At 43.1% G+C, this 72,089-nt stretch overlaps 2 protein-coding genes across 10 annotated transcripts in view; both read right to left on the reverse strand.

The window, feature by feature from the left end:
- The window catches only part of TMEM275 (transmembrane protein 275), a 9,565-nt gene extending 8,860 nt beyond the window's left edge, over nt 1-705 (reverse strand). For both annotated transcript variants that reach the window (XR_006164743.1, XM_042786370.1), the window contains exon 1: nt 365-705. The gene's annotated coding sequence lies outside the window, so the exon portion shown is untranslated. The remainder of the gene's footprint in view (nt 1-364) is intronic.
- A 29,148-nt stretch (nt 706-29,853) lies between these two features.
- MKNK1 (MAPK interacting serine/threonine kinase 1) lies at nt 29,854-53,815 on the reverse strand. 8 transcript variants are annotated; one of them, XM_042808205.1, is made up of 14 exons: nt 53,751-53,815; nt 52,664-52,728; nt 49,257-49,361; nt 45,713-45,811; nt 44,762-44,859; nt 43,218-43,297; nt 41,745-41,818; nt 38,364-38,468; nt 35,922-35,977; nt 35,251-35,346; nt 34,096-34,290; nt 33,280-33,444; nt 32,637-32,677; nt 29,854-31,711 (listed from the first exon to the last, which is right to left on the reverse strand). In XM_042808205.1, exons 4-14 carry the CDS (start codon nt 45,807-45,809, stop codon nt 31,483-31,485), a joined length of 1,236 nt encoding a protein of 411 aa, XP_042664139.1. In that variant the 5' UTR covers nt 45,810-45,811; nt 49,257-49,361; nt 52,664-52,728; nt 53,751-53,815; the 3' UTR covers nt 29,854-31,482. The 8 variants fall into 8 exon arrangements, with proteins under 8 accessions (XP_042664139.1, XP_042664136.1, XP_042664117.1 ...); XM_042808202.1 differs by having other exon boundaries at nt 32,637-32,680; XM_042808183.1 differs by having other exon boundaries at nt 32,637-32,680; nt 45,713-45,969.
- Nucleotides 53,816-72,089: the final 18,274 nt, after the last annotated feature.

Genomic DNA, 72,089 nt, shown 5'->3' on the forward strand with positions numbered 1-72,089 from the left:
TGCACCGATAAGCATGTTTCCCTCTTAGTTGCAGCGAGGGGGGTCGAGCTGTCATCCTTCCACTCCGTCTCACTGCTGCAGCACAGCCAAAATATTTGGCAGACCCCAGAGGAGTTTCCTTTCTAGAGGTGTGGTGGCACAGCGAGATAATGACAGTGATCAGCAAACAGAAACTGCAGTCAGACAGCTATAACGACACACACACACACCCCCCCCCCCCGCACACACTCAGGCTCACAAACACGCACGCCCGCACCCTTTGACTGTCAGGAGAAGCACAAGACTTTTTCCCTGAGCAAAGTGCTGGGAAACTCTCCGGCAGGGCCAGGGAGCCTCTGTGTCTGGAAGGTGGGGGGACACTTACCTGGGCTGGGGCGCAGAGCCGGGGAAGGCGATGGAGGGAGCGGGTGCCCCAGGTCTCCCCTTCACCCTTCAGTCGGGGGTGCCAAGGCCATGGCCAGTAACAGCAGGGCCGGGGCTGGAAGCCCAGCTGTGTGCTAGGAGAAGGGATCTCACGTGCCTCCTCCGCGCTCTTCGCCGAGCTCGGGAAAACTTTGCTCGGGTGCCGGGCGAGCCCCGGGCGGTCCCCGGGAGAGCTGAGCGGGCTGTGGGCGAGCTTGGCCGCCCTCTCCCCACTTTCCCCCTTCCCTTCGGAGGATGATATCCCTCTCCTCAGGCGGAAGGGAGTTCAGACGCAGCATCGCTGCCCCGCCGCATCCTCTCCTGCCTCCTCCCCCTCGTCCCCCAGCCGGGCTCAGCCCCGCCGCCTCCCGCGCTGTCCGGCAGGCTCCCACCCTCTCCCCACGCCTTCTTTTCCTTCTTCCTTTTCTACTCCAAGGTTGCAGCTCCCGCCCCCCTCAGCTGACAGAGGTGCCCGGAGCAGAACAGCCCCTTTTTCCCCCGGGGAGAGGAAAAACCCTTCGAGCGCGTCTCCGCCGAGGGGCAGCCCCAGCCCCCCCGGGCCGGAGAACAAAGCGACCGCTGCCGCACCGGGAGAGGAGAGGCGAAACACCGCCAAATGCCAAGGAAAAAGATGCAGGCTCTCCGCTTGCTGCAGAGAGGCAGGGATCTCTTAAACGCAAGAGGTTGGAAACGCACTTTATGAATAAAATTTAAAAAAAAAAAAAAAAAAAAATACAAGTGGTGTCCGGGTGCCTTTGGATCCTGGAGGGATGCAGGAGTGAGTCCTCACTGGGCAGTGACGGGTGCTGGGACAGAACCTCCCAGAGGTACAAATGTTCAGGGTGTGGGAGCTGTCAAATCCCCCCAAAATGTCCGCAGATGCAAAACTAATGTTTTAACGTGGCAATAAGATCTCAGGTATGCTAAATGCTCTAAAAACATGCCCGATGCTAGACCCTGCTGCAAGCATAGACAATATCTTAGCCCCCACATTAAGAAGCCAATCATTGTCTGTTTGCAGACTTGGTGACAGCAGGAAACGAGGCAAACTGCAAGTTATGCCCTGGATGGAGTATATATTATAGCTTAAGCGATGATGCTGACACTCACATGTCCTCATCTGCTCTCCATGCCCACACTGCTGTAACCAGCCTGGATGCTGCCAGTGACAACTGAGCAGAGGCACTTCTCCAGCTTATTGCAGAAAAATCCTATATGAATAGGGCTGGAGCTGACTGAACATGAATCATGCTCCCCTCTTTTTTGATTGCTTTCATGATCTCGAGAGAGAGAGGAGGAGAAAGGTAACATAGAGATGGTAGAAAACAAAGGTCAAAGAGAGAAATCGCTGAAGAGGAGTGAACACTTCTCTGTTCTCCAGGCACTACTCCAGTCTGAGTATTCTTAAAACAGCAGCATCCTCTACTGCATCATATTGCATTTCATCTCACAAGTCACCCTAGAAATTCAGGCAAAAACAAGCTTTGCAGAAAGGGGTTCAGCCCCTGATGAGGAAGATAACTCTGTTTTCTCCTTAACTTGGGTAATGCTAACAGCACACTGCATGACTTGGGTAAGAGAACATCAGAAAAGCAGTGCTGATCAGATATGTTGTCTGCCTGGGCTTCTAGAAAGAAATAACTGGGCGATCTCATTTCAGACCTTCCCAGAGATGCAGCGTCTTCTCTAGAGATTCCCTGGCCCTGTAACATGAGGTTCAAAATGGCTCAGTGTACTCATCCCTACCAGAAAAGGGATGGGAGAGTGCATGATTGAAGATTTTCTAGAGAAAATCTCCACATGGCACATCTGAAAGAGGCAGTTCCATATGTGACAGAACTGGTGTTCAGTGTTTGCTGACTGTTGCTGGATAGAAACCAGAGTGGCTGAACTCATTCTTGGTGTAGCTCCATAGACCCCAACAGAATCAGCCCTATAAGCCATGTTTATTTAGGAACAGTGGCTGTCTGAGGGAAAGAGGCCACCAGGGTCATTGATTTGAGTCCCCTGCTATCATGTTGTATAATAGCATTCATAAAGTGCTCAGGCTTCAGAGGGGGCCAATTAATATCGAATGACCTGTGAGCTGTTCCCTAATTGCACAAGGCAGTGATGAAGAAGGCTGTGCCTGCTCCAGGTTGGCTGTTGTTTGACTCTCCATCACACTTTCTGCTTAATGGTCCATAAATGCAATAAAAAGGCTTTACTGAAACATTACATATTTAGGGCTCCACTGAAGCAATAATTCTGAATTTCGCATATGTGGCCCTGACAACCTGGTAGACTGCATTCATGTGATTAAAACAACTGCTAATTCAAGAACTAAAATTAAAGGCTAGATTTCCCACTGGTATAAATCAGAGCGGATTCATTGCCTTGCAGAGCTTTGATAGCTCATGAGCATTCATGATTTGCCAAGGGGGTTTTGCCAGACTGATGGATCCTAATTTCAAATTTGTCAGGAAATGGGAAGCCCTGCCTTCTTTAGAGGCAAAATCCCATCCCTCAGCTGACTAGAAATGATATTCCTCTGTGAGAAGCTGTTTGTTCCCAGCTTCTGCTGAATTCAGAAATTAGCTTAAGTCAGAAATTTCTGAATGAGAGGTAAAATTGCCTGTCTGTCTTTTCTCACTGTCAGCTCCTGACTCTGGTTTACATGACTAAGAAATTCAGCTCAAGCATTCTTACACCCACAAAGGCCAGGCTTCAGAGTCACCACCTCCTGATCTGAAGCAGGTCAGGATGATGACTACCACATATGAAGCCCTTAGATATTATGTGGATTTTGTGGGGTTTCTCTCTGCAAGAATAACTGACAGAAGTTGGGAAGGGTAAGGATGATCGAATGCTTTCATAGAGGTTTCAAAGGATTTTGGTTGGGACTAAAACTGGAGTGAAAGTGCATGAGCAGCATCCATGTTTATGAGAACAGCAGCATGCCAACAGCCCAGTTCCACAGCACAACAGGACCAAAAAGCAGCAGCCCACGATGCTGCCCGCTGAACCATACCCAGCACGCAAGGAGTGTGAGCGAGACACAGAACGCTTGGAAGTTTATGGTCCACTAAGATCATTAGACAAAGGTCACTGCAGAAACATCCCCCTGAAGATTTCCACAAGGTCTCCAGTACTGGCACCTCTCTCTGCAGTTACATTTTAATTGACTCTTAAGGGAAGGAAACACCAGACTGAATCTTCTGTTGCTCCAAACCAATCCTAAATGCCACCACATCTGTCTGAAAGTTTGCAGAACAGCAGGATCCGTCTCTGTCTCATGGGCCTGTGCTCTGTGCTGTCTCTGGCAATTCAGAAGAGGGCAAACCCAATCAGTGTGCTTAGACCCAGAACGCAGATGCAACTGGACCTGTCAAATACAACAGATCAGCTGCAGCTTCTGGCTCACAATGTCCCTGTGTTTCTGATCACTGACGGTGGCCTGAGGGGGAAAGCTTGCTCTAGGTTTGCCATGATCCTTATAATCTAAGCCTCTGCTATTGGCAGCTGTTGAGGCAGAATAATAGGTAAGGTAGATTTTTCTACCCAATCCCATGTTCTCCTGCATGATCCACTCATGCCAAGATTCCCACACACCATCTTGAGGAAGTTGAAATCAGAACAGGACACTGCTGGGAGATTGACTGGGAAAGGTATAAAGAGTTGCCTTCATGCCACACTGCTTGGGATTTGAGCCCTGCACAGAGCAGGGATCTCAGCTAGGCAGTCAGTGGGTACCATCAGCCTGACTTCCAGCATCATTAAAGCTCTGCCTTTACCCTCTCATCAGATCATCTACTTCCATGGTACCTTTGTGGCTTCTTTGGGTTTTTAAAAATAATCTAGAGATCATTTTTCCCCCTTCACACAAACAAACAAACAAAAAAAGGCTTCCAGATGTTCAAACGAGTTTCTCCTTCCTGTGACACCCTCTGAAAATACTGAGCCGAAGAAACTTATTGGATGGGAAACACTTGTGCAAGTGGCTGTCCTGTTACACAAACACTACAGTAATTTTTTATGAAGCTTTCTCAAACAGGAGGAAATCAGCGTGTTACTTATCAGCAAGGGGGAAATATTTTTAATTACCTTGCAAGGAGGATTATACCTCCTGTGTTTAATTCTCAAAGGTTCCCACTGGCAAACTAATTAGCAAGCAACTCCACTGGAAGAGCAGCATGAAGTTATGTGGCTTTATTCATACATGAGGCAAACACCCAATTCATTCTCCTCTGTCACATCATGGTCCTCTCTGCTAGCTAGAGCAGACCAAGGAATAGTTGATCTGGAAGAGACAAAAAACACGTAGTGTGCCCATCAGCAACTCTATCTCATGATTTCAAATTCAGTTCATCTGAGACCTCAGGGATACATCTTCTTTAGAAGAAGTGCTGGTAGAGATTTTAGTTAAAGGGCTGTTGGCTCCTTATAAACTGAAATCAGAGTGTGCATTATATATTATACTTCATACACTGTATATTACATATAACATATTATAATACTTTTTCTTGTCTTTCCCTTCTTCTCTGGGAAGAATACACAAATACATCTGTTCTGCATTTGAGCTGCCAAGGTAATTAACAGCCTTGATGGGGTAGGAGTCATGATAGTGAGGTCCTGATCCAGCAGAGCATTTAAATATGAGCTCTTTCTAGGTATTGGCCTACTGACTTCGGTGGGACTTAACGTAAGCCTTAAGGTAAGTATGTACTTTCAAGGGTCAATACCTTCACCAGTAAAGCAGAGGTAGCACCACAAGAACCATGTGTGTGGGAACAGAGTCAGGGCCTGTCCATGAAATATCACATGAACAAAGAACTGCCCTTCTAAGAGCATTTATGTTCTTCTGCTGTGGGTATATATTAGGTGAATCTAAGGACATTTCTGAGGATAGGATTTAGGTGATGTCACAAACCAGCAGTGGTGAACTGGTCTTTTGATCATGGAGAAAACCAGAAATGATGAAATCTGAAAGGATACAATAAGCAAATGTCATGTCCCCTCTGAACCCAATCCTGGTAGCTGAGTCCAAAGCATGAGAAAAAGGACAGCCATCTGTGCCACCTTCTGACACCAGGTAACCTACCACATTAATTCAGCCTTGGGAAGCAAATCCATCAAGTGGTCCACTGGCCTGCCCACAGTGTCTTCCTGTCCATCCAGCCACTCAAGTATCCCTTCGAGCAAGGTACTGCTGCTCAGTTAAGCTCCACAGACAATATCAGAGGCTGACTGCAAGCATGTTCTCAGGTGCCTCGGCTGCAAATATGTTCATTTCATTCATCCTCATGGGGAAAATCAACCACATGGTGATTTGGACCATCAAAATCTATTTCCTAGTGGAGGCAGACTAAGCTAGTTACTATGGGTAAAATGATGGATTACAGCTTTCCACATCTTGATAATTTCAATGTTTTCAGTGGTGTCCCCATTCAACCCATCCCTGGACGTGGAGACCGAAACCCCTTTGGAACAGATCTAATGTTGCTTTGTGACCCAGCAAGAAGAGACTCAATTTGTGTCTGTTATATTCACCTGATGGTCAGCTTGTAGCATGCTAGAACACAAGAGATACTAATTACCATCCACAAAATTTGCAATTCTCTAGCCAGTTTGGATTCCTGGAAAATCTAGCTTTGAAGGATGTCAGACTCAACATTATCAACAGATGGTGTTTCCGTCTTAAGAGGTGACATATCCTTGATTAGTCTGTCTCTTCTTAGGGCACCAATGTCTCTGCTTCTCACCCAACAGTCATCACCCAAGGGATGAGGCTCTACATGGCAACACACAGTCTATAAGGGTGATTAAGACCTGGAAATACAGGCAGTGCTGAAAAGCAATGGCAGGTTGATGTAGTTCACATCCCTTCAAAATACCTAACACATTGAGCACAGGTGTAATCTCTTGAAAGTTTTTGTAAAAACTTGTGGGCCCCTCATAGCTCAATCTACAGTACAACAGCAGAACACTTCACAAGGTGAGTCCTTAACAGTTCAGAGCAGCAAAATAAGAAAGACTTAAGTGAAAATTAAAGATCGGAATTGGGAGTCCTTATTGGTCCTTATGTGAAGTTCTGGAAACCTTTTCAGTGGGTATCCTATCTCCTCAACTGCAGGGTGCATGAAAAAATAGACTGTTTGGATCCTTCTGTGGTTTAGCCAGATGACACAAAACTTCATGAAAGTTGTTGCAGTGACTTCAGCGAGCTGTGAACAAGGTCTGCAGGATGCTGCCATGTGAATATTTACCCTCTGGTAGAGAGCAGATGTCTGTGGCCTCCATATGGGATATCAAGTTATAACATGGCAAAGCACAGATCATTAATCATGTCCTTAAATGAAGTGATTATAAGGTCATCACGTTAAACATTGCTTAGCATCATTGTGCCTGCACAAGTTTTATTTTACACAGAGCCCTGGGAAGCATCTGTTCAAAACACTTGACTCCAACTCATTAGCTCTGCCACAAAGCCTCTCTTGTAAAACACTTAATACTTCTGCCTCTCAGTTCCTACACCACACTCCCAGTATCATCACCAAACACAGTGAACAGGTTCTCCTCTCCTGCAAAGTACCCGCTGTCAGGATGAATTCAGCTCTCAGACACCACAGACCAGAAGTGCTGTGTTTGTCTATAGCAGACATAGACATGCACACACCCCACACCAGACCCTGTAACTACCCACAGGGTACTACCACAGCAACTGCTTCCACAGGTTTGAGATTAGCTGCATGTGGTAGACACCTTTTTGCCTTCAAGAGCAGGATCCAGAGGAGGAAAAAAATCCCATGATAATTATGTGTGATGAAAACCATGGCAGCTCATACATGATTAATTCAAGAGGCTTTGGAATAAGACCCTCAGCAGAAAGCAGTAGTGTGGTCATATAACCTTTGCAGAGTTTTATTGACAGTAGTTGAACAGAGAGGACAAGAACCCCAAGTCAAACAAGTTTCACCTCCTGCCAAGAACAGTCACCAGTGTTTGCCCTCCAGACAACCACATCCTTTCTTTTAAGCAACTGGCACACAACAGTGGCTCCTACTTCACCGTATCATTCACAGATTGATGTGATCCATAAACCAGTGAATTAGGAAACGCACCTCTCTTCTGCAGCACACACCATTTCAGAGACACGCCAGCAGGTGTTGGTGTAGGCAAATTCAGAGCAGTAGGATCTAGATGAGCACCACAAGCCTGTAACTCTGCCAGAAGACAGGAGAAAGAGTTACTTGTCTGCTACAGATGGGTGGACAACTGATGAGGCAGGACAGGAGCTACAGAGAGGCACCTTTCTGTAGACAGGTTTTAGTGCTGTTTAATTTCTCTTTCCCCATCCCACACGCAGACAGTGCAGGTACAGAGGAAAGCCCCAACCATCAGTGAGACCCTGCTAACTCCTCCACCCAAATGACTAAGACCAGGTAAGAATTAAGCATGGGGCTCTCATCTACCATCACGACCAAGATAATGTGAAATTCTGATTAGATCTCACATCCTCTTTAGCAAAACTTGTAAAGCTGAGAAATCATAAAGTGTCATTAGAAGTTGATGCTGGTTTACAGGAGCACTTTTCCAGTACCTCGGATGTGGTCAAAGCCAGACACCCCTTCCCTCATCACCTTTCAATATCACTTTTGTAAGACTCACTTACATTTCACTCCTTCCACAGGACACCAGGTACCAAAGGTGCCAGGTGCTACATAAATGCATGGATGTAAGGGATTTCTGTCTCAAAGAACACAGGGGAATAGTAAAACACACATTTGGCTGAGTGGGAAACAGAGGCACAGAGACTATGTCAAAGTCAGGTCCATCCCAAGGCCATGGTCCAGACCTGACTCCCCCAGTCTGGGAGGCAATGGGGAGAGGCTTTCCAGGGCTTGTGCATCACCCAGAGACAAAGCACAGCTGCAAAGATGTGAGCATCCCACGCCGCTGCCCGGGGGACCAGCAGCCTTCAGATGAGCACTCAGTCTCTCTAAGGTCTGCAGAAGTTAAGTTTCACTGGTTTTCTCACTATGTCATTTGTAAAAAGAGAGTAAGGACAATTACCCTGCCCGTGTAAGGAGTCACAGTTTGCCTATTCCTTAAGCAATAGAAGTGGTGCCTAGAATTATTCACCGCTATTTTAAGCAAATAGGAAAAAAAAAGTCTCTGGATCCAACGTCCTCAATATCAAACTGTACAGTAAACAAAGCAGCAGGTCAGGCTGAGGGTAAGAAACAGAGGCCAGGAGAGAAAGCCTGGCCAGCGCTGACTTGACTGGGGGAGGTGGTTAGTGTTATAACAAACTGCCGGGGAAAGATCTGCAGGACCTAATGAAGCCAGAGATGATTTGCAACCATTTTCTCATGCCCAGCAAGCAAGAGACTGCCCCAAAAATACTGCAGTGTGTTTGGATATAGGATGAACTCATCAGCTGTTTTCTGAAAAGCCTGCGATGCTGCAAGCATGATTAAGGAAGAGAAAGAAAAATAAATAAACCCAACAACTGGGAAGACCTTGGATGAGTGTTTCTGCAGCTGTTTAAAAGGAGCAAAATAGTCTCCTCTGGGCATAAGGTTCTCCCTCATCTTTCATATGTGTTCTTTAATTGATCATTAATTTCTCTAAAAAAGGACAGGCAGTTACCAGGGTATATGGAGGCATTCCCCCAGCTTTCTGGTCAGACAAGGACTGAACTTTCCCCACCTGCTCAGAGAAAGGGATGGAGATCAGAGCTTCTGCTTAGAGGTCATTTGCAATTCTGACCTACTGCTAATTACACTTCCCGGCCACGCAGTCCCTGCCCAGCCAGAGCAGAGTTCAACTCCACTGAAGAAACCCTCTTCTTAATGACTGTCACTGGATTCCGTGAGGATTTGGTTTTCTCAGCTCTTCTCAGGATCTGGGAAAGATGTTCACAAGTGATGAGCTCATGGCATAACCAGCCATCAGCTCAGCTGCAGCCGCTGACTACGCACCCTCCCATCCCCTTCCAATTATGAACTGAATCGTGTTAGCAACACTACACAGTAATTTTACCATAGGATCGGAGCAGGCTGGGAGCATACACAGAGCCAGCTCTAGAGATTCAGCTAATGAGGCGCACCTCATCAAGTACCTCAGGGAGAGCTTTCAGCTAATGTGTTTTCCTTTGCACTCAAGATGGGCCTGGAGCATTCACACCGCTGAAAGGAGCCTGCTCACAACTGCTAATTTATTAAGTGCAGTGACTCAATAACTTGCTATATCTGATGGTCTCTAAATAATTAAGTGTGTCCCTTATCACTCCTTGTTGCTCCCTTAGCAAGTTTTCTAGCCACCACCTTGCTGTCATCTTTCCTCCAATGAAATTTTTGGGGGTACTTATAAGTGCCCCCAGCCTTCCCCCTCTGCTACCCCAGCTGTCAGGCTGCTTACAAGGGAAGCTGGCACCACTTTGGCAGGGAAACAGCTCATCAGCTGGTCTCCAGCATCTTTTCCAGGGCCTCCATCCTCCTTACAAGCTCTACCTTATGGAGGGCACCACATCTTCTCTGTCTGCAGGCTTTTTACCACCAGCTCACCCACAAGGAAGCCGATCCCTTATCTATGCCACGAACTGCTCACTGAGTCCCCAGGCACAGAAGGATCACAGGCTCAGATGAGTGTTTGTCACGTTTAACCTCATTTTAGAAAATTGGAGGGAAATGCTCCCCCCATCCCTATTTCACCTGAGAGAAACCTTCTGTTGGCTCCTCCAGGTTTTCAAATGAGTGCAATTTGATGCTGGGCGGATTGAAAATGCACTTGTACTTCCCTATGAGATTTTCTGCTCACTGCTGGGGCCTGTACAACACCTACTCATCCCAGTGGGAAATGGTATTTGCTTCAGAGAAAGAGCAGGAATCTGAAGTACAGAGTATGTGTGTTTCTTGTACAGTTCTGTGTGCAACTGCAGCTTATTCTTGATTCAATAACATGGTGATCCCAGCTTCTGGGGAGACAGATTAAATCAATGATTAATTTAAAGTAATTTATACCTTTTAACCATTCAAGCATATTTCCCAGGCCTGAGACCTGCAAGCTGTGCTGGATCAATGCCTGGAAATCTATGAGTATTATTTCAGGTGTAACTATTTATCCCCTGTAGCACAGCAACATTCCACTAAGGAAACAGTTCACCCCTTGGCTCAGGCAGAATGCCGTTTTCTGGTATTTTGGGTCCAGTTTACTCATTTGCTCCTTCCAGGGATCATCCAGCAGGTCTGGGGATGCACAAGTATGGTATACAGAGGGATGCTTTTTCCATCTAACTTACACCTGTGGCTCCTGTATAGCCTTAGCCCACCCTTGGCAGGGAGCAGGAGCCAAGGACCAGTGCCCCCAGGATCCACAGCTCCCCACAGGAAAACATGTGAGAGGCTCCTGGAGTAGCCCAGAGGGCAACAGGCAGTTTGCAAACTCAAGCCCTCCCTGTGTTTATCATACAGCAGAGTTTGGGTTGTTTTTTCCTGACCAGGGGATTTTGCTCAGCTCCTGGTGATTACCATACCACCCATGACACAGGACAGAGATTCCTGAACCAGACAGACACTGAGAAAAGGTTGTTGTGACTTAGGAAATGAGGAGATGTGCCCTTTTCTTCCTACCTCTGCCCCAACTCCCATGTGGCACCTTCAGTGTGACACAGTCTCTCTGCACCTGGCTCACCCCTTCAGCAAAACATGGTTAACTATATTTTGAGCATTTCACTCTCACTGGCACATCTATTCAGCCATAAACTCTCCTATGCTGCTCCAGGTCTCCAGCCATCTGAATGACCAGAGAAATAGAAATAGTGCCAGAGGGACTGAGTTGACAATGACCCAGTTATATAGACAACATAAAGTTGACTCTAATACTCTTGAGTGGCAGAAGTGTCCGTGTGGGGAGGGAGAAGCACAAGACGACTGCAGGAGAAATAAAAAAAAAAAAAAAAAATAATGCAATAAGATTTCCCCAGACAGCACTTGACTAGCTAGTTATATCACAAGTGGCGTGTTTGTTAGAAAGCATTAATAAAACTAGCAGTATAATCCAGAAGGATTCATAGGAAACATTACACAGGAACTTACTGGTTTGCTGCAAAGTTTTATGCTCTCAGTACTGAGGCTCAGTTCCAGAAGACTGGCTCTGGGGTGGGCTAAAAGATCTACCTGCTCTTCAAAACAGGCAGGAGGGGGAAAATGGGGGAGAGAAGTATCTTTCAGGGTGGCAGAAATCTCTGTGAGACTTATCATTATGCCAGTAAGGTATCAGAGCATCCCAATTGACTGTTATTCCCTCCAAGGCAGAGGAAATTGCCCCAAACATTGCTGCAGAGATTCTGTGGCCATTGATTGAGGTTTTAATCCAGCCTTTTCATTTGCTAGAGCAGAAGCCAAACGGACATTTGATTTTAGCCCTCTCAACTGCACCCCCAGTGCTTGCGAGAGCAGGAGGCAGGATGGGGGAAGGCAAGAGCAGGACACACCTCAGCACAGAGCAGAGATGAACAGATAGAGAAACGAGCAGAGTGGGGAGACGCCCAAAGATACACACATGAACAGCACCATGTAAGCCTCACTTCTGAAGGAAACCTGGCCAAAAAATAATTAAGACCTATTCAGATCCTAGCCAGCTGGTCCCAGCAATAGGCACGTGCATCTGCCCTGGCATTTCAGAGTGCTGCTTCTGCAGCATCTGCCCTGGCATTTCAGAGTGCTGCTTCTGCAGCTCTGCAACTATGGGTCTGTAGCGACAAACAGCCAAGGTCAGATTTACTGTGCTGGGGGATGAGGAGCGGGAGCGGCGATGCTCCAAGCCTCCTCCTCCCCGTGCAGTGAGCAGTGGCCACACAGGCGCCTGCCCACACCATGGCTGCATCCAGCCCCGCGAGGCATCCAGCTGAGATCACTCTGCAGCACGGTGGAGGGAAGGGAAGGAAGTCAATGTAAAGGATGGAGAAAAATAGCAGCCTCTTACTGAGTCAGCCAAGAATTAAATACCCTGATCTCTCAGAGAAAGTGCCAGCAACCACCTCTTCCACTTGTTATCATTCCTTTTCCATTTGCTTTTAATTTGCTCAACCTGTAATTTGTTAAACAGACTGCCCAGTAGGTATCATCTAGGGCTGACTATTATGCAGGTGCTGCTTTTAGCCTGGAGCAGAGAGAAGCATATCAACCTCAAGACTGGGGATACAGCCAGAAAAGCTGCTCATTTCACTGAGAAAATACTAAACATAAATTGTGTCCTGCTTCTGTCCTGTAACACTTTGAGCTCCTTGCAACCACAGCATTAAAAATCACAGTGCAATCAGGACATTACACAGACCAAAGATGAAACATCAAAGGAACAATGCAGGGGCATAGATCACATGGAAGACCCACTCAGGAACACAGAAGGACCAACCCACAACAGAGAGTCCCAGTTTTTCAAGGCAGGGAGCTGTGTCACTGCTCAGTATTTGCAGTGCAGCACCAGATACCACGGTCCCTTGAGTGGAGGTGTGAGTAGCAGAACTAAGCACAGCTGATCAAAAGTCTTTCAAACCCTTGTTTCACCAAAAAAAACCACACAAGGCTTCACCCAAAACATCTCAGGTTCCATGAATCTAAGCCGATTTTCTTACAGAGATTGGATGCCTTCTTTTCTCTTAGACCAACCAAAGACTAGCACCAGGTCCCACAGCCTGCTGACATACGGATTAAGCAGGGCTGAGACTGAAGCTTTGCAGCAGAGACCTTGGAGCCTTGAGATGGCTACAGAGATCCCACAAGGCCTGAGGCCCATGGCAGTGTGCTGGGCCAGAGCCACCGATCCCCAAAGCCTCCTGCAGCTACTAAAAGAAACCAGAGTCAGTGTAAAACCCACCAACATTCCCAAGCAGGCACCAGGCCTGAGAACATCTGGCTCACACAAAAACATGACTTTAAACCTGTGAAGGGCACAGATTGACTTCAAGCCAGTTTGTAAAAAGACCCCAAGCTCCCACTTGCCCCGGTCTTCTTTTGCTTTCTCTAAAATTCCCTTGGGTAGGCAGCACCACTGCCAAGCACGATCTATCTTAGATCCTTATCAAAACATTCTTTCTAGCTCTTTTTGATACTTTTTGGAGTGCTGCAGCTCCAGCACTGCAGGCTCCAATTCCCCCAACTGGGTTAAGGTCCCTGGTCCCACTGCATGAGGCACTTACACAGGTCTTCTAGGTCCAGCTGAGGACAAATACTGATTCCGGTATGTCAGAAATAATTTCTGTCAAACAACACACTGTTCAGCTCATCCACATGTGAACCCACAGAAAACAAGGGAGTAAAGGCAACATATGGTCCGTCTGCAAGCCCTTTATCCAAACCAGGTTCCTGTGATGTTCCCGTAGCCGAGGTACTGCCAGGTGCAATCCCCAGAGCCTGGCACCATGCAGATGTGTGAGAAATGCTGTTTGTCTATACTTTCTCCCTGATTTTCAGTGATGCGAGACAATTTTGTGGCCAGCAGTTTCCACCAGCTCTGGCGAGACCAACACCTTTGAATGTAGGTGTGGGGATGGGGGAAGATAGTTCTGGCATTAAACAAGACCATTTACTGCTGAACAGCATCCTATCCTGTCCTGTCAGACCTGAGTGCTCTCAGAGCCTCATCACCCTTCTGTCCTAGCATGATTTCCTCATTTCTTCCTCACCTATACCCTCCTGTAACCCAGCACAGGCCTCCTCCCTCTGCTTCACGTGTAGTCACCACCATCCTGGGCTTCTGGGGCTGCAAGAGTAGAGTAAGACTGCCTGGGGCAATGTGCCATTAGGGTGAGGAAGACTTTGTGGCTGGTTTTGGTGAAGATCTGGCACTAAAGAGCAGAAGATGAAAATGGATATTCATCACCTGCTGTGCTGGACCGTTTGGTCACATATTCAGAAGGCAGGAACTCTTCCTGAGATTGCAGCTGACACATCCCACCCAGAAAGCTCTGACTTTGCAAGTGATTATTTCAGGATGAAGATGAGCTGCTGTTTCTCTAAGTCTTGTAAGAGCAGTGTGACCCAGTGTTTTTCACCCACTCTCCTCCTGTTTTCATCTGTTAGAGGAAGCGAACAGCAGCCCACCGAGGCCAGACAACTTCCACTCAGGTTTCACCACCAACTAATTATTACAAAGGGGTAGGAAATAGAAACCAGCCTGGGATCAAACCAGGCGTGGGCTAGGAAAATTCTCAAGTTCATCTTCTGTGGTTAAGCTGCCTATTACAAGCTGAACAAGAAAGATGATTAAAGATAGTTGTTATTGCAGTTTAGAGCCAACAGAGACAGCTTGTACTGGGAAGCACAACACATTGTGCCTGAGAAAGCCCGCTGTAAGCATTAGATTACATTTGCTCTGAAAAGTATCAGGCTGAAAGATGGAAAGACTCAAATTTTCGGACCACCAAACAGCAGCAAAATAAACAGAAAGCTGAATGTCATTTGAAATGGGGAATATTAACCAGAGAGATAGGGAGTGTGGCTGCACTAAGATGGTCTTTTAGACACTGCTAAAACAGTGCTGCTGTAGGAGGTGAAGCAAGGGGCTGCAGCTGTGAGGGATAACATGGAGGATAACAAAAATATCCTGTTACCTGCTTCCTTGCTTTTGATGAGCAAGGCTAGCATCTGCCTCCCACATTCAGGTCTTGCAAGCCCGCTGGGGTGGGCATGAACACTGTGGTCAGGACAACTGCATCTGCTCCCTGGGACAGGATCAAGCCCATACAAAAGATGCTGACAGGCAACTTAGATGTGCCACAAAGAAAATCCTTCTGGACCTTTTTTTACATGTTGAGATGAAGCAGCATGCATTGGATCACACCACAGGGCCTTAGCAGGGTTGAGGACTAAACCTGCTCTTTTGCCAATCATTTCTGCCTAACCCCTATCATTCTGTTAAAGTCTTTGTCCTAATTTTCTCTCTCTATGGTAAATAATATACCAGATGAGCACGGATCTATCTGAGTCTGCAGCTTGTAAAGACAGATAACAGTTATTGCATCTAACAGTGTATAAAAATACATGTACAAATCCTATTAATGTACCAAACTCACTTTGGGGCAGCAGGAAAGTCTTCTCATAGTCTTCTCCAGTCCCCAAATCTACAATTTCCACTCATCTTCCTTAAGGCACAAGCTGGAATGCAGCTGGACAGGTTTTCTAATCTGGTGAGACAAAGATGCAACACCAATATGAAGGTTGGGCATTGAAGACAGCAGGCAAACGTGAGTATTGCTAACCTGCACACAGCACACACATCTTCCTTCCTGCGTCAGCTTTTGCTAATTTTACAAATGACATTTTACTAAAGGGAGATTTTATTTGAGGTTTTATTAGAACTGGCCCCTCGTTCCACCTTTTGCATTAAGTATCATGCTCAGAGTAGAGGAGGATGTGGTTCTGTAATAGCTTATAAGACTCCCAGCCAATTCAGGAGGGAGGTTGTGTTCATACAAGTTTTTAAGAAAGTAGGCTGCTAAGCAGAGAGTGAGAAATACTGTTACTGAAGGAAGGGCAACAGTTGGCTACTCTCAAGTGAATCTAGACAGAAAAAGAGAAGGTCTAGGCCAGGGCAGGCTGAAGCTGCTCTACAAATGCTCAGTGCTAAAACAGCCAAGGCAATTGCATCAATACAAGGTACAAGCTGGCACAGGCACCCCCCACGCTTTCTACAGTCTGTATTCCACAATAGCTTGCTTCAATAATAAGCCGTAAGCAGAAGAGATAATTCTTTCTACAGCCCCCATAAGGAGACATCTAGAACTCTGCATTATCGTGGGAGTCCTTAACAGCACATAAATAGAGCACTTGTGTTAAGAGACAGCCCATTCCTCCCACTTATGCCGCCAGCAGCTGCCCTCTCCTAGCCATGGCAAGAGCACTGCGGAATAAAGGACCTTGCCCCTTCAGAGATGGTGCCTTATTTTAGCTATTAGTGGTGAGGCTCTGGTGACTGGAAAAGAGTTACAAAGAACAAAACTGCAGTGAGAGCTTTATAAAAGTACCAGAAAGCAAAGCGCCAGGAAACCTATGGCAATGCTCCCCAGGAAATGTCCTTGGAGTTTGAGTCGAGCAGTGGGGGCTGGAAGGAGGAGAAACAGCAAGCTCGATAAACATTCCAGCTCATCCCTGAAACCTAAGTGGTTCTCCACAGTCCAAGACTCCTCCCAGACCATATAAAGGACTGCGTCTTTAGTACTGGCATTGCTTTGTTACAAGCAGAATGAGAAAATGTCAGTCCCATAGTGTTAGGCTGTGTGAAGACACTGGCTAAGGTCCTGAAGACTGGATGTGCCACATAGGACACAGAGGAAAATTAATGATCTCATTTTCTTTCTTGAAACTGGAGGTAAACTGAGGCACAAAGCACTTCCCAGGATAGGTGTCTGTGTCTATGGCTCAGATTGGGGGATGCTAGAGAAAGCAAACACATCTCAGGCATCAAAATCTCTAGGGAATCAATCCGAGGAAGAGGTATATTGCTTACAGTGACTGAATTTTTAAAATACCTTGGGTATTATATTATATTTCAGGAATCACACCACGTATGTTCTTGCATTGTACAGACTTGGCCCCTGTCAGGTCTCCAGCTTCTGTCTGGAAATAAAACAATGGGGGAAAATCTGTATTCCTCTCTGGAAATGTTCACACAAACAGCAGCACAACTTCAATTAATATAATTAGCACTCATAATATATTTCTGTTCTTACAGCTGTGACAACACAGACACCTCGAATTATACTGCTGTCTCTCCAGTGCAAGCTGGGACATTTTGTCCTCTTTCAGCATGTTGAGCCATCTCCAAAAAGCCTAATGGGTTTTCCAGGGGAAACTCAGGACAATGGATTATTTGATGTTTCACAAGAGCCTATGGTTCCCCATCCCAACTTCAGAAACACTCTAGTGAGATCCAGTCCTGACCATGCTGCTGAGAAGCCCCAAGCTATTTCCAGCTCCCTGAAGCAGATAATCAGGTGCCATAGTCTGTATTCCTGGAGAAGGTGGCAAGAAACCCTGAGCTGGAATTCCAGCTGGGACAATTGAGGTGTGCTATGAGGCAGGTTCAAGAATTGCTAGACAGATCAGCAGGGAGAGACGTTCATCACGCTTGGAGGAGAGAGATTGGTTTTTACAAGCAAGCTAGATTCAGAGGGACCAGGTGATATTAAACTTGCTTGCCACTTCCCCTTTGCAAAATGCTTTGCCAAGGTCTGTGGTTTATTCAGTCTGTGGCTGAACTAGATGCCTAATGCAGCTGAGGTAAGCAGGTTTTTCTGGAGATGGGGTCTTTACATACATTTGGTTAGGAGACAGAGACAAAAAGTGGCAGAGAGCAATAGATAAGAAATGATGTGGGACGAGTGGAGGGACAGGCATCACCCAGCCCTTCTCTTCTCACCCCTTCATTACCAGCAGGCTCACAACTGTGCCCTTTGCACTCTAAGATGTGCACTCTAAGATCAGGACTGGTGATAGCTCTGGAATAAATTCTGAGAAGGGATCAAGGATTCACATTGAAAGACAACATGGATATGTGCCCAATGGGCAAGAATCAAGAAGACTTATTATCCCTGTAAAGTACACAGACACACAGCAGCAATCATTAACTGCAGTCAAGTGTATTATCTCTTCATGTGCTCTTCTCCTGCAGTCCTGATAATTCGTCTCATGCTACACCTTAAAAGATCCGACAGCTGGGAAATGCAACAAGTGAGATCTCACACCACAAGACATCATTAGTCTGACTACATTTACTCAAGGCTGTTTATTTTTCTCCAACACAAAGCAGAAACATTTAAAACCTTGATGTACAGTCATGAGAACAAATGAACCAAGAGCCAAGCAAATCTGACAGCCAGTTATCTGACAGTTTTGCACACTTCTTTGCTAATTCATGACTACTGATGTTTGGTGACGATTCTCCCCCTCATTAGCAATTACTTATTAGCCATATAACTCCAGTCCACGCACAGACTCTGCACTGATGTCCCGTGAGGCCCTGGAAGTTTCCTTTCCCAAGGGGGCAAATACATTTATCACAGCCTCACTATCCCCCAGACCAGACTTTTTTCATCATCCTCCCACTCCTTTTTTTTTGTTTTAAGAAAGAAACTGAAATGAAGATGAGATTGTTTCTACCAAGAGATGGTGGCAGGAGCTCTGAAGCTCTTACAAATTACAAAAAGTCAAAAAGGATAAGCCTGCTGAGTGGAAACAGGGAGATATTACTTGCTGTCATCAGAGGACCTCCTGGGAAGAGCTGAACCCTGAGTGTCCCAAAAATTAAGAGTGTAAATTGATATGTGCTTCTTTGCTTCACAGAATCTGTGCGTCATATGAGGCAGGGGTAGCTGTTACCACGGCAACTAATCTAATCTTTATTTTAATTTTTGCTGTAGTCAGATCACAACAGATAGGAAATAGACATGCACAGAATTAGAGCAATTGTATGTATGAACACACGCACAGAAAATATGTTATCACATACGTGGCTGTAACTAAATGAAAAACCAAAACCAAAACCAAACCAAACCAAAACAACCCAAAACAAAACAAAAAAAACAACCAACCCACCAAAAAAAAAAAAAAAAAAAAAAGTTTTTACATGGGGAATACACTTTTTAAGGAAATAGAACTGAATTGGACTTGATGTCAGACACATAAAACAGATAGCATCTTGTTAAGTGTAACTGAGCCTAGCACTGTCATAGGGGAGAGGACAGTGTCATATCCCAAACTGCCTGTCAGCTCATTCTCTCTCCCACGAAGGCTTCTTCTAAAGAAGAAACACGGGAACCTCTTGGCCATGTCCTAATACAAAAGCCCCAACATCATCCCAAAAAACATAGTTCAGGCAACAATATGCCCTCAACACAGTAACCATCCCAAAGTCATACATCTTAGGAAGGGAAATGCTTGAGATCTTCGTTTCTTGACTCACCACATGGCTGGCAACCATTGCTGCCCATCCTCAGGGCAGGGAGCCAAATAGAAACAGTGCAAACAGGCCAAAATCAGGAACCCCAAGTTTGAAAACCCTCAAATTCCAGGTGCCAAAATGCTTGAAGCTCTGAGCAGGGAAGTGTGCAGTGCCTGAGGCACAATATCCCTCACAGATAGAGCTGGTACGCCAGGCAGTCCTTAATGCCAGATGGCAGATATGAACAGAAGAAAAACCATAATCACATTCCCAGGGATTCAGGTACCTGGGTGGTCACCAGTCAGGTACTACCTTAGGCCACTGTCATCACCACGGCTTCCAAACAGAACAATCCAGATCCAATCCTGCTCTGAACTGGGATAGTTCTCATGACATCATCAACAAAGCTTAACTGTTTTACATCAACTTTGTTTTGCCTAAGGGTCCTTTCACAGGGACTCTTTTCAAGTTGGTATTGTTGTTGTTGTTTCCTTTTACCTGGAGAGCAGGATTTTCCATGAAGAGATCACAGCCAGAACATCAAACTCTGACACTGCTGCTATCAGTGCAAATCCAGAAGAGAGCTTGCAAACTGACAGCTTAAGCACACAGCAAAACTCATCACCTACCAGACCCACCCTCAGACATCCCGAATCAAGAACTTCAGCTAAAATTCAGCCTGTCTTCTGAGCCACGAGGCTGTAAGAGTGTTATGTCATGGTGAATCAGACAGGAAGGAAACAGGGAATAGCAAGTCTTTACGCTTCATAGAGATGATAAACATCTCTGCCTTTTGCTGACTGCACAGCACACCTCCAGTTCATGAAGTCCTTAAACTGCTGATTGCCAAACACTGGGGGTTATGGGCAGAGAAAGTATACTAATTACATCTCTTCCTTCAGCATCTCCTCCTGGCCACTGACAGAAACAGGATGCAGAATTGTACAGGATTTAGCTTGACCCAAAACAGCCCTTCTAATTCTCAGCAAGAAGCCAAGAAGTTTCAACCTCTAGTTTAGAGGATGATGGGATTATCAACCCTTCCCTTCAGCTATTACCAAACTAGACCCCTACCTTGAGTGCCAGATCTCTCGTTAGTCCAGGAGGACACAAGCCAGAATTACTGAATAACAGATTCCCTAAAGGTGAAGTTCTTCTTTGAAGCAGTGACTTAATTTGGGCAGATGAGATAGGTGTTTAGAGATGGATGTTTGTGCCTGAAAAAAGAACAAGCAGAGGAAGCAGCTCAGTAAATGCTATGGGTTTAGGTATTTTTAGTAATGTAATGCAGCAGTAAGAAGAAAACAAATAAGGAAGCGCAAGAAACAACGAAGATCAGTTCAGCTTCAACCAAATACAATGGAATCACACAGGTGCATCAAAGTGAGCTCCTGGCCATCACCTTTACAGGCAGGCTAAATAAATCCATTTGTATGATCCCACTGTCTGACAGAAGGCCTAAGCCCAGGGTGGGGTTGAGCACACCCCATCCCAGTGGATTTTAATCACACACCACCAACACTTATTCCTCTTCGTCCATCTGCTCCTGGCTGCTGCTGAGAATCCTCCCGTCACCTCTGACTGCAAAAACAGCAGCTGCAATTAATAACGTGCAGACACTCTCAATTGCTCATCTTGGCAGCCATCTGGCTTCACATCACATATATCCCTGCTATGCAAAGCAAAAGGGTATTATATCTCCTGCCACTAATAGCTGAAGGATGGACTAAGAAACAAGCAAGACTGATATGAAACAGAAAATAGATTATGAACAAGCAAGAGGCAGAGAGAAGGATGCTCAGCGATATATCCATGCAAACAAAAGCAGAGCCACCTTCCAGAAGCAACAACTGCAAGTTTGCATTCCCCGGAGACCTATTTTGAGCAATGCCCCATGAGATCTCAGTCACTCATTTTGTCTGTTTTTCTTTGTTTTTCTATTGTTATCATTTTTGTTCATCTCATTTTCCCTTCTCCAGGCTTTGAGTGCAAATACATAACAAGTCAGATCTTTAACCACTCTAATTTGGTACAGGTCCCTGGATGTCCATATAGCAAGGTTGATTTAATTCAGCCTGTGTCTTCAAAGGACCCTTGAATAGCACTTACAGACCAGATGAGTGGGATTTTAATTTCCAATTAAACCAGCATAGCTCAATTCAGAAGCATCAGATTTTGCCCAGCTCTGTCATTCTTCTCAGTGCTCTGCATTTTGTATAAATGCTGAGAACAGTACGGGAAATAAATTAGAAAACAGACTTCCTGGGATCAGGACAATCTCTTAGAACCATGTTTGTACAGTACCTAGCATAATAGGGGCCTTTTCCATATGTGAGGATTTTAGATGTACATTTTCTTAAGTCACTATTTAAGATAAGAGTCTCTATTGCATTAAGCGTCCCATCCCACAGCCACTGATAAGAATTTGGCTTCAAGACCTAAAATGAGTATCTTCCCTGTGTTGCAGGAAACATCACACAGTTGAGATAACAATGTCGAACTCAGATGCAGCACTTAGTGTAATTTTAGTTCAGCTGCAGAATTTCACTGGGCAGGGATTCAAGATGAGAGTTGTGGTCTCAGGCAAGCTGCTGGCTTGCGGGAGGGCTCCTCTGAGCCACATCAGCTTGCATTTCTGCCCGATTTCCAAGTTATGGCAGTTATTGTCCTGCAAAGGAGATGAGGAACGTTGCAAACGGCCTCACTTGCTTGAAGGCCAAGTGGGACTTTTTAGGTACCCGGAGCTGCTGAAGCCTGCTCTGGTAAGCAGATGTGAGGATCCAGGAAAGAAGAAACGCAGGGAGGGCCAAGGACTAAATGTTTGTCTGAAACATATCAGTGTGAATCTTGATCTGAACAAACTCAAGCCAATATGAACTTAATGCTATTTTAAAGGGGACTAAGCAATGTGCAAAAAGGCAGCACATATTTTTTTTTTTTTAAATCCCATCCATGTCACATTGACCGTAAAACATTCAGATTTTAAATAAAAATTAAGTTTACAAAGAAAAAACCCACTCTCTATACAAACCTTTATTCATGTAAACATGGAAAGAAGCAGAGCTGCCAACAGATACACCTACACCCATCCTCTGAATTAGTGCAACTACATCCTTTCTCCTGTAGAGTTTTCCTGCTTGCAGATATTGAGACAAAGTGAGGTTGCAAAGAGATTTCTGTTAGCATAATTTCCTTCCATGCACACTTCACTTTTGTACTTTGTTTTCCCATGCAGGGCTTAGGTTTCATTCTGTGTATTTTTCCTTCCTTTCTCACTTAAGTTAAGACAAAAACATTTTGTTCTGTATTTCCACGGCTATTCCATGGTGATTTGTTAACTATGTTGGGTTTGCAGTCAAATGACTGGAAAGATAAAACGTTGGCAAGCTGCTTCCCTCATTAGGGAACACAGTGTGTAAGTGCCAGCCTATGAGATGAATTATTCAGCAGAAGAAAAAATACATGACAAATTAAAAAAAAAATAAAAAAACCCCACAAACCTACAACAAGAGCGGAGAGAAAAGAGAAGCTTATTGACTTCAGTGCTGTTGGAAAAGTTTGGCATCATTCCTTGAAACTCAGTTTGGGATTAAACCCATCTAAGGAACTCAGGCAAGGCTGAATGGCTGCACAGAAGCAGAGAGAAGCTGGCATTCATAATTCAGATATTGGACTGTATTGTAGCTGTCTTGAACTGATAATGAAGAAGTCCAAGGGGGGGTAATATTTCCAAAACCATAAAGGAATTCGTTATGTGCAGTTTGTGAGTAACTGGTGGTGCTGGAAATCTTCCATATCCAGCCACAGGCTTTAAGCACTGAAACAACTCACCCTGAGGATCCACAGTAATAGTTTATGTGCGTGTTCTTACTGTGTAATAAATACCATGTAATTCAGAAGAGCTTAACCACCCATGAGAGAGGAGCATGTGCCAATGGCAAGGGGAGTTGACATGTGGCAGCTTGTGCCCTTCACAAAGCTATGAACCAGACCAAAAACTGAATGGAAAGTCAGGATTGTCTGACTTCTGTTCTCATGTAACCTGGAAAGTGATTGATTAAAGCACAAAATTAAGCAGGGTGGTCAAGACCTCAAGGATCCTCATATTGCCGAGGAACTGCATGCAGGTGGGCAAAACCAGGATCTCAATTACTGGGGGAGGTGACTAAGGACACAGTCTCTGGTGACAGATTTCATCCACCTGAGAGGTTAAACAGAGCTGGCATCTTGGAGACATCTCAAGATTACAGAACAAAGTCCTCCACTGGAGAAGTTGGTGTGCAGACTGGGCTGCAGATGAGAGGATGGATAACTGTCCATACCCCAGAAGCAGCATGGACAGGGGAAGAAAGGGTGGTATTTGAAGAGTTCAGAAACAGGGACTGTGTGATTCAGAAATCAACTGGTAATCAAAAGTAGAAGAAATGTGGATTTGTCAAAACATTTGACATTGACAAAAATATTCAGAAATTGGGAAGAAAACAGAAAAAAAAAAAACCCCGCAGAGATCTCTACTCTTTCTTACAGCTGTATATTTCCTGTGCTAAAACAAAAGGCAATGCATTTTATGAAGCTTCATAAGCTATAGGGATCTGCTTATTTTAATTAGCATGTCGTGTTAGGAAGATGAAACCTGAATCTGGAGATCTGGGAAGCATGTCCTTTAGGCACTGGAAGGCCTGAAAGAGCAGTGCTGCTTCTGCAGCAGACTACCACCCACTCACTCATTCCCAGGCAGGTTCTTTCTCTCACCCAGAAACACTGTACAAGTAGATTTTGTATATTTCTGTGAAGAGATGGGTTACACATACATCTCATGTAAAAGTAACTTCAGTGATGTTAGCCCCTGAGAGGAATCGGCATAGAAGCCAGAATTTTTATGCCGTGGTTGTGCTGACAGGAGAAAGCAGCAACAATGGAATTCATCAAGCAATTAAATAATTTTAGTTAATGACCCAGACAGAAAGAGAAGTCAGGCAGTGAGATCTGCTGATGACACTGAACCATCACTTAGAAAAGAACCAGAATATCACAAGCACGGTGCTGAGCACCTTAGTAATGTAACAGGGCTGAAATTCAATAGCAGATAGCTATGCCATTAGGGAGTAATTAGAATTTTTGCTGTAAGAGTGAAGACTCAACCTCTGGTCTACTGTTCCTAGAGGAGAGGAAAGGACTAGGTATGCAGAAGCAAGTTAGTGGCTGGAAATACCAAGATACCAGAGAAATCTTAACATAATTGAGTAAGAGATTTCTGGGAAGCAGGCAAGCATCAGTGCTAGTGTGTAAAAAAGATGACATGCCTTAGTGCACACAGCTGGAGCCAGAATGGGGAGCTTTTCCACCCAATGAGCTCAGCGTATTTACCTGGGCATGGAAAGGCTGAGAAGGAATGTGCGTACAAGGAATAATGCTTAGCAAAGTAGAGATACTTACATTAAAAAATTCGGTCATTGCATGAACTAAGGGGTAGAGCGTGGCTACAGATGTGTTCAGATATTCCCTTCAGGCTCTCCTCCTGCCTTCACAACAGCCCAGGTCTCTCATGGCATCTGTACATGGCTTTGAAGGTGGGAAAGGTAAGTAGCTCTGATTTCCAGCAGGCAAACTGAGCTGGAGGGCTTACACCACTTCCAGCCCCGCAAAGGGCTCCAGGGAAGCCAGGAGACACAGGCTGAACAGATACAGCAACTCTTCTTGGAGCAGCTCCAGTTCTAGCTTAGTGTCTTCCCCAGAGAACCCCTAGATTCATCATCCTTTGGGATAATGTGTGTGGAGGGAAAACACACAACCAAAATACTAGCAGGATCACTTTCAGGTGACAGTGTTTGGTGTATGTTTGCAATGTGACACTGAGGACAGCTAATATATCCGTATCAAGACAACCAGTCCAAGATGCCGATTTCCCCAAAATGCCCCCCCAATACACACTTTTTTAGAATCAAAAGCAAATTGGCCAAAATGGCTTCAAATACTTGTTTGAGACTTTGGCAAATTTCTCCACAAAATCAAGAAGGCAGGAGAGCAACTGTTAGTCTTAAGGCACATTTGGCTTTGCCACTGGTTAAGGCAAAGGCCTTGCTGCTCCACAGACCTCAGGCAACACTTTTGGCATCAGGAAGAGTGCTGACATGGTTCCTCAAAGGCTAATTAATCAGAAGCCAGTGTAATTGAACACCTCCACTGCTACCCAATTAATCTGATCGCTTCCCTTATAAATTCATAATTTCAGCCTGTGACTGCAGCAGACCTTATTTATATGCCAGAGCAGTTTCCAGTTCAGATCAGACAGACTGTTCTGCATTTCCAGCCCAAGCCCTAGGGCTGTGTTCAAGCCGCTAGTACAGATATCACTGCCGGCCTTCTGAGATGCAACTGCACAGAGAAATTCATAGAATCACAGAATGGTTTGGGTTGGAAGGGACCTTAAAGACCACCTAGCTCCAACCCCCCTGCCATGGCCAGGGACACTTTCCACTAGACCCGGTTGCTCCCAGCCCCGTCCAACCTGGCCTTGAACCCTTCCAGGGAGGGGGCAGCCACAGCTGCTCTGGGCACCCTGGGCCAGCGTCTCACCATCTTCACAGTAAAGAATGTCTTCCTTATATCTAATCTAAATTTATCCTCTTTCAGTTGAAAACTATTATCCCTTGTCCTATCCTTACTCTCCCTGATAAAGAGTTCCTCACCATCTTTCCTGTAGCCTCCTTTAAGCACTGGAAGGTCACTCTAAGGTCCCCCCAGAGCCTTCTCTTCTCCAGGCTGAACAACCCCAACCCTCTCAGCCTGGCCTCGCAGGGGAGCTGCTCCAGCCCCCCAATCATCTTCGTGGTCCTCTGGATCCACTCAAGCAAGTTGAACAGTGGGGGAGATAGTTTGCACCCATACACATAATAACGTTGCCTAATAACTGACCATAGGATTTTGATCAGATGTGGTGCCAGGTTAGGTCACGAGCTTTGCTCTGGACCAAACAAAGCATAAACAGAAAGCATCAGACTTCGAGCTCCTCTGCACCCTCTGCCGTGCAGAGTCCCTGCCCTTGCCCTGCTTCTCACTTAGTCTTCCCTCCCACTCCAGACTGAATCAGAGTAAAGTTGCTGAACTGGGGCTGCTTGTCACCCTGCCAAACTTTGCTCACCAATCTTGGTGTGAAAGCAGCTGTGACAGGCAGCAACAGAAAATCTAGTATCAAATTAATTAGCTGGAAGGGACCCAGCAAAACACTGGTACTCTGTCCTGTAAGCACTGGATGAGTCAATTCTCACCATCCTCAGGGTTACAGATGTTGCACTGGGTGTGGGGTCTGATTCCCTGAACCAGCCCATGCCAGACAGTGCCCACAAATAATCTAAGGATGAAGCATTTCTTTTAGGTTTGTTTTTTTTTTTTTTTTTCTTCCCCATTGGAAGGGAATTTGTGGCTCAGTCATGTCTCCCACCAGACTCAAAACAGCCTTTTTTTTTTTTTTTGCAAACAATGCCAGTGAAATGCCACCACTGCTTTTACAACTTTTATTGTTTTCTTCCCAGAGAAGTGCATTTATGTGCTTGGAGTATTTTAAATGCACTGATTGAATCTGGCAGGGGTAACCACACACATCGCATGGGAAACAGAAGGAAGGAAGGGTACCAGCAAATATTCCTTCAGGATTGTCAGGCCTTTCAGTTACCATGGCAGTATGTTTCCATGGAAGCCAAATTTGAAGCCTGTTGCTGCCACTGGAGTGGCCCAAAGAAAATTATTAGTTTTGAAAATTAACCAAGCTGCTCTCTACCTTGAAAGCCATCCCACCCACAGACCTCAAAAAAAATAACGGCATCTTTCCATCCTTGATAAAGGATTCAAAAAACACGTGGGGAAGGAAGATAAAGCAGAAGAAAATACCACACAAGGGAAAACAGGAACTTCCCTTTATGCAACCAGCAATGCAGAAGCTGCACTGGTAAGCACAAGGCTGAGTGCACTTTGTGAAATATTGCACATAAAGGTCAGCAAAATCCTACAGATCACCCTGTGCCACTGGCTCCTGAGGGGACAGAAGGGGGGTACTTTGAGACTAGTGCTGTTTCATCGCCGTTTGTTTGAAATTACCTCCCCTTAATCAAGGGGATGCCTCTCTCCCTTGGTTTGCTCGCCCACCCCCCAGGAAAAGCTTAGGGAAGGAGAATTTTCCTGAGGGCCACCTTAGTCAACATTAAAGATCAGTTTAGCTGCTTTGCTGATCAGAACATTTTTGAGTTCTTGAAAGTCAACTTTTGCCTTACCCACCCCATTTCCCCACCAAGACAACATTTTCTGCAGCCCCTTTCATTTTTCAGAAGCCAGGGAGCCCACATAAGCTGCCTGATTTATTTTATCACCAGTAACTGAAAAAACATAGCACAGGTATTCAGCCCTTTCCAAAGTGGAGCCTGTGGGATTCAGTGATGAAGCAGAGTCATGTTCTACAGGCTGTTCAAACAAGAGACATTCAGGTGACAAGAGCAAACCCAGCCCTACTTCAAAAGGACAGACTAGAGAGTGTCTGGATTTAGTGACTTCCCACCTAGAAACAAGTGCCTCTTTCCCACTGACATGAAAAAAGCATCATGAAGGCCTACTAAATTAGGCCTTCTGGGGATAACACACCTAAAGCTCAACTCTCATTAAAAGATAAAGATCAGAGAGAAGAGGCACCTGTAATGAGAGACTGTTGGACCATCACCTCAATCTGACTTCTCATTTTGAGGCAATGAAAGATCCAAGACCTCTATCACTGAAACATCACTCTTGTAACACCACTAGGAGGTCTCCCGTGCTCTCTGTTGTCTCTCTTGCCTGGGAGGAAAAGGGAAGGAGAAACATGGTTTTAAAACACAATTCAAACAAAAATAGTTGATGTGAATATGGCAGATTTCCTTTGAAAGAAAGGTGACTACAAATAAGGGCACGCCACCTGGTTTGGGATCCCCACTCTGTTCCGACTTCACTGGAAGAGGAACTAAACCCCATCGTGTCTGTTGCAGACTGATCCAATTGTGCCTCAACAGGGCACTGGGGAGTGCTGCAACCTGCCTCTCCAGAACAACCTTCCCCACCCAACCTCCATTATAAACTCTTAGCTGAAGACTTCGAATAAATTGAAAAAATATGACTCTGCAAGAGGCAGTCAAAACTAGACTACACCTGAGAGCCCAACAATTGGCTTAAATCAACACCTCTTCCCTGTTTGGGGAGGTTCTCAGTTCCCAGCATTACACAGGTCTGGCATTTACCGCTACCTCCTGCTTGCCTTCCTCTCTGCCAGAGGCTACTGCCTTGCAGAGGGAAAAGCATGTCCAGATTTCAGCTCTTCAGTGAAAAGCCCAACATCGTAGCTTCAAGTCCTAAACAGATGAGTTTGCAAGCACGTGCCAGTGGGGAGCAAGGATGCTCTAATACAGGTCACGTGGAGGCAGCTGGTGGCAGCATCCACCTGGCAGCTGGGAGCACCACAGGAGCCAGACAGGGCCCCGAGCCATCAGCTGAAAGGCTCCTCATAGCCACCAAAGTCTAACCAATTAGTGCAAGTCCTGCTGGGCACTTCCAATGTTGCACTGCACACATCCAACAGCTGAAGTGTCCTCCTCGCTTAGGAGGAGGCTTCAAGCCCAGAGGACTTGAATTGCTTGCCTAGACTGCAATTCCACTAGCCAAACAAAGGTAATGGCCAATAGCCCTGAACTAAAGTTTTCTTTGGACATTTCACTCTCTGCTCCCAAAATCTCTTTTGTAAAGGGAAAGCAAATCTGTCTGGCAAGCCAGCTTCTTCCTCGCTGTGCAGAGGATACATATATTGGATTCACTTTCCATGCTGGGTTTTAGAGAGACAGAGGAAAGGACTGACTGTCCAGACCAATAGCTCACTAAGAACACATGAACAGCAGCTCTGGTCTTCGCTCCACCAGCTCATGCTCCAGGGCCACCTCTACCAGCAGTGAAAGGCAGCTGGTGCAGGGCAAAGTCTGCAAAGGACCACTTACCAGTGCTTGAGTAAATCCAACAGACCTTGTCATCCCTGGGCAAGCAGCACCATTAATGTCCCCTTTTCACACTTCCAAGCTAATGCTGCTGCTTTGGCTTCTGGAGTTTGAAAGGCTTCAGGGCTCCAGCCAAAAGGAGTGTACCTTCACTCCTGGCCACACTTCAGCATTTTGGCTTCATGCACAAATCAAAGGAAAGAACATGACATTTAACAGGGCAGATAAGTCCCTGAACTCAATGGCCCTCAGTAACCTGATTTCTTATGAAGGTCAAAAGGATCACAGGATCCCTGACAGCCTTCTCTGTGCAGTCGTATCTTCATTTTACCTCAAGAAAGCTGAGATCACAGGAGCCTCCAGAAATTGATAAAGCAGTGTAAGAGGAAAGTATGCTTAGTCTTCAGATTTCAATTGTCTTAAATCCAATGTTACACAGAGAAATAAGGAAGTAAACAATTACCTATTTTTCTATGTCACCAAAAATCAAGAAAAAAACCACACAGAACTGCTAAATGTGTTAAATCCATAACTTAAAGCATTTTAATAAAAACAAAGCAAAATACATTTCATAATCTGTCCACTGGCATGATGTATAAAATCTTTTAAATAACAACTTTAATATTAGTCACAAAATACAGCATGTTTTATAAAAATAGCTGTATGCACACTACTAAAAGAGAATGTAAAACCGCTCTGAATAGGCCATGCAAGGACATTCAGCTTTGACCTTTCAATTTCCAAAAGCTTGCTGGATCTGCTACTTTATTCCTTCTCATTCTGCTTGGGAGGGTTTTGTGATAGCACTTGGGGGCTGCCTCCTCCCCCTCTCCACTCTGCACACAATGCCCTGGGCAAAGGGCTTCAGAAATGGCTGGCAAGTTTAAGGTGCATCACGTCGGGCATCTTAGTGGCCCAATTTTCACAGCTTACGTTTCAGAAAGTGCTCAATATATGTGTCCTTCTCCATGAACATCTCACCTTGGTCACTCAAAATCTTCAGCTTTTCAGCCAGTACCCTGTCAAATTACTCTTCACCTCTGGTGCACCGCAGTACTAAAACTGGAAGCAAAAAGCTAGACACCCAGCCTGAGACCACTGCAGGAGGCAGAATGCAACAGCTGCAGCACCATTTTTGTTTGTACAGATGTACTTCTGCATTAGATATTTCTAAATTATTCACACACCAAAATTCACCAAAGCCTGTCCATCCACATTAAGAACTCCAGATAACACACACAAAAAGACTTGGAGAAATATGAGTTTACAGAATGGAAGGTATAACTCAGAATAGCATTAGTATAGAAAAAAACGAAACAGATACTAAATATAAACTGTTATATAAACAGTCTGTTACATACTGTGGTTATCAGACTTGAGAATATAACTGCCAGAGAAGGGGACATACTGGACACCAGGAAGAAAAAAAAAAAAAAAAAAAAAAAAAAAAAGAGATCATATGGAGTACATTTTAGTTAAGTACAAAAAGATGTCAGATAAAGAAATAACACACTCCCAGCTTTCATCCCACATGCTGACACAACCAACAGGACAAAAAAGCAACCTGGCCCTCCTCATCTCTACAAGCCTGAGTGATCCTTGCACCTTCACAGTATCATTCTCATACAATTTAAGCCAAATGAAGGTAACGGAAGCAGAGATCCACCCAGTCATCATCTTTGTTTCCTGAGTCTACAGAAAGAGAGAAGGGCACTGTTGGTTAAAAACAGTCCCCTGTTTCTGACACTAGGAGCAGCTCCTTGCAAGATGTGCCATCAAGGAGAGCAGCCATAGGCAGGAAGAGACATGATGCTCTGCTGGGCAAAGCAAGAGAGTTTTTTTTCTGATGTTTTCAAGTTCACATTTTAAAGCATGCTCTTCTAAGAAGAAAATAAGGAAAGCTTAGTGATTTATCACCTCAGATAATACAGCAGCAAACGCATCTTCTGCAGTTTAAAAAGATCAGTTAAATTATCTTAATGCACCAAATCTGACAGGCAAAAAACAGTTTCATAAAAAGCTGTCCTGTTAAAGTTACAAGTCACATCACAAGAGCAAGCTTCTAATCAAACTGTCAGAAGCAGAGAAGCTTTTATCAGTGCTGCAAATCCAAATAAGAACACAGGCTGATCTTGCCAACCTAAAGCAGGAAAGAAGTTTAAAAAGCTTTATGGGAAACTGGCTGAAAGTCACCGGTTTTGGTGGCATGCGTCATTGCTCTGCGCTTAGCAAGGCGGGACTTGGACGGAGGAGAAAGCTTCATGGAGCACACAGCATGGGCAACGTTCTCCTGCTCTGCGCTGAGGTCGTTCTCGTGCTGAGACAACTGGCGGTTAAGGGCTATAGCCTCAGCAGCAAAAAGCGTCAGGTCTTTCGTGCTACTGTTCCTTTCAAGGGAAAAGGAGAAAGCAGTTACAACACACACATGGAGTCACTTCACCTGGTTACCCTCACAGCAGAGTATCTATTTCCAGACAGTTTTATTTCTCCTATCAAAACGTCGACGCAAGCAGGCAAAACGACCAGTTAGTATTTGCATCTCTCCTCACTGCAAGGACCAGCAGTACATAACAAAAACACTCTGGGATTTTGGAAACAGTCACATTTCTAGCCCTCATTCTGCCACGACTTCCGATGCAAACCCAGGAAGCCACCCGAGGTGCCATGCTTAACTTTTACATGTTATAAAAGGATGGGCATGTGGGGCAATACAGCTGTCTTTCTTCAGAGAACTGCAATCCCACTATAATTGCAGATGTGGCTTAAGAAAATGCATTTCTGATGGGAAGAACCACCTGGAATTGTTAGTGGCAGACCAGGAAACAGAAACAGAGATGTGTGACTCAGGCTCTATGGCATACAGAATCGGCCATCAAATCACTTTAAATGAGGCTTGCCCTGCTCACAGTTAAATTGATACTGTGATTACCACCAACTACAATGGAAGTCAGATCCGTGTGTACACGATGATTATTCACCAATCAGAAAGTAGTCTCTGGATAATGCACGCCGCCTTCATGCCTTTTTTCCCCTCCTGGGCAGCAAACTGCCAAAACCATCATTATTTCCTGCCTAAGATTAGCACTGCACTGCAGGAATTCTCCAATGCCTTTCCCACAAACAAGCAAGATTAGATCATAAAGAAAAATCAGAGCTTCAATATTTCTGATGTTCTTAACAAAATTAGTGCTGCACATCTGCAAAGTTCCAGTCTTAACTGGGGATCTTATCCTCCAATTTGTCACCTCCTATCTCTCCCCATTCTTTCAGTAATGATTCTTGGCCAAGTTTATAGATATTAAAAAAAATTACCTCTGAAGAACTTGTGGGGTAGGTAATCCCCTTTCAGGAGCCTGCTAGAAGAAGCAGTTAAGAAAAGTTACATATCAGCAACTGGGAACCAAGTGTTCCCAAGAGAAAGGGATAAAAAACAGGTGATTCCCCCAAATCTTTACAACTAATGGATACTGCATATAAACTAATTCGCTGTGGGTTTACAAATCACACTTCATAATCCATCTCCCCTCACAAGATAACACCACAGTTTGCAGAAGACTAAAGCTTTGGAAGCTCTCTAGATAGTCTAATCCCTTCTTTCCTGAACTGGGAACTAAAGCAAGAGGACACTGCTGTTCTTTTAAAACCATATCTACCAGCATTTTGCATTACTGTATTAAAGAGTAAAGTAATTTGTGTACTGCAGTGTACAAGAAAGCCATTTAAAATGCATAAAGCAATAATTAAAGAAAAAAAATAAAAACACTTAAAGCTTGACAGATTCATCCAAACATTTACCACACAGAGCTCCAGAAAGAATAAAGCCACTGTGTATTGTTTAATTAATCAAGAGCACTAAAACACACAGTGACTGTATTAAAAGTTCAGAGACAGAGAACAGCATGTTTGTCACTTTGGAAGAATAACACTTTAAAAAAAAAAAAAGGGGGATACATACTCCTTGAACCCATGAATGTTGCAAAACTTGAGCAGCACTAAGTCGTTCTTTGGCATCACAAACCAGCAACTTTGAGATGAGATCTTTGGCCTCAGATGATATATGCGACCAGTCCTTGTCAGGAAATTCATACTTGCCTTCCTGAATGCTCTCAAAAAGCTTGTTCTAGAAAAGAAAAATTTCTTTAATTTAAATAGCAACTAGAGTGCAACCAGAAGACTTCTCAGGTGGGACTGTTCTCACTCAATTTTATCCACCTGATATGGTGGGTGACAACTGAAACCATCCTGTTTCCTTATGGAGTCAATGCACAGTGACAGACAGCTCCACAGAGTGATTCAGCGCATCCTAAGATGGACATGATACCTTGTCTGCTGAAAATACCTTTCTTTCCACACCCACCCCCTGTAACACTATAGCCAATGTGCTCTGTTTTCAGAAAGAATAAATGCAGGCCCTGCATGAAGACTCTCCTGGGGCTCAACTTTTACCTGAGTAATTGTGGCAACTACTCTAAACCAGATGAAGAATTACAGAATACAGGAGGACTGTGGGGTGGGGGAGAGGACAAGGAGAAGCTCTGAGATCTCATATCGGGAGGAGGCGGCAGCAGTTGCCAAACTTTACTTTAGAAAGGGATATCATCACTTAACTTTTATATTACCACCCACACTTCTCAGTCACAGCTTATCCTCCCAGATAACTGGTTGGGTTACAGACACAGCTCTCTACTGCTGGCATTCTGGCAAGTCTGACACCCTAAGTTCATGGGGCAAACTACACTCTCCCACATACGCCCAGGATGTGTGCATTCACCTGGCAAACTCTGCAGACTTCTCCTCTGTCCCAGCCACAGTCTGTGCCACAGTTTCCCACAAAAGGAGGGTAACCACTAAGCATGATGTATAGAATCACTCCCAGGCTCCAAAGATCACACCGCTTGTCATAGAACGTGGCCTCCTCTGTGAAGACTTCAACCACTTCGGGTGCCATGTATTCTGCAGACCCACACTAGGAAACCAAATTCAAGCAAGTTTTCAAAAGGAGGGTCAAATCGAAACAAGGCTCAGGTTTATCACTCTCCTCTCTTTATAGCAGGCAGCTTGGTCTAAAAGCAGAATCAGGCACCAGGGACTACTGAAGTTTACTGCTGGCTTTCACTGAAGGTCTCGTTTTGTTAAGCCAAATCAAATTAAGCAACATCCCTCAAAAATTAAATGGAATTGCCAAGGGCTTTGAAACATTTTGTGAGCACACTGCACAGGACAAAATGAACACATTTCAGGTGTAAGGACTACAGAGACCTAATAGAAGGCAAAAGAGTTCCTACTGTTCTTTATCAGAATCATGAGTTGTTCCATACGAACCTATGATCCTTTACACAGGGTCAAAATATTAATTTACATATTTCAGGTTTTTAAATCTATTATTATATATTACATAAAGTTATCAGGCTTTTCAGAAAGTAAACAAGTATACACGGGGAGGTGATTTCTATAACAAACTCCTGCAAAACTCAGATTTTTCTTTCACAGTAATGCCAAAAGCACAGCACGGTAGTTTTTCAAACTAACATGTATCATAAAGCCATACACCGATTACAGAGCTTGCACTCCCCTTAGCTCACAGGTCTTAGGTACAGACCCCAAACATAGGGAAACGAACACAAAACTAAGGTTCAAACTCAGTCCATAAGCACATAAAGCACCTTCACAAAAATCTTCCTCATTTGACAGAGTAAGAGATGAACAGGATCAATGTGTTACCTTCTGGCCAACAGGGAAATTCACACAGTGGGCTCCTGTGCTTTTGTATATTTGTTCTATGACTGGGAAACCAAGACAGTATTTATCACATATACAGCTACTCTAGATGAACTACCCGCCACTGGGTGTAGTTGCAGGAAGCCTTTTATTTTTTTTGCTTTATGGTAGAAGAGAAAAAAGCATGAAGCCACAGTAGGTCTCTTACCGGCGTTGTCAACTCAGGAGTAGTTATTGGAGTGCATGCACTGTTCAGCTTCACCCCACTACCAAGATCAAAGTCACATATTTTTACTGGTGATACCTAAAACCAAGGACAAAACAGTAAGCGATCCAGAAGACTGGGATTAATGCAACATACATGAATACAGTGCCACATGGAAAACCCCAGGACAGAACATAATTTGTTCCAGCAGCAGGACTAGTGACACCCAGTCTTACAGCTATATTCCACTCCTTGCATTTGCCTCCTCTGCCCCAGTTGATCCCATGCCACCAGCATCTGCCCCTGTTGCATTATTTTTTTATCTGGCTAGGCAAGCGCCCGTACACACCGGGGCAGTTTGGGAACCATATATAATGTGACCAGCTGGCCTGTAAATGTTGCTTGTCCATCTGGATACTGCCTCAGAACAGATGAGGTGCTAAGCTGTAACTGCCATGCCCTCTCAGAACAGTTAGCTTTTTACCTTAGGTGCTCACATTGTTACAGCTCAAAGAAGAATTCAGTCTCTTTCAGGCTTCAGTTCTGTTAAATTTAGTTGAAGTTCACTAATGGGTTCAAAAGTTTTCAAGAAGAGAAGAGACAGAACAGGAGGACTGTTTTTGGAAACCAAGTTAAAAAATACACTTCAGAACATTAAGAGACCAGAGTAGCACCTTTTCTGGAGATTCGCACAGGATGTTTTCAGGTTTCAGGTCCCTGTGAGCAATACCTAAAGAAGAGCACAAATGTTCATTAGAGAAGATACTCTCCTGTTTTATTTCTCATTACTTCTCTTTATTAGAAGGTGGCCTGGGAAATATTCTAGGCCTAAGTTTGCTACTCAGCCTACCTTAAAGATACTGAAAATAATTTAATTGAAAAGTATATTTGTTAAAAGTCACTGTTGTATCCTGCCATACCTTTATCATCCTTAAATGTACATGAGAGTCAGTCAAGCAAATAAGAAACTGCTAACACTGGAACTTTTTGGCTTAGCCAAATTAATTATGTTAATTAAAATCATCTTAAGATGACTGATCTGTAGGAAAATATACTCGTGTACTCAGTTTAGTCAAAAGATTTTTGTGCCTTCTACAGTAAGGTCCTTCTTTACAGATGGACCAACTGGTGGTTTGCTGAACTTCTACCAGCACAGACAATACTTGAGACACTCTCCCCAGAAAAACCTGAGTTCTCAGATTAAAATAGCATCCCTTCAACAGTGAGGTATATACTCATTGCTGAAGCAAAAGAAAAATTAAAGGATTTGGTTGGAGATGCTGAAGAAAAACTGAAGGAGATAAATCAAAGGGCTTCTACATTCATTCAACCGCTATTGGAGTAGGCAAATCCAACAGGGAAGCAGCACAAGGTTATCTCTCCGGGCAATTCACAAGCAAAGGTGGCTCTGCATTGTCAAAGCCGTTCTTCAGTGCCTAAACACATGATTTCTGAAAGTTCTCCATTTAATATGACCAAACAATGCAAAGGCAGAAAATGAGAAGAAAAAAAAAAAATCAAATCAAATGAGCAACTTAGCTGTAATTTAACTGCACTCTAGCCTTGCTTAAAAAATATTACACTCCAAGCACACCTGATATTACTTCACAATATAAGAAAGAAAATATCCCATGAAATTCTAGGCAAGGGAGTTTCTAATGTCTTTTCGTCAGCACACTCTTCAAGACATGACTTAAACCATAACATTGACAGCATAGCACATCATCAATCTAGAGGAATCAGAGCTTTCATGATGATGCAGCACACATTGCTTAAGCATGGGAGACGGCATAATGAATCCATCAAGATCGCCCATGCTGACATTTAGAGCAAGGCCAACAAAACTCCCAACAGTCAGCCTGGCTTGAAATGTGAAGCCCAACAGTGCTTTTCTGTATTGTAGTTTGAATTCAAATGTCTGATTATATAACATTTTATTGTGCAGTTGCACAGTGCTGAGAAAAGAAAACAACTGCCCTTAAACATTCCTCCAGTAGATTATTAGCAATAAGGCACACATATCCCAAGTGGGTGTAAGGCAGTATTATCATCCAGCTGAGTTTTAAACTACTCCTGGCAAAAGAATTAGTTGTCCTCATTAAAATTTATTTTTTTAAAGCATCTAGCTATAGCACTTCACCATTAACTGTGCAATAAGACGTCTTTAATTTCCTGTTTGCTTTAGTGTTTTCTATGCTACTTACTAATTATGTTAATGTCACACGGAAGAACCATAAAGAGAACAATAAAATGAAAGGGGATGTTGTAGCCGATTCTGCAAGCCATGTCCCCACCATACCAATTCACAGCAAACAACAAGAAAGTGGATTGCTGCTCTAAAGCCATCTTAATGAATCACTCCCCTTTTGTTTGGGGAAAGGGGAATTAAAACTAAAAGCTGAGAGAACTACAGAAAGGTATTAGCCGAGTTGATGTTAAACTTCCTTCAACAGTGCTCCTAGACTTTCAGCTGTTAAGCAACCTACTACAGCCCTAACACAACAAATAAATATTTCTCCACATGTTCAGTTTAAGTTTCCTGCTCCTTATTTGACCTATATCTCAGAATTAAAAATTTTCTAAACACGGGTATCAAAGAGTACATTCTCTGCAGGTTTAAAGTTGAGTTATCACACAGACAGTCTATGAAGACTACCAAAAAATCTTAATCCAAACTAAGTTTGTTTCCACATTCAAATCAACTTTTTATAACATAGTCACAACATGTGACAAAATCCATATTCCTCAGGTCTACCACTTTCTTAATTCCCTATGCATTGCTACATTTTTCTTTTTAATAGGTTCAACTTATTGAGATACCAATGCTGTGATTCCAACTCAAACATAAAAGCAGTCAAGAACAAGCAAACCAATTTAACCCTAACGCTAATTCTCCCTGGATGCCAATTTAACTTTTCTTCTTCAAAAGGCTATACCATCTTAACACAGCTGATTACCAGATTACAAAAATAATATTATAGATGCAAACAGCGTAAGTCATCTGGCATTGCTGTAAATAGAAATGCTAGCAAAGGATGACTACTTGCAGATAAAATGTGCTCCATAAACTAAGTGTATAATGTCAACTAGTAAAGATGGAGACAGCATTCTCTTACCTTTTGTATGGAGAAAGTCCAGAGCAGAGGCAATATCTCTCACCACTTTGCTAGCTTCTCGCTCATTGAAGTGCTTCCGCTTCTGTATATGGGACAGGATTGAACCTGTCAGAGGAACAGTTGAAAGGGAGAACCTTAGTATGAATGCTGCCCAGGCTGAGAAATGGCTTTGTCAATACAAGGATAAAAACACAACAGACACTACTAGTCTGACACAAAGGGAGGACTGATCTCAGTGCAAACAGGGCCAGAAGTCATTTAGAAAAGTTATTTGTTAGCACTCTATTCTAGTATGTTTACATGGCAGAAACAGAAGTGTCACAATCCCGTGTTTTTATATGAAAAGATCCTCAGAAAATAATGATGAACTAGTACCAAGTATCATGAATCCATAACCTCATGTCTCATAATTCGTAACAGCCTTTCACAGCAGGCAACTTCCACGGACCAAACAGGGGAATGACTAAGAAGAAAAGGGTACTGAGGACCTTCAATACTTAAGCATGCTAGAACATAATTTTCAAACACTGCAGCCCTCTAGTTTAAGCACATCATGAGAGGCAATCACTTTTTACTGCCCCAGAACATGACTGGTCTGCTTTCCATACACTGTGAACAGTAGAGACCTGCTAGTAGTACTAGTAAAACTCAAACATCAGCTAAGGATGTACATAGCACTTCAGCAAAACCCACCCTCCCCCAGGTCACAGGTGGCGATGCTCAAACTAACTCTACTCTTTTTCTGTAACGTGGCAATTGAAACCTGGCACTGAAAGTCAAGTGTACAGATTTTTTGTCTCAACACCATCAAAATAAAAAAAACCTTCTACCTTTAAATACACATTAAAATTCCCACTGACATCAAAGTAAGGCTCATACACTGATTTAAGGCAAAATTTGCCCAGGGACATGAAATCTGACAGAAGACCTCCCAAATATGAATATACTAAAGGACTGGTAGCTTGCAGGCAGAGCTCCACTGGTATCCCTTTAACAAAGGATAAAGGGAGGTTTGATCCCTTATCTTCTTTAAGTGAATTCCATCAATCTTCTCAAAAGATTAAAAGCGTCTTTAAAAAAAAAAAAAAAAACCTAAATGTAGTCCACAGAGATCCAAGTGCACTAAATAGCCTTACTACTGTCTTCCATTTTCTTACTCAGAGGTATATTTATAAAAGCAGTCAGACAGAGAAATTCAAGAAGTAACTGCCCTTTGTTATTAGCCCCCCCTACTGTAAACACTGTTTTTATTCTTCAGTTCTAGATGTGGAAGGAAACCTCCCATTCTTTATTGTAGTAATTCCTATTCTTACACCATCAATGCTGCTGCCACTCCTCCACAGCAAGGACACAGTGAGGAAACAGGAAAGACAGTCAAAAAGAAGAAAGAAGGACAAAAGACTCTTCAGATATGCACAGATATGCTATGTCAGATGGGTGGAAGGCGGCCACTTCGGACCACGTTACTGCATTTCAAAGATAAGTTTGCCTTGCTGAAAACAAAACTCTCTAGTTTGCTACAGATTTCTTAAGGGCACGAAGTTAAAAGGGTTTTCCTGGTGTAGTTGTTCTTTAGACCCTTAGAAAGTAGTAACAGTTCTTGAATGCTTCCATGCCTGTGGAAGACTCCAGGTTTTGCAGGAAACAATACCAAGCCACTTCAGGTGCTCATTTTATTCAGCAGGTTTATTTCAGATTACTCTTCTGAATTAAGCTGATGTTCCAAACTCTCTCAGATAAGAATTATATCTATATCAATGAAAACATACTCTACAGATTTTATATTCAGCCCACATAGATGAATCCCACAAACAGAATGAATAGCAGGGCAGTGCTGCCACAGTTGTTACCACCTCTTCAGTATTCATCAGAGAGAAAGCATCATATAGCAGCTCCCAAACTGCATTTCAGAGAAAAAAGAGGAAAAAAAAAAAAAAAATAAAAGGAGGAAAGGACTCTTAAATCATGCAAGTTCAGTACAATAAGCCGTATTTTAACACTTTCAGTTATAAAATGCTGTCAGACAATGATATTAAACAGCTTCTGCATATCATGAACTGAACACAGCTAAAATGAGAGCGGAGCTCCTTCAGTTACCACAGCTGTAGAAAGGAAAAGCTGAAAATGGAAAGGCCTAGTTATGCCCCAACATTTTAGGTAACATCGGTCTCTGAGACTGGAGTTACTAAAGTAAGGTTTGCATTGAAGATTAACACTCTCATTCTTGCCAACCATGCTTCTTACATCAGAATCTGCTGTGCATCAGAAGCTGGTCCAACCCCTAATTCTTATTATTTCTTTCTTCAAACCTACATACCTAATACTTCAAATGTTGAAATGTTTCAGAGTGAAAACTAGCCTCAGCCCTACCTGACCACTGTAAAAACAGTAGCTAAGAGGGGGAGGTGTAGCATTATTATCCTCTCAGAAGCTGTGTAGGTATACTGACAACCATAGCCGCATAGTCAAAGAGGGTTAACTAATGGAAGAACGTGGAGATGGGAAAATAGACAAATGCAGATTCATCTCAGTTGAGTCCTATCACAGCTAATTTGTCAGAGAAGTCTGTGCACTAACAGGAGCAATATTAGAGGAACCTACAATGAAATGATATAATAATTTTAAGGAACAGTAAACAAACATTTTTGCTCAAGGAAAAAAAAAGAAAGCTGTCCTTGTCTTTTTAAAAAGTTCTGCATCTATACTGAAAGAATTTGCATTTCTTGCACATATGGTTTGCTACTGAAAACCTTCCTGACCCGTGACAACAGATGATGCTCTATAGCAATTAATGGATATTGTAGTTACGCTCAATGCAGTCAAATTAGAGAAAGCCCATAAAGTGTTTGATGGAGCCTTCTCACTCCCCAGGCGAGTGTCACTGGAGATCAGTGACCACACATGCTTGGCCCTCAGCCAGCCACAGGCAGACTGCTTCCCAGTTACAGCAACCCGAGACAGAAGCAAGATGTTTTTTGCAACAGTGCTCCATGAGTTTTAGGAAACAAAGTCAATCCTACATCAAGGGAAAATGCTGTCAGAGTATACAGATGCTGTACAAAGATCATGCATAATACCTGACATACTGTGTGTCTTCCCTTGCCTGAAGGTACTCTGACCTACTAACTATATTCCAAAGCTTCCACTTCAACAGAGCTGACATTTCTACCACTTAACTACAGAAAGGGATTGCAAATATATGACCAGACCCATCAATACTCAAGAATAATCATACTTCAAGTTCTGTATACTATTTCCTCTACTACTTAGTCTTAAAATTCTCAAGCATTTAAAATCAGCTCTTCAATTTCTACTTTAAAACACTGACACAAACAGAACTAAGACAATTCAACGCAGAAAGGCACAGCTACTGCACAGTACCTCCTCGCAGCTTCTCAAAGACAAGGTAGTATCTTGTATCATCTTCAAAAAATTCTATTAACTCCAAAATGTTCCTTTAAAAAAAAAAAAAAAAGAGGGGGAATAGAAGAAACAGGCAGAGCATAAACAGAGCAATGAAGAGTTTCAGAATGGATAATTAGGAAGTGCCAGAAGTAACAAAAAATAAGAATTCTAATTAAACAAGTTGCTTTGGTTGCCTATGGCATTAAAATCACATTTCCAACTCACACTGAAACGGGCTAAACTTCAAAAGCAGACAGGATTGTGAAAGAATTCTGCTACTGCTCAGCTGACAGGAAGATAACTGGTAACAGGTTGTATTTAATAATTTAGAACATTGCATTTGTGCTGAAGGCAATAACAAAAAAAAAATAATTGGCATTCTTTCTCTCTGGAAATCACAAGGCTCAAAGGATACAGGCATCTGTCAACATGACATGAGATTCAGTGCTTTAGTTACCATTTTTAGAGTAACTAACTCCTGTTTAGCTAAATACAGTCTTTGCAGCACAACACAAACACCCCATGTTGCCTTGAGAATGTCAAACACGTAAGTGAGATTTTTCTATACTTATACTATACACAAAGTCCAAATTCTGCATGTGGTCATGAGCAGTAGAGGTTTTCATCAGTTATGAACTGGATGACCATATGCACTTAACCACACACATAAAGATATAATCTGCTCCTCTATAGCACAATTTAAGACCATGAGGTCAGTAAACAAGTTTGTTTTAAAATTATCTTTAGGTTTTTTACAAGTTTTTAGTACAACAAGGCTTGATATAAGCTGCATAACTGTAGTATAGTTAACAGCTGTTCTATACATTCTGAATTAAGAGAGACATCTGAAGGAGTAGTTTCAGAACTGGCTTAAACTAATCACAGAGCATGCTGCCACTGGCTGCGTAGCCCTTCCCTCCTTTTCAGACAGAAGTAGCAGCTATAAAGTCACTTCATTCTGTGGCTACATGAAGTCAGCACACATACAAATGAAAACTAAATTAGCTGTTGGCTGATCTAAGGGTGTCAGTGCAAAAGCAGGAAGGCTGACAAAGAGGACAAACCACACATCAAGGAAAGGAATGGCAAGACTGTGTCTTTCAACAGCAGCTGGTATCAGGTTAGCTTTTGCTGATGGTGAAATCACAGAGGAGAGTTTCAAAATGTTAATTCCTCATTTGGACAAAAGCCATGCATCACAGAAGCACATTCAGGCTACACTGACCTAGTTGCTAATTGAGTTATGTGACTTTTAATTTGGAAGAATTTCCCTAAACTTCATAGGTAAGAGAAGGGAAAAATCCTATTTTGAACAAGTCAAGACTAAATTTCAGCTGGATTTAAGGAGACTACTGCAAAGCTTCTAGCCTAGTCAAATGTAGGAGGCTTAAAAATTTGAAAATATATTCAAGACACTTTAAATAAGCAAACACAAGACGCTATACTTACTTGTTACCCTGACACTGGTACAGTGTTTCTATTTCACGAAAAACCCGACTCCGACTATGCCCAGCATTTTTTTCAATGATCTGTGGAAAGAGTTAGAGCTCATATTTGAAAAATTACTGCAGGAACTTTGCATGTGGATCTGGAATTAGGTAACTGATCTAAGGCTTGAATCTCAGGCATGCCCACCAGAGAGAAACACTCCACCTTTGTTTGTTTGTTTAATTCCTCATCTGCCATTTATTTACACTGTCAGCAGAGCTCTGGAAGGAATTCAAAGGACAAGAGAAATGAGGACAGGAAGAGAAGAAAGGAACTAAATCTACACGTTACACAGTCACTGACCAGTTACCACAAGCTTTTTCTTGCATCATTTTAACTCTGCAAAGTACACAAAACGATATCCTTTTGAGTCCTAACAAAAATAGTTTTGAGTCACATCAGACATTGAACAGTCAAAAAGAATAATCTGTCATTATAGGCATTTAAGTACAAAGTACTAAATTCACCACAAAATGAGAGTTTGGTTCATAGTGCAAATTTCACAGAGATCCAATAACAGGACCTAACCTAAAGAAAACATATGTTCAATTTCAAAGCCCTTTTGTACTGCCATCAGAAATCACCTTCCTTCGCACACTGCTCAGGCTGAAGGAAGACAAGGACAAGGGCTTTCCACAGAGGCTGAGACTGAATGATTGCTACGTGAACTGAAATCTCAGGACATTACTGCAAATACTACCACCGTCTGTATCTAGTACTGGTTTCTCATTTACCAGAATTCTCTGGTACAGAACAGGCAACTATTCACCAGTACATGGGACTTGGTACTTGTTCATGTCTAATTCACAATGTAGCAGTTGGTTTATTCCAGACTTTCAACTTCAACAATTCTACAAAGTACACACAAAATTATAGCATCTATAGGACTAGTTTTTTAAAGGGGCTTAAAATTTTGTGCCTATAGTTTTTGCAAACAAATCAAGCATAAAGCTTGCCTATTACTATTATTTGTGTTTGTAATTAAATGGGCGACTCAGAATAGCCACAAATCTGCAAACGGGCCCTAACATCTAATGTAATGGTATTACAGAAGATTCACCTCTATCAAAAAATAAGAGACAGCGTTACATGAACTAATGGCAGTAACTGACGCTCTCTGAAGTCATAGCAGCATTCTCAAAAACTTGAATTATTTGGTAGACCGTGCTAGATAATAACTTGGCCTCTTCTCTCATAAGAGATAAAAACTGGTAGGACTACAATCAAATCAGGCCATGAGAGCAAAGCTTGCCCTGGGATCTAACCATCACACAGTCACTTACTGTTTGTGAATTCTGTCTGCGGCTGATAGACTGGCTCGCTCTGCAGGCACAATACTTAAGATGACAGATATCTCAGTGGTTATAAAGCAGGCTCATTTCAAGCATCAAAATTTTTCTAAAAGGTTTTGCTACTACCCACTCTATTACAGGTTTTCACTGAGATATTAGAAGGGAGAGGACATGTTACAGACAGAAGTGATGCTGCTTTTATTCTATACTTACTTTTACTGCATATTCTTTCCCAGTTTGGAGGCTGACAGCACCCTGAACTTTGGCATACGCTCCCTCACCAAGAAGTTCAGCAGTTAGCTTGTACAAGTCTGCCAAAGAAATCCAGCGGAAAGGACATATTAGCCAAAGCATTTCAGTGAATAACATCAAGACAAGCTATTTATCTGATGAGCATCCTCATATGACAGCAACTGAAAAAATTTCCTTGGTAATGAAGGCAGAAAATAGATTTATGCAGTATTAAAGTAGATGTGCCAGCCTTAATTATGCCTCATTTTTCACTTCCCCCTTTCAAGTTCCAGGAAAATTTAAAGTAGACTTCATTCCAGTATCAAAATTACAAGTTTGTTCATACAAAATGTTTCTTGTATCTCAGTAATCGCTAGGACCTCATCCACCTTTCTTGTCCTCATGTAAAACTCAGAACCAATTTTTCCAGGTGGAAAACACTTCACTCCTTGATCAGATAATACCTACCATACAAAAACTACTTGCAGAGATAGTGTTTTAAGTATAATTGAAATTTGAAGGTTTAAACCTAGAAGACTGCTACCATCTTGATTTGCAACATATCTTACAAATGCTACTTGCCCACTAAGAAGTTTTATACTGGTCATCTTTGTCGCACTGAACTGTATTTTACCTACAATGCTTCACAGTATTTGTGCCCACATCTATTCAATCAAAACATTTTAAAATCAGCACTGTTCCTACTAAAAAAAAAAAAAAAACAAAAAACCCAAACCAGATTATGAATAGGACTCAGATTTCACCTCTATGAGGAAAAAAAAAAAGAGACTGAAGACCAAACCATGAGGGATAAGGAAAACCAGAAACATTAACTTATAATGTTTGCCAAAAAGCAAGGTTTAGTTCAGAAAACTCAGAATAGTAAATGAAAAACAGCCCATTACAATTAAAAGCTTAGAAGCTGCCACCAACCTTCAAACTTCCCAGGGACATGATCTGTGGCTCTGGTTCTTTTTTTCTTTTTCCTTTTCCCACTGTCTGCTATGGGGAGAGCCTGACTGCTGACCATCTCTGTGTGGCAGAACATAAAGGTGCCTTTAACACACAATCAATTACTTTATGAGAAAATGAACATGCTCTTGTGTGTTTATAGTCTTAAGCTATCCAAAAGTTTCTCTGCTTGTCTTCATCACAGGCTGCCATCTCTTCCTCCAAATATCAGAGGAAACCTAAAAAGACAATTTGGGTGCTAAATAACAGCTCTGGGCAGGTTTGATAAACAAATGCAAAAACAGAAGAAAATAACTATGCATCTATACAGTGTCCTCCTCTCGCAGTACAGTAAGGCAAAGCATGGGAATAATCTTGCCAACAACCATGATGACCTACCCACAACATAACGCATGTCCTGATGCAAGACAGGATTTACAGCCCTCACAGGGGTGCTAGTCTTTGAGCTATTCTCCTCTTTTACAGGTAGATTTTTTTTTTTTTTTTCAAGTCAGCTTCTGAAAACAAGCCTCCAAAACAGGAGGGAGATGTGGGCAAGTTTCAAACAACAGAGAAACAGAGAAGCAAAGCAACCACAGGTGTTAACAGGTCAAAGGAGCAATCTAGGTCAGTTTATGCTGCCAAAAGGCCAGGAAAAAAAAAACCAAAAAACAAAAAACCAAAACATTTCTCACAGAACCATGATGTGCCTTTCTAAACCACAGATCAGTGGACAACTTAGGCTGCAAAACAAGCAGTGTGTATGGCATCTAGATATTTTTTTCTTGCATCGCTAGCTGCAGATATTACAGGAGCTTAGGCAGAGATAACAATTCACTGATACGAGATAATACAGCAGAACAAGAAAACACACCTGCATATTCTTATGGAAGACCTAAATAAAGACATTGCTGTACACTTCCTCTGCCAGAGGGTGCTTCATACAGCTAACTTGTCTCCAAAAAGGTTAAATGATTCCACACATGAGCACTTCTCCACAACACCAGTCACATCCTGCCCAGTTGGCACTAACAGTTAAAAATCCCAGCTCAAAGTCTTTAAGGCAGTGGCAAGGCACAGCTAAGACATTTTACAGCCAGAAGGATTTTGAAGTAAATACACAAATAAAGATCTTGTACTGCAGAAAAAAATAAATCCCTAGAAATAGCGTAATCATGAGAACACTTGTAATGAAAGAAGAGCAAGCCCTAAAAACAACGACAAAAATCATCTGGCAATTCTCCTTTAACAGAGAGCCTTTGTGAATGGCAGTTTTTCTGCCTTTCACTGTTTTTAAAGTACTCTTAAAACACAGGAGAAGCTCCAAGGCAAAAAATATTACGCAACAATCTCCCAAAACATGAAATACTTTTTCTTTGCTTCATCGTATTTTTCTTGTCAGTAACTGTCAGTAATAACTATGAGTGTCACTTGGAACTCACACATCTGAAAAATTAAGACAAGGGCTGTTTTGAAAGCCCTTTCTCTAACAACTTACTGAAAACACTTAAAAATGCATCACTCAAAGCCTCAAGAAAACAGTAAATCCTCATTTTCAAATCATAAGCAGAATGTGTTAGAAATCATTACAAAGGATGACATATGTGAGTTCTTAAATACAGTAAGAAATAGAAAAGCATACATTTTACCAAATTCTGAAGCAACAGCTCCTTTTTAACTTCAGCTGGCACACAGTTTTGAATTTTAACATAAAGAGCAGTCTAGCCTTTGCCAGCAAGTTCCAACTCTCCCCTATTTAATTCAGCCCGCATTAGAAGTTTTTCAGAATTGAGACCAAAATAACACATACGAAGCTGCACAGAGATCAAGCTGATCTGCTTGAAGGAGGTGCCTGATTTCCAGATGTCAAATCATTTTAATGACCTAACCTTCTGCAAGTCAACAAGCCATATCTAGACAGGTTCTACTCCATTTCAAATATTGCACTGTTTCAGAGCTTGTAACAGACTAAAAATTAGTAAAAAGGCAGGAGATGAATCCTGCATCTTAGCACAACTGACATTTCTACGCAACCCTTTCCTGCACTCTACCAGTTAGCTACGATATTTACAGTCTGGTGTTTAATAACTCACTACATTATTTCAAGTCCCTTTACTCTGACTCAATTCCTAAATTACACAGAACTGCTTCCTTGAAACCAGGAAGTTCACTAATCACGTGTACAGAAACCAAATTACTGAAAAGCCGATGTTTGCAACCTATAGTCATGGCCAAACTTGCTATCAGACAGGCATAAAATGTTTGCTATATTAAATTTTTATTACCCTTCTGGTCTGCTATTTCACATCACCGTGTAGTTCACTTCTGTAAACACTGCTTTTCCTTTCAAGGTAGAACGGCTTCATTTTCGTGATTCAATTTGTTATAATGAACTGGTACCTAATTAACAGCTGGTATGGCAAGAAAATGCCTGTAGCCCAGCCAAATACTTTAGAGGTTTTGCAAGCTTTCAAAGAAATGCTTGTGCCTGTGACCATATGCCAAAGAGTTGCTGATGACATTGAAAGACAGTGTGCCTCAACCACCCAAGCAATGCTGAGGTGTTTTGCACGCTGCAGGACTACCTCTGGTGACAAGGACACTGTGGGCTCTGAGGAGGCTCACCCTGCCAGACAGCAAGCTCAGAGACTGGATGAACTGCTCCGGAGGGAAATGACCCACGGACACATCAGGTCCAAGATGAATGTCTAACTGCTGCCATTTTAAGGTCATTTTACAATGTGGCCCAAAGCTTTGAACCCCTGCTTCCATCAAACCAACTTGTCCACCCACTTTATAATCTATTCTGGTTGAGTGCACAGTGGTGGGAGTAGAACAGTACTTGGTGCTCACAGCAGACTAGCCAAACCTTTGATAAAGAGCACTTCTTACATCCCTTTCCACTGTAACAGACTGTTCTCTAAGAAGTACTGTCTGACTAGCAGTCTGACAAAAGCTGAAGAAACAGAGAACAGTTCAAATTCTGATCTGTCCTTCTCCTCCAGTCAGGTTAGGATTACTGCTTACAGGATAATGTAATCCAACAAAATCCATACTGCAAGCAAAAAGAGAGCAAGTTTCTGTCTTAGATGTAGTGTTGTTGAAGTCCTGTATTTCATTATCATCATCATCATTCAGTGTTGAGGCAATATTTAACGTATGCATTATTCAGAGCTTGTGTGGGAAGGTACTGCTACAGCCTCTCCCTTTTACTATTGTGGCTTCTACAACTATCTTCAAAAGGATGAACAAAAACACTTATTGTAAAGACAACTCGCAAACAATGCCAAGTGAAGAAGGAACAACTACCACAAGTTTCACTTCATCCAGATCTTAAATCATCTTTTGTCTTGCTTCCTAATGCTCCATATACAAACATGCCAAAATCCATTATCCAGACATGACTCCCCTCTCATTCTAATCTGCTTCCCAAAGGAAGCAAGGATGTATTTAGAAAACAAGTACACACATGTACAGAAGGACTTGGAGAACACAGTAAAAATGCCTTTTTCTATTAAGAAGATACCTTGTCTGTGCGTTCGAATTCTGTGGAAGAACACAGTTTAAGCAGAGTCCAGGTACTACCACCTGCTTCAAAAGCGGGTCTTGCTTGAGCCAGGGTATTCTGCAGCTGAAAAGGAACACAACCACATTTACATCCAGAAATCACATAAACGTTGCCACATACATTCAGGTAGTGCCCAGAGTCTCAAGAGGGTGCAAGAACCTGTTGTGTCAGGCTTCAGGTGAGCACACAGCAAAAGCACACTCCTGCATTAAAGACTTTATAGCTCTTAAGTACAGAATGCAAACACGGTGTTATTTCCAGTGCTCCAGTCATTTCAAATGAAGAGGAGATCCCCTTGTTACAGCCTTGCAAAAACAACAGAGTGATTTACGGTGTTCATTGGTTCTTGTTGTTATACCATTGGAGAACCATAACAAGTTTAGATATAAAATACAGAATTACTTTTAACAAAGAAGAATTGTCACACTGCTAACCTAGATCAACACTCGAGAACAGGTACCATTAGAACTGAACCTACTACAAGCAAGCGGCAAATAAGGCAGTGATGTTCAGGTAACACCATCTGAAGAAAAGAAGAATAAGGAGCCTCATGTAAAGCCTTCTGTGGATTCAGAGGGTAGCCACAACCTGGAATTCAACAGATGAAACAAACTCAAACTTGATGCGCTGGCTCAGGATGCTTTCAGACCCCTGAGGTGGTACCTTAACAACTGAAATTACGAAAATATTACTGTCCCACAGATGCTGCAAAAGCAAAGGCTTTTTATTCAAACTGAATAAAAGCCCACCAAGATCTCCGACAAGGCTCCTCTAATTGAAATTTCAAAATACTATTTTGACTAACTAACTGAGCTGAACAGCATCCAACTTCTCTGTTGATTTACATTTATTTTCAAAGCCACTGTTTACTTGGTCAGCTACCAACAAAATCAATAGAACAGGCACAAGTCAGTCCCTTCATCCCTTCACACACCTGTGACTCCTAGACTTCAAAAAAAAAGTTAAGCCACTTTAAAGTTTCAAACATCCAGAGTTTTGGACAAAGAAGCAAAATGGAAACAGACTTCAGTCTCATTTTCCTCCTGACTCAGTTTCTCACACCATTCTTAGACCCTCCCTTCTCCAACCACACTTTGATTCCTGTAGATGTGGCTCATAATGAAACAGGACTCACTCAGCAGGTGCTGATTCTGCCAGGACCTGCTTGTTGAAGGAAGCTCAGAGTAATCAAAGCTATCTTTATAAAGCGACTACATAGTGATTAATTGTTACAAATCAAGTGAAACACAATTTGAAGAGGAAGGATGCCCAATTCTTTAGGACAGCCCTGTGTCAAATCCAGGGGACAGTTTAATACTCATTCTGTATAGCATTAAGAATATTAATTTCAAATTTTAAGGAATGTTCTTACAAGTCATTCATCTTTACAGTAGTTTGCCATAATTCATTCTTATCTGTCAGTTATCTTCTCATCGCATCTGCAAGAAAACTTGCAGTATCATTTAATTAATTAATCTGAATTATCCATGAAGAAAGAGGAACTCAGAAACACTCCAACATCTTCCCAGTAAGATACAGGAGCATTAACATTTAAAAAAAAAAACGCCCAGAAGTCCACAGGAGGTCTGAGCAATCTGATTTCATGAAAGAGCAAATCTGAAAAAAAATATCAATTCTGCCTTATTATAGACACTACCGTAACACACAGCGTAACAGCTGACACCACCCTTCAAAAATCCTTCACTCTGTAGAAAAGGTTACAGAAACCTTTTTCTTTAACTCTATACTTCTTTCTGTGACTCCCTTCCAACCAGTCACCTTATCTTCTGTGTACACAAGTTGCAGCATCTAACTTTTCGTACTCTCAGCTAGCCACTTCCCTTGCAAACTAATCATGGGGCTTCTGAGGTTCTGAGTCAAACCCTCCAGCAATGGGTGGATCTCACTTTGCAGGATACCACATAAAGTTATTTCAAATAGATTCCTCCCACCCCAATTTGTTACTTCACCATGATTACTACTGGGGAAGCTGGGAGAACCTTAACAGAGAAGAGTGTGTGCAGCATTCCTTTCCCTCTCCAGTTTGGAGAAAATAGTGTATTTTAGCACACATGCTGTAGACATGAGATCTTCTGCTGAGGTCTGACGATGTTTACATAGATACACAAGCATTTCTTTAAAAGCATCAGTTACCATCCAGAATGACAGCAAAAGACCCGTTATCATCCCCACTGGAAAGACAAAGGCAAAGAAAACAAGTGTGTTGACCTGGCTAGGAGTTGACAAACAAGGATAACAAATGAGACTGAAAGTGTCTTCAAAACATACAGTAATTTTTTAAATTTCTTGTTCTAGGACAACATGCCTCCAAGGCAGTCACACGGATGAGAGGGTATAATAGGGTGTTTTTCACAGGGCCAACAAATAAATGTGAATGGTAAGTCTCACTGGGAACAACATGGCATACACACTGGTTATTGCACTGAAGACCACCTTCCCTTCTTCCACACACAGCAGTACAGCCAGACAGGACATTTAATGCTACTGACCACTGGCAGACACCTCATATTTAAAAGTTTCCATGATAGTAGGAACTTATGATGTAAAATAATTTTAAACTCCAGATGATACATATTCCAAATGAGAAAAGTCCTTGCAATAGTACTTCGACTCAACTACTTAAAGCTTTTCTAACACATCACTTTTAAATTAAGGAGATATACAAGACAAGTAAGTTCTGAGGGCCACTTACTAAACAGGACGCTGCTTATTCTCTGTCTGATGGCATCAATAACTCTCAGAAGACTGTCTCCCTATCACCAACTACCTCCTCTAACCCCTCAGTTCCCTTGCTAGCTTTAAAGTCTAAACCAAAAACTTTCCAGAAGGCAACTTTTAATTTCACAGAGTGCAAGATAAGCACTTACTGCTTTTACTCCAAACCCTACAAATGATCAGATAATGCCATTTGCCACTGGAAAAAAAAAAAAAAAAAAAAGATACACAACATACTCCCATATTAGCAAGCAGCCTTGTTTGGAGAGGTTAATCTAACTAAATGTGTTTTTAAAGTTTGAACCGACTGATTTTTCTTCTTTTCCCCCTCCTCTCTACTTTCAACTCTAAAATTAACAGTCATTAAACTCCACTGCATTTTTACATTTGATATCACACAAAATTTGTACCAGCGTTTTAACATTTATTATCAGGAAAGTACTGGAAAGTGAGAGGAAGTTCCTCATAGCAGTAAATACCTTTTCTGAAAGCATTAGGGAGCACTGTTACAGCATTCATACCATGAAATAATACTATGATGGACAATACTCAATGTCAAGAAACTTTCAAGTGTCCAACGTACCCAAATCCACTTTACCTGGAAGCCTGTCAATACCAAAACCAATTACCTTTAGAACTGCAGTGGAAGGAGTTCAGCTCCACAAGTGTGTTTTGCCTTGCTTCCATCCAGCACCTGGAAGGCATGAAGAGGAACTCTGTTTTGAAAAAAATGCCAAACTGTAGCTCTTCAAAGCTATCAGAATGTATGCCAATCTTTCCAAGCTAATCGTGGGGCATAAATTTGTATGATAAAGAGACTTTTATAAGCATCAAGCTCACAAATGAAAAAAAAAATAGTAATCTAAAGAGTTGTTTATTTCTAAACAAATCTGACACTTCACAAACAAGTGCCAATGGTGTCAGGGGAATGGGCTAACTTTTGGCTATCACACATACTCCTGAAGCCAGCAGCCGAGCTGTCAGCAGGGCTGTACCGCTGCTTTGTGTTTGCTTCTTTTCCCTGTGAGCTGCCTCAGAAGGTCACTCTGGTCAGGCTAACAGATACTGCAGAAATAAAGTACAGATTAAGTCTATACAGATTTTCAGTGTTCCCAGGTCCCATTATTTTATGACAGATTAAAAAGATAAGAACTAAAAGATTATTTGTGATCAAATCTAGGAATAGGTTCATTTGCCTCTGTCCACTCTTCTTCCACTCCAGCAATATTCTGAATAGAAAGCAGCCACCGTAGGAGTTTATCGACTTACCACTCTTTATTAAAAAATGCACTATATATGAAATACAGCAGTTTAAGCCTTCGGGGAATAACCAGCTCCAACTAATAGGAAATTCCCACGTCCTTCTGAGAGGACCCCGAGACCCGAAGCTGCCGGCCGGCGCTGGAGGCACTGTACCGCCTGTCCAGCTGTCCCCAGGCACCAGCACCACCCACACAAACACCAGGGCTCCCGCCGTTCCCGGGTTTACTCCTCCACACGCCCCGCGCCTCGGAGGAGCCCGGACAAGCCCCGGTGAGAAGACCCGTGCTCGCAGCCGGGGGAGCCCAGCGACTCCTGCGAGCACGGACCGCTCCCCCTCAGGGCTCCCCTCCCACACCTCCCCTCGGCCGAGCGGGGCGGGGAGGCTGGCGAGCCGCATCTCCCTCTCGCCGCCAGCTTACAGCCCTGAGGGAGCCCCTCGCTCCCCTCCGTCACCTCCATGGCCGCCGCCGGCGTCCCTCGGCGGGGGCGGCGCTGCGCAGCGCGGCCGCCCGCCCCCCGCCTCTGCCTGGGGCGGGGCGGGGCGGGGAGAAGCGAGGAGAATCGAGGAGTGCGCATGCGCAGGAGGCGAAGCCCCCGCCCCGCCGGTGCCGCAGCCCACGGGGAGCGCAGGCGCAGTACGGGCAGATGCGGCCGGCGAGGAGCGAGGGGGGCTGCGCGCAGGCGCAGTGCTGCCGGGGGCGAGGAGAGGTTGGGTGTCATTACCGCGCATCAGCTTTAAGGCGGTTGGAATTAACGGGGGTATTTAGGTCGGGGCATTGCTCCCTGGGCTAGGTTGGCAGTTTGTAGTCTTCTTACCAGAAGTGGGGTGTGCACCTGACCGTGTCCCCACTCGCGGGCAGGAGGGTGCGTGTGCTCCTGAGGGCAGGCTCTGCTTGTAGCTTGAGGCGGGAGCGCCGTGGCCGCCATCTTGTATTGCTGCCCTTCATGCCTCTGCGGGGTTGCCAAGAAGAGCTTGTGAAATAAAACACAGTAATTAGCAAACAAAATTCAGTATGTGCTGTTCAGATGACACCTTCACAGAAAAGACGTTAGTGAGATAAAAAAGCCAGTAAGACTTTCACATCTGCCTGCACTGAGTATTGTCTCTCAGGAAACTCTTAGGGCACAGGAGGGGTGATAAGAGTAACTTTTTAGAAGCCTCTTTGTTCAGGAAAATTTATCTTAGCGTTACAAGTTGATAGCGTACGGTGTATATAATGCCAGCAGTGGAAGTTCATGTCCTTGCCTGCTTTCTCTGCTTCCTGTGCTCCCCGTAAGTGACATGATCCAGTGGCACTGGCCTGAGCCAGTGATTTTTCACAGGTTTCCCATTTGTCCTTGCGATCAATTTAGTGCCGATGTACCTCGGCAGTTGCTCAGGTGGTAAGGGGCAAGTGTCCCTTGCTTTTGCCTTCGGAGCAGTGTGGCTACAGCAGAGGGGTTTGGGGGCATTCAGTAAGCCAGTGTGCACCTTCAAGCAGACCAGACTTAAGAACAGAGAGAAAAAGTAAAGTAGTAACAATCAAAAGCTAGGGATACACCTAAGGAGGCACAGCATGGAAACTACTGTGGGACAGAATGTCCGACAGACTCTAGGAAGGTGGTGCTGTACACCTGACTTACTGCTTCTCCTCAGTGGTGGCTCTGTATCACAGCCCCACTTGCTCCTACTCCCTTGGGGGTAAATCACAGTTGTTGAGAAAATGTTGCAATGCAGTGCTGCTGCACAAGCTGTTCTATCAGCTCTGTTCCCTGTATAGCCCCAGCCCAGGGCTGCATGCGCAGTCAACTGAATAGAACATTAATAAAATGTTGTAACAAAGATAATAATGCTATCATTGTGACTACTAAGAACTGAGACGTACAGAACTTGAGGTAATCGCCCTTGAAGACTAAAAGAAAACAAACAACGAAGTGGTCGGACTCCAGAACAAGATGTGAAACCCATTGTCAAGATAATAATGACTGATAAAGTATAATTCTGTGTATTCTGGATTAGGTAATGCTTTGTAGGTGCATAAATACATGTATGCGAACTCATGTAAGCTGTCACTCTCTGCGGAGGTGACCCAACGCTGCTGGACCTGAATAAAATCCTAGAGTAACCCACGACGGAGTTCGAGTCTCCTTTAACAGTTTTGGCACCCCAGATGGGACTCTAGGCTGTGACGGGGAGGACGAATAAAAGAGGATCCCGATATTACATCCTACAAACTGCCGGCTACAGAAAGGTGAGTTCAAGTCTCCCCTTGTCTGTGTTTGTGGGTTGGAATAGGAAAGGATCACTCTGAAATACCCCTCACAAAGAAAATTGCAGAATGGGAGGATATCCTTCAGTACCTAAAGGATCTCCCTTGGCAGAATTATTAGCAAATTGGAATAAACTTTCTGGGACAGCAGGGTTGAGTAAAAGTAAAATTATAGTGTTATGTCAAGATGACTGGCCATTTTTAACCAGAATTAGAGGGGCAGGTCCCCAAGAAGTATGGCCACCTGAAGGTACCTTCGATGAAACTAGGTTGAAATGTTTGAGATTGATATTAGAAGATAGGAATCCGCAGCAGATGAATTATTTATTTTTATGGCTGGAATGGGCCGATTTGAGAAATCGTATGGCTCTAAAGAAACCTATGAAAAGAGAAGAATTAATTGCCTTCCTTGATGATCATCAGGGAAAGAATCAGAACCAGAGTTCCCATCCACAATCAGAAGGGAAATCTGTTGTAGGACAATATCCTATGGTAGTGGAATTTCATTCCAATCCTAGAGTAGGCCCCAACTCAGGACCTGAAGTTCCTCCAGTTATTGCAGTTTCCACACACCAACCCTGGAAACCTGGTGATTTGATGTTGTGGCAAGAGAAAATGCCAAGGTTAAGGGACAATGCTGAAAAATGTGCTAAGTTTTTGTCTAGTATTATTAGAGACTATAAGCCCAATTGGGAGGATATGCAAACTTTATTGCAGGAGTTGTTTACAAATGAAGAGAGAGAAAGGATTATGCTGAAAGATCGTGAAATGAGTCAGAATACACCCGGGAGACCAACTTGGCCACAGGCTGATCCGAATTGGCAGATACACACACAAGATGGGTTACAGGCTTGGCGAACTGCGACTAATTTATTAATAGAAGCGGTACGCCAGTGTGAAGAGAGAGTTACCAATTGGGCGAAAGTCCAGGAATGTACTCAACGCACCGATGAACACCCTAGTGATTATTGGCAGAGATTAAGAACAGCACTGTTACAACACGGAGGGATGACTGAACAAAATTTTCAGGAAGCTTTAGCTATTAGTGTGTATGTTAATCAAGCAGCCCCTGATATTCGAAAATATTTTCAGAAACATATGCCTGGCTGGCAAAATGAAAGCTTGCAGAAAATCATTTCAGTAGCCAACTTTGTATATAATGGTAGAGATGCAGAAAGACAAGAGAAATTAGAAAAAGAAAAGAGTGAAGAAAGGAGGAGATTAGAGAAACAGCGGGAGGAGGAGAGAAGGCGAGAAAGAAAAGATAAGAGGGATGACATGTATTTACTAGCAGCTGCTTTAGCCCAAAATATGCGAGGGCGAGGTGTTCTGAGAGGAAATCGGGGACCGAGAAGGGGATTTCCCCCCGGTAGAGGTAGAGGAGGATGGCGTCCGGTTCCTCCTACCACAGGAGGTACAGTAGAATGTTATTGGTGTGGGAATGTAGGCCATATGCAAAGAGAATGTCCTATTCGCCCTAGGCAGACTCTAGAACAAGCTGCTTCACCTTACATCGGAGGAGCTGTTCCTCGTCAAAGAAGTTTCTCGCAGTAATGTCAGTACCGCTGAATTCGGATGGACAATTGATTGCTGAAGTGAATGGTCGACGAGTTATCTTTTTAGTAGATACTGGCGCTACGTTGTCTTTGTTAAATTTTGATGAATTTGAAAAATCCAGTGATAGGATAATTATAAAAGGAGTGATTGGAGCGGAGGAGAAAGCCCTGACAAAACCCTTACCCATTTCAATCGGAGATAGACATACTTGGGCTCGGTTTGTAGTTTCCCCAGGATCCCCTGTATCTTTACTTGGAAGGGATATTTTGCAAGATTTAGGAACTCAAATTGCTTTGGGAAAGAAAGGACTTTTCCTGGTTTTTATAGGGTCAGCTGTAGTTGTAAAGGGAGAAGTCCAACAAGTTCCCTCAATACCATGGGAATTGAGAGAAGTTCCCAGTGCCCTATGGAGTCAATCTAGTAAAGATGTGGGACTTCTGAAATCTGCAACCCCCGTAAAAATTAAGACTAAAGGTGGTATACCCCCAGCAGTTAAGCAGTATCCTATCGTAGCAGAAGCTATTCCTAGTATCACTAAACAAATACAGAATTTTTGGATAAGGGCATTTTAAAACCTACTGTTAGTCCTTTTAATACTCCCATTTTACCTGTAAATAAAAATCGAAAGGATGAGGATGGAAATCCTGAGTATCGGTTTGTTCAGGATTTACGAGCTGTAAATGAATATGTAGAACCCCCACATCCAGTAGTTCCCGATCCTTCTACTATCCTTACAAAAATACCAATTTGGGCGAAATACTATACTGTTTTGGATTTGACCGGAGCTTTCTTTACAATACCAATTGACCCTGACAGCCAGAATTTATTTGCCTTTACATGGGAAGGTCGCCAGTATACCTGGACCAGACTTCCTCAAGGATTTACTGCTTCACCAACTTTGTTCTCTCAAATATTAAAGAGAGACTTACAAGATCTGGAACTACCGGCTGGGTCAGAATTGATACAATATGTGGATGATTTGTTAATTGCAAGTAAAGATTATGACAGTTGTGTAAAAGATACTAAATATGTATGTCTTAGATTATATGAGAAAGGACATAAAGCATCTCTCTCCAAATTGCAGTTTTGTGAGCCTGAGGTAAAATATTTAGGGTTTATACTAGCCGAAGGTACTAGGAAATTAGATCCAGATAGGGTACAGGCAATTCAGGAAATCGCTAGACCTTTGACTAAGAAACAAATGAGAGCCTTTCTTGGACAAGCTGGATATTGTAGACCGTGGATACTGGGTTTTTCAGAGATTGCAAAACCTTTGGTAGAGACTACTAAAGATGTGAGCCCAGAACCCATACCATGGACGGAAGAATTGGAAACAGCTTTTATGTCCATGAAGACTGCCTTGGTAAATGCTCCAGCTCTTGGGTTACCAGATTACAAAAAACCTTTTAAATTATATGTAACAGAGAACAGAGGAATTGCGAAGGGAGTATTAATTCAGAAGCATGGACCCTACGAACGTCCTGTAGCATACTATTCTGTCACCTTGGACCCAGTTATCAGAGGATCTCCATACTGTCTGCGATCTATTGCCGCAGCTGCTGAGCTGGTGGAAAAGGCAAGGAATATTGTGCTAGGCCATTATCTCATAGTTGCTGTTCCCCATGAGGTTGAACTTTTACTAACTAAATATGCAGAAAAAGCGCTTTCTGCACAAAGGACACACAGATATGAAATTATCCTTTTGCTAACAGAGAATGTCAAACTTGAGAGATCAAAGACTCTTAACCCTGCTACCTTACTCCCAGTGACTGAACCTGAAAGATCACACGACTGTGTAGCTGTCTTGAAAACCATAAGCAAGACTAGAGAAGATTTGAGGGACACTCCGGTGGAACACCCTGATTTGAATCTCTTTACTGACGGATCTTCCTTTTATCTTCACGAATGGAAGAAGATGCAAGCTGTGCAAGATAAAGGGATCTGGACCCTGAATGGTAAACCTCTATTGCCCAGAAGGTATGTACTGCCGCTTGCCCGTTGGTACCATGAGAAGGGGCATGGAGGTCCCGAAGCAGTAGCCTCAAAGGTAACGCAGCTATGGGCAGCACCAGGAATCTTTTCAGCAGCTAAGAAACTGACTGAAGGATGCTCTTTGTGTAAGAGATATGGAGATATAAGGCCAAAAGTAACGCCAGGGAAGAGGCCGCCAGCAGTCTATCCTTTTCAGAAACTTCAGATTGACTTTGCGGAAATGCCAGCCGCTCTCGGATATAAATACTTGCTGGTAATAGTAGATCAACTCTCTGGGTGGGTAGAAGCTTTCCCGACCCGGAAGAATGATTCAAAAATAGTTGTAAAAATCTTGCTTAAGGAAATCATTCCTCGATACGGCGTACCTGAGGTGATAGACTCTGACCGTGGACCGCATTTTACAGCATCTATTTTATTACAAGTTTATGTAACCCTAGACATCAAAGGACAGTTTCATACTCCGTATCACCCACCTTCATCAGGGCAAGTAGAAAGAATGAATAGAACAATTAAGGAGAAGTTAGCGAAAGTATGCAGTGAAACTGGATTAAAGTGGCCAGAGGCATTAAATTTAGTTTTATGGGATCTTAGAACTACTCCAAAGCAGCCGTTAGGAATTAGCCCAGCAGAGGTCCTATTTGGACGAGTTTTAGCTGTACCTGGTTCATATATTTCAGCAAAAACTGCACTACTGGACGGAGATGAGAATGTCACTCAATATTTATTATATTTACAAGACTCCTTTCAGAAAATTAGAAAATATGCATATTGGTACCAAGGTGTGACACCAGAAGTACAGGTTCATGATTATAAAGTGGGAGATGAAGTGTTGGTAAAAACATTTAAACGAAAGAATAAGATGTTGCCAAAATAGGAAGTAAGCCATATGATGCAAGTTGTACAACGAGACAATGTATCCTGGGATGTTAGTGATTTATGGCAATGGGCTACTTCCTGGATTCCTGATTTTCCAACTTTAATCAAGAAGATTCTAATGGTAGTCGTTTTAGTCATAATCATTTTGATCATGGTAATGTTTGTATGTCAGTGTTGTGTCTCGTGTTTATCTCGTATACCCACCAGACCCTATTGTATCCGATAGGATAGTGAGTATCCTAAAAAAGAAAAGGGGGGACTGTTGAGAAAATGTTGCAATGCAGTGCTGCTGCACAAGCTGTTCTATCAGCTCTGTTCCCTGTATAGCCCCAGCCCAGGGCTGCATGCGCAGTCAACTGAATAGAACATTAATAAAATGTTGTAACAAAGATAATAATGCTATCATTGTGACTACTAAGAACTGAGACGTACAGAACTTGAGGTAATCGCCCTTGAAGACTAAAAGAAAACAAACAACGAAGTGGTCGGACTCCAGAACAAGATGTGAAACCCATTGTCAAGATAATAATGACTGATAAAGTATAATTCTGTGTATTCTGGATTAGGTAATGCTTTGTAGGTGCATAAATACATGTATGCGAACTCATGTAAGCTGTCACTCTCTGCGGAGGTGACCCAACGCTCTGTATCACAGCCCCACTTGCTCCTACTCCCTTGGGGGTAAATCACAGTGTTGAGAAAATGTTGCAATGCAGTGCTGCTGCACAAGCTGTTCTATCAGCTCTGTTCCCTGTATAGCCCCAGCCCAGGGCTGCATGCGCAGTCAACTGAATAGAACATTAATAAAATGTTGTAACAAAGATAATAATGCTATCATTGTGACTACTAAGAACTGAGACGTACAGAACTTGAGGTAATCGCCCTTGAAGACTAAAAGAAAACAAACAACGAAGTGGTCGGACTCCAGAACAAGATGTGAAACCCATTGTCAAGATAATAATGACTGATAAAGTATAATTCTGTGTATTCTGGATTAGGTAATGCTTTGTAGGTGCATAAATACATGTATGCGAACTCATGTAAGCTGTCACTCTCTGCGGAGGTGACCCAACGCTGCTGGACCTGAATAAAATCCTAGAGTAACCCACGACGGAGTTCGAGTCTCCTTTAACAGTTTTGGCACCCCAGATGGGACTCTAGGCTGTGACGGGGAGGACGAATAAAAGAGGATCCCGATATTACATCCTACAAACTGCCGGCTACAGAAAGGTGAGTTCAAGTCTCCCCTTGTCTGTGTTTGTGGGTTGGAATAGGAAAGGATCACTCTGAAATACCCCTCACAAAGAAAATTGCAGAATGGGAGGATATCCTTCAGTACCTAAAGGATCTCCCTTGGCAGAATTATTAGCAAATTGGAATAAACTTTCTGGGACAGCAGGGTTGAGTAAAAGTAAAATTATAGTGTTATGTCAAGATGACTGGCCATTTTTAACCAGAATTAGAGGGGCAGGTCCCCAAGAAGTATGGCCACCTGAAGGTACCTTCGATGAAACTAGGTTGAAATGTTTGAGATTGATATTAGAAGATAGGAATCCGCAGCAGATGAATTATTTATTTTTATGGCTGGAATGGGCCGATTTGAGAAATCGTATGGCTCTAAAGAAACCTATGAAAAGAGAAGAATTAATTGCCTTCCTTGATGATCATCAGGGAAAGAATCAGAACCAGAGTTCCCATCCACAATCAGAAGGGAAATCTGTTGTAGGACAATATCCTATGGTAGTGGAATTTCATTCCAATCCTAGAGTAGGCCCCAACTCAGGACCTGAAGTTCCTCCAGTTATTGCAGTTTCCACACACCAACCCTGGAAACCTGGTGATTTGATGTTGTGGCAAGAGAAAATGCCAAGGTTAAGGGACAATGCTGAAAAATGTGCTAAGTTTTTGTCTAGTATTATTAGAGACTATAAGCCCAATTGGGAGGATATGCAAACTTTATTGCAGGAGTTGTTTACAAATGAAGAGAGAGAAAGGATTATGCTGAAAGATCGTGAAATGAGTCAGAATACACCCGGGAGACCAACTTGGCCACAGGCTGATCCGAATTGGCAGATACACACACAAGATGGGTTACAGGCTTGGCGAACTGCGACTAATTTATTAATAGAAGCGGTACGCCAGTGTGAAGAGAGAGTTACCAATTGGGCGAAAGTCCAGGAATGTACTCAACGCACCGATGAACACCCTAGTGATTATTGGCAGAGATTAAGAACAGCACTGTTACAACACGGAGGGATGACTGAACAAAATTTTCAGGAAGCTTTAGCTATTAGTGTGTATGTTAATCAAGCAGCCCCTGATATTCGAAAATATTTTCAGAAACATATGCCTGGCTGGCAAAATGAAAGCTTGCAGAAAATCATTTCAGTAGCCAACTTTGTATATAATGGTAGAGATGCAGAAAGACAAGAGAAATTAGAAAAAGAAAAGAGTGAAGAAAGGAGGAGATTAGAGAAACAGCGGGAGGAGGAGAGAAGGCGAGAAAGAAAAGATAAGAGGGATGACATGTATTTACTAGCAGCTGCTTTAGCCCAAAATATGCGAGGGCGAGGTGTTCTGAGAGGAAATCGGGGACCGAGAAGGGGATTTCCCCCCGGTAGAGGTAGAGGAGGATGGCGTCCGGTTCCTCCTACCACAGGAGGTACAGTAGAATGTTATTGGTGTGGGAATGTAGGCCATATGCAAAGAGAATGTCCTATTCGCCCTAGGCAGACTCTAGAACAAGCTGCTTCACCTTACATCGGAGGAGCTGTTCCTCGTCAAAGAAGTTTCTCGCAGTAATGTCAGTACCGCTGAATTCGGATGGACAATTGATTGCTGAAGTGAATGGTCGACGAGTTATCTTTTTAGTAGATACTGGCGCTACGTTGTCTTTGTTAAATTTTGATGAATTTGAAAAATCCAGTGATAGGATAATTATAAAAGGAGTGATTGGAGCGGAGGAGAAAGCCCTGACAAAACCCTTACCCATTTCAATCGGAGATAGACATACTTGGGCTCGGTTTGTAGTTTCCCCAGGATCCCCTGTATCTTTACTTGGAAGGGATATTTTGCAAGATTTAGGAACTCAAATTGCTTTGGGAAAGAAAGGACTTTTCCTGGTTTTTATAGGGTCAGCTGTAGTTGTAAAGGGAGAAGTCCAACAAGTTCCCTCAATACCATGGGAATTGAGAGAAGTTCCCAGTGCCCTATGGAGTCAATCTAGTAAAGATGTGGGACTTCTGAAATCTGCAACCCCCGTAAAAATTAAGACTAAAGGTGGTATACCCCCAGCAGTTAAGCAGTATCCTATCGTAGCAGAAGCTATTCCTAGTATCACTAAACAAATACAGAATTTTTGGATAAGGGCATTTTAAAACCTACTGTTAGTCCTTTTAATACTCCCATTTTACCTGTAAATAAAAATCGAAAGGATGAGGATGGAAATCCTGAGTATCGGTTTGTTCAGGATTTACGAGCTGTAAATGAATATGTAGAACCCCCACATCCAGTAGTTCCCGATCCTTCTACTATCCTTACAAAAATACCAATTTGGGCGAAATACTATACTGTTTTGGATTTGACCGGAGCTTTCTTTACAATACCAATTGACCCTGACAGCCAGAATTTATTTGCCTTTACATGGGAAGGTCGCCAGTATACCTGGACCAGACTTCCTCAAGGATTTACTGCTTCACCAACTTTGTTCTCTCAAATATTAAAGAGAGACTTACAAGATCTGGAACTACCGGCTGGGTCAGAATTGATACAATATGTGGATGATTTGTTAATTGCAAGTAAAGATTATGACAGTTGTGTAAAAGATACTAAATATGTATGTCTTAGATTATATGAGAAAGGACATAAAGCATCTCTCTCCAAATTGCAGTTTTGTGAGCCTGAGGTAAAATATTTAGGGTTTATACTAGCCGAAGGTACTAGGAAATTAGATCCAGATAGGGTACAGGCAATTCAGGAAATCGCTAGACCTTTGACTAAGAAACAAATGAGAGCCTTTCTTGGACAAGCTGGATATTGTAGACCGTGGATACTGGGTTTTTCAGAGATTGCAAAACCTTTGGTAGAGACTACTAAAGATGTGAGCCCAGAACCCATACCATGGACGGAAGAATTGGAAACAGCTTTTATGTCCATGAAGACTGCCTTGGTAAATGCTCCAGCTCTTGGGTTACCAGATTACAAAAAACCTTTTAAATTATATGTAACAGAGAACAGAGGAATTGCGAAGGGAGTATTAATTCAGAAGCATGGACCCTACGAACGTCCTGTAGCATACTATTCTGTCACCTTGGACCCAGTTATCAGAGGATCTCCATACTGTCTGCGATCTATTGCCGCAGCTGCTGAGCTGGTGGAAAAGGCAAGGAATATTGTGCTAGGCCATTATCTCATAGTTGCTGTTCCCCATGAGGTTGAACTTTTACTAACTAAATATGCAGAAAAAGCGCTTTCTGCACAAAGGACACACAGATATGAAATTATCCTTTTGCTAACAGAGAATGTCAAACTTGAGAGATCAAAGACTCTTAACCCTGCTACCTTACTCCCAGTGACTGAACCTGAAAGATCACACGACTGTGTAGCTGTCTTGAAAACCATAAGCAAGACTAGAGAAGATTTGAGGGACACTCCGGTGGAACACCCTGATTTGAATCTCTTTACTGACGGATCTTCCTTTTATCTTCACGAATGGAAGAAGATGCAAGCTGTGCAAGATAAAGGGATCTGGACCCTGAATGGTAAACCTCTATTGCCCAGAAGGTATGTACTGCCGCTTGCCCGTTGGTACCATGAGAAGGGGCATGGAGGTCCCGAAGCAGTAGCCTCAAAGGTAACGCAGCTATGGGCAGCACCAGGAATCTTTTCAGCAGCTAAGAAACTGACTGAAGGATGCTCTTTGTGTAAGAGATATGGAGATATAAGGCCAAAAGTAACGCCAGGGAAGAGGCCGCCAGCAGTCTATCCTTTTCAGAAACTTCAGATTGACTTTGCGGAAATGCCAGCCGCTCTCGGATATAAATACTTGCTGGTAATAGTAGATCAACTCTCTGGGTGGGTAGAAGCTTTCCCGACCCGGAAGAATGATTCAAAAATAGTTGTAAAAATCTTGCTTAAGGAAATCATTCCTCGATACGGCGTACCTGAGGTGATAGACTCTGACCGTGGACCGCATTTTACAGCATCTATTTTATTACAAGTTTATGTAACCCTAGACATCAAAGGACAGTTTCATACTCCGTATCACCCACCTTCATCAGGGCAAGTAGAAAGAATGAATAGAACAATTAAGGAGAAGTTAGCGAAAGTATGCAGTGAAACTGGATTAAAGTGGCCAGAGGCATTAAATTTAGTTTTATGGGATCTTAGAACTACTCCAAAGCAGCCGTTAGGAATTAGCCCAGCAGAGGTCCTATTTGGACGAGTTTTAGCTGTACCTGGTTCATATATTTCAGCAAAAACTGCACTACTGGACGGAGATGAGAATGTCACTCAATATTTATTATATTTACAAGACTCCTTTCAGAAAATTAGAAAATATGCATATTGGTACCAAGGTGTGACACCAGAAGTACAGGTTCATGATTATAAAGTGGGAGATGAAGTGTTGGTAAAAACATTTAAACGAAAGAATAAGATGTTGCCAAAATAGGAAGTAAGCCATATGATGCAAGTTGTACAACGAGACAATGTATCCTGGGATGTTAGTGATTTATGGCAATGGGCTACTTCCTGGATTCCTGATTTTCCAACTTTAATCAAGAAGATTCTAATGGTAGTCGTTTTAGTCATAATCATTTTGATCATGGTAATGTTTGTATGTCAGTGTTGTGTCTCGTGTTTATCTCGTATACCCACCAGACCCTATTGTATCCGATAGGATAGTGAGTATCCTAAAAAAGAAAAGGGGGGACTGTTGAGAAAATGTTGCAATGCAGTGCTGCTGCACAAGCTGTTCTATCAGCTCTGTTCCCTGTATAGCCCCAGCCCAGGGCTGCATGCGCAGTCAACTGAATAGAACATTAATAAAATGTTGTAACAAAGATAATAATGCTATCATTGTGACTACTAAGAACTGAGACGTACAGAACTTGAGGTAATCGCCCTTGAAGACTAAAAGAAAACAAACAACGAAGTGGTCGGACTCCAGAACAAGATGTGAAACCCATTGTCAAGATAATAATGACTGATAAAGTATAATTCTGTGTATTCTGGATTAGGTAATGCTTTGTAGGTGCATAAATACATGTATGCGAACTCATGTAAGCTGTCACTCTCTGCGGAGGTGACCCAACGCTGCTGGACCTGAATAAAATCCTAGAGTAACCCACGACGGAGTTCGAGTCTCCTTTAACAACAGTCCTTCTACATTTCTACATTTTCTAATTTTTTTCCATGGTCTCTTGAATAATTTAGACAACAGCCTTATTTCCTGCAGCTACTTTCTTACCTCCCCAGAACTGCCACACCTTTTTATCTGTCAGTGAAAGATAAGTCTCTTCCTTTGTGGCCAATACAGCTACAGAAGCAGGGCAGCAGTTTAAGAGCAGTGGGGCAAAAAGAAGCATGCTACTCACATATTTTTTAAAAAAAAAAACCTTTTTAAATAATTACTGTTGAATGAGGTTTTTAATTTTGCCAGCTTCATCCCTATTTAGATTGGTTATATTGCTTGCAAATATATTTGTCTAGAAAAACAATCAGGTTTCCTTCTCAGCAGAGGCACAAGGCTCTGCACAAGAACTCCAATAGATAATATGCTCATAATAGCAGAAATCTTGCTTTGGAGTTTGTAGATGAGTCCCTTTTAGTTTTACATTGAGAAGCTCTGATCTATTTCTCAGGTGTTAAAAAGGCTTGGGAAGAGACAGTTATCAGTGCTATTTCCTACCGTAAGGCTGAGCAGGGAGATGGATTCATTTGCAGAGATTTATCCTTGGCAAAAATTAGCTCTTTTCCCTATCAACTCAAATTGACATTTTATAAGGTTATTCTCAGTCTGGGTGACATTTCCGCTTTCTGCTCAATGTTGCAGGCAAAAAGATGTAAACTTGGTAAATTTAGAGTTTATATTAAAAAAAAAAAAAAAAGTACACTGAAATCAAGTCCAACAAGAACTATGAGATACTACTCCCTACCTCATTTATGATATAGTATCTTCTCCGTAAGGATTTCAAATGTCACTGGAGATACTGGCTTTGCTGGGAGGTGGGAGATGTTCATGCCTAGAGACTGCAAGCTTTGCTGCACTGGGTGGCTACAGATATCAGGTAGATAATCGAAAACTTTGAAGTGAATCCTGAATATGCCTGGAAAAATCAAAGCAAATTGCAAGTTATCAAGTCAGCAGGACTTTAACAGGCACCATATAGATGTTTTAACTCATTTTATTTTGCATTTGTGACGATCTGGGAATTTGCACACAGTGTTAGCACATTTCAACTGGGAGATGGTAGCTGCCACATAGCAAAGAGCCTGTAGGACTATGGACAGCAAAGAGATAAAGCCCTTCCCACGCCCAGTGCACCAGAAACCATTTCCAAGTTGCCATGGAGGGAGAGTAACCTCTTTTAGTTGTTAATTGTTGTTGATAACAGTATTTTTCACCGAAAGCTGTTCAATTCCACTATTGTTGGCTAGTGTTGAAATAGCCCAAGAGACGCACCAAATTCAGCTTAGTAAATTAGAGCTTTAACCCATGAGCATCCCAGCACTGCATGGTCTGAGTCTGGACATGCAGCTTGGTACCCGCAACTCTCAAAGCCACAAGCTCAGCAAATCTAAGGCAAGTTAATACACATGCTACCTGTTCTTGCTGCCTTCTCTGACGGGGCCAGGAAGATGCACCACAGTTTAAGAGAGCTGCCCATTCCTCACCTGGGTTCAAAGGAAACAGCCCAGAAGCAGAGCAGTGCCTGAGACAGCAGAAACCTGCAGGTTCCAGGACAGGACGGGCTTACTGAACATCGATGGTATCTTTGTGGTATCCTCTCCTGGGATGAAAGCATGCTTTGTTCTTTCCACCAAGCTGGTGTGGAAGAGCGTGTCCTACAAACAGCAGAAGCATTGAAGCCTGGTTTCCTAGGGATGCACTCGAGTGCATGTTGATGCAGTGCTCTAATGTCTAACAAGGTGTGAGCCCTGGTGAAGATTTCTCCACAATGAATCCACTCCTGGCAGCACTTCCCCATGTGAATCTGTGGTGGCCCATCCAGGCTGAGAACACTCCTGTGTCCCTCTCCCCTCAGGGAGGGCATTAGTAGTCTTTGTTCTCCGATAGCTGCCCATCTATTCCCACAACATACTGAAACCTTTTATCCTTGAAGACAGAGGACTTACGTCTGAACATCTTCCCATGTATACCTCCACTTGAACAGAAGTAAAGGGTAGTCTGTGGGAATAGCTCAAATCCATGCACGCACATTCAGACCCTCAACATCTAGGCCTGTATCAGTTCAGGGGAGATCACCTCAAAATTTAGTAGTGTGTTTTCAAATTGAATTCAACATGGTTTTTAATTCCCATCCATTGCTTGTTGTTACACCGTTCTTTGCTGGGTTAAAGGGTTCTTACACAACACAGCATCTTCTGCCTGTGAAAGTAGGTATCCATTCTCAGAGCAAGATGTATATACTTGAATCCTAGGTTTTCTGTCTCTTCTGTTACTTGAAAGATAACCCAGCTGTGTAGCACACTTAACCAGAGGGCAAACCTTAAGTTTCAGTCTAACCTGTTATAAAGCAGGAGGGGGGAAAAAAGAAAAAAAAGTATTTTCATTTTCATTTTGTTATTTTTAACAGAATAGGCATAGTATTTCTAGGAAATGGTTATGCTAATATTTCAAGGCTAAGTCCCATGAAAAGTGGAGAAGAAAGCATCTCTCAAACAGTATGATGGGTTTATTAACCACAATAAAATAAGTAGTTCTTCCATATTACTTTTCCTTTCACTTTTTATTAGCTTTTCAAGTACCTATCTGCCTTTTACTCATGCAGCACAGAGTAGAGAAGAAGCCATCTCTGCTGGCTGTTAGTCAAATAAGAAGTAATTACCAAAGCTGGTTTTGATTTTGCAGTGTTACAACTGGATCACAGTACTCTGGCCTATGTTTTACTACTAAAATGATTTCAAGCCTTGACTAGAATTATTCCTCTCTTATCTGCCCACAGCCAAGCACGTAAATCTATATTTAAGTACCTGCAATCTAGTCTAGTCTGATTTTCAGGACACAGAGCATGTACTGTTCCCTCTGCTGTTCAAGGAATTTGTACAGGCTCAATTTCTCTGAAAATTATACTTCCCATTTAGGCAATTAAACCCAGAGACAGGCTTACGCAATCACATTTGCCAGGACCAAGCTTCTGTGTCATTTTTTTGTTGTGAATGTCCCTTCTCCACCCCTCCAAAAGAAAAAGGGAAAGAGAAAGTCCTGTTTCTTTCAGGAAATCTTATGATTCATGTGTAGCGTTCTGGTCAGTGTATGCTATCTATCCCTAGAGACCATGTTTCAGTGTCCCATCTGGCAAAGCTGTTGACAGCAGGAGACAAGGAAGAGTTCTTGAACATTAAAAGTGCCTGCATGGATCTGAATGCCAGGCTGAAACCTGCTTTTCCTGTAGCCAGACCCAGGAGGAGTACTCACACCTTCACACAGTGCCACTCCACTGCCCCATGGAGCAGAGATCCTGAACTGACTATTTAATGGAAAGCCCAAATAATATGGGACCTGGAAAATACGTGGTCTTCTGGAGACTAACAAACCAAACCTGCTGGAAACAAGCAGAAAAATGCTTGTGTCCACCGTACCAGCTGATCATTAGAGGTGGTTACTCCATACCCCTGAACTCCCTCATCAACCCCAAACAGCCGCTCAGCAGCAGCAAAGTGACTTCTACCATTCCAGATTGCTTTTCATCCTCAGCAGCTCCTCACTTCTCTGCTGGACTCTGCGGGACCCATTACAAATCCTTCCAGTCCAATTCCTGTGGAGTCCTGCTTAGGAGAGCAGGGGGAAACGCAGACTGCATATATCCCAAATGCTAGGTCCCTGGACAGCCACTGGAGACACGTGGGGCTGTGTCCAAGTAGTCTGACTTAAGTGTTACAATTTGGTATTGATTATTCAGGTGGTGCCTATGCCATCGTCAGGGCAACATGGACAAAAGGGGTGAGATCTGGTGATGTTACAGATGGTGTTTTGATGATATATTCTTATTAAAATGAAAGGGCTAAGGTGTCTCGTGCCCTTGGATTCCTTGGGTTATTACCCAGATGAGTAACAGCCTCTTTGGCCAAATTTCTGGATGCCACAGTTCCATCCTGTGACACTGTGCATGATACATCTATTTGCACTCTCTAGAGGTTTGGACGGTATTTGTACATGGATAAAACAAAAGTCTTGGGGCCAGGGATGAGAAAAACTCTCAGTCCATTTGACAATCAAGGGATGATATCCTCTTCCTACCCAACTGAGTTCCTCAGACATGAGAGGTGCTGCTGTATGAGTGATCAGCACCAAAGAGGGAGGCTCTCAGAGTCTTCCTGTGACGTGCTTGTGCAGAAGGGGCTTTTTTTAATCATCCTATTGCTATGGGCTGATTACAAGTACACTATAAGAATGTCTGTGATTTTTAACGAATTTGGAAGTCGTAGCACAAAAAGGGTGTCTTGGGGAGGAAAATGTCATAACTGCTAGGAACAGAAGCTGGAAGGCGATTTTCCTTCTGAGTGGTGACATTTTCAAATGCAGCATCCCAGTTTCATTTCACTGCATTCCTGTTCTACTTAGGTATTTATTTATCAGAGAGCAGTAATACCGAGCACTTTGCAAAGTCAAGCAAGTAGGACTTAGAGAAGATTCTGGGGCTGCTGCTTCCAGCACAGAGACGTTATCTGAGTTCCTAGCAAGACCAGTTATGGGTTACAGAAGCAATCCAAGGACTGAAAGAAAACAAGTCTTCAGAAGTGAGCGCAGTCACAAACCAGCAGAACATTTTGCCACTGCAGCAGGAGCTAAGGCCTTCCATAACATTATCTCCACCTGTATGAAGCCACCAAAACCAGCAAATCCACCCTGCTAGTTTAGTCTGGGACTGAGACCTTGTGTACATCTCAGCTCTTACTCCGCCCAGTGCACGTAAGTGTGCAGAATCCTGGCACTACTGGAAAACTGCAAGGGGAGTAAGACCCAAGGGAGGGAGACCACGAGTGCAGTGCTGGTCCTGGCCACCAGCCCAGGATGCCTACAGCAAGTTGCCCTGAGACTACCAGCTCTTGCATACACTCACCTGACAGCCACGTGAACAGATGGCAAAGTGCTTCATTCCATCATTAGGGCATAGCCCAAAGCAATTGGTAACTGGCCCAGTGGATATAAACTATTAAATAACAAGGGAAGGGTCTGTTCCAGTATGGCACCTCCCAGGTGGTACGGCTTCATTGAAGTTAATAATAAAATAGCTGCTGGAGGATTACCCAAATGGCAGCGAAGCTTCTCCTTCTCACACAGGCTGAAGGGTCATACAATTTGAAGAATCATGAAAATACGGATTCTTTTCGTCCCCCTCCTGGTTATTGTTCCCAGCAGGAGGATGTTAAATGCATACCACCACTTGCTGAGTATAGAGCGACCTTGTACCACAGCAGCCAGCACCTGGACCCAACTGTTCTGCAAGAGAAGCCCTATCCCAGTTATCCTTGTTGCTGCCAAGGAACCTGTGGCTGGCTCCAGTGGTGAGCCAGTTTGGAAGGGGGAAAGAGTGGGTGAGCTCAGACACTGGAAGACGCCGGAGACCCTGGGACAGTCAAAGTGTGGCCAGCATTGAGTGACTACAGAGGTACTGACATCCACAGTGAGTCCTGCCCTGTGGATGTCAGCAGCAGATGCCATCACCCAGTATCTCAAAGCATCAGAGGTGTCTGATTGGAGCTGAAGGGATTGTGCTCCAGTGAGACCTTCAGTAAATTTGCAGGCAGACCATGCTTTTGTTTCCCCGCCTCCAGCCACCTCTACAGAAAGAAACACTTTTGTTTAAAAGATCTCATTTGCTGTTGCTATGTTCTACATCCCTGCAGACATGCAGTAGTTCCTCACGCACCA

Source organism: Tyto alba, unplaced genomic scaffold, assembly GCF_018691265.1.
Source record: "Tyto alba isolate M040663 unplaced genomic scaffold, T.alba_DEE_v4.0 Super-Scaffold_1000006, whole genome shotgun sequence".
Taxonomy (NCBI): domain Eukaryota; kingdom Metazoa; phylum Chordata; class Aves; order Strigiformes; family Tytonidae; genus Tyto; species Tyto alba.

Bases quoted from the DNA above. Each gene is read 5' to 3' on its own strand.
- MKNK1 (XM_042808183.1), bottom strand. From the start codon at position 45,827: ATGTTCTGCCACACAGAGATGGTCAGCAGTCAGGCTCTCCCCATAGCA. The intron at 38,469-41,744 runs GTACTGTGCAGT...TTCCTCTGACAG, and splicing joins CTTTGAGAAGCTGCGAGGAG to GTTCAATCCTGTCCCATATA. The intron at 34,291-35,250 runs GTAAGAGACCTA...TTGGTTTCCTAG, and splicing joins CTCCTGAGTTGACAACGCCG to TGTGGGTCTGCAGAATACAT.